Below are 72,089 nucleotides of genomic sequence, written 5' to 3'. Positions count from 1 at the left end.
TCCAATGAGTGCTAAGGCACGCAGTGGATATCGTTATGTTCTTACTTCACTGACGATTTGAGTAGATACAGGAGTATTAACTTGATGAATCACAAGTCTGAAATATTGAAAAGTTCAAAGCTATTTTAGAGTGAAGATCGTCATGACAAGAGGATAAACTGTCTACGATATGATCATAGAGATGAATATCTGAGTTGCGAGTTTTGGTACACAGTTAAGACAATGTGAAAATTGTTTCGCAATTCATGCCACCTGGAACACCATAGTGTGATGATGTGTCTGAACGTCATAGCCACACCCTATTTGATATGGTGCATACTATGATGTCTCTTATCGAATTACCACTATCGTTTATGGGTTATGCATTAGAGACAACCGCATTCACTTTAAATAGGGCACCGTGTATTTCCGTTGAGATGACACGGTATAGACTATGGTTTGGAGAATCCTAAGTTGTCGTTTCTTGAAAGTTTGGGGGTTGCGATGCTTATGTGAAAAAGTTTCAGTCTGATAAGCTCGAACCCAAAGCGGATAAATGCATCATCATAGGATATCCAAAATAGTTGGATACATCTCCCATCTCAGATCCGGAAGCAAAGTGTTTGTTTCTAGAAACGGATCCTTTCTCGAGGAAAGGTTTCTCTCGAAAGAATTGAGTGGGAGGGTGGTAGAACTTGATGAGGTTATTGAACCATCACTTCAACCACTGTGTAGCAGGGCGCAGGAAGTTGTTTGTGGGGCACCTACACTAATTGAAGTGGAAGCTGATGATGGTGATCATTAAGCATCGGATCAAGTTACTACAAACCTCGTAGGTCGACAAAGGTCACGTACTACTACAGAGTGGTACGGTAACCCTGTCTTGGATGTCATGTTGTTGAACAACAATGAACCTACGAGTTATGGAGAAGCAATGGTGGGCCCGGATTCCGACAAATGGCTGGAGGCCATGAAATCCGAGAGAGGATCCATGTATAAAACAAAGCGTGGACTTTGGAAGAGCTACTTGATGGTAGTGAGACTATTAAGTAAAGATGGATGTTTAAAAGGAAGACAGGGATGATGGTGATAAGTCACTATTAAAAAAGGCTCGACTTGTCGCAAAGATGTTTTCGAGAAGATCAAAGAGTTGACTATGATGAGACTTTATCACTCGTAGCGATGCTAAAAGTATGTTGGAATTATGTTAGTAGTTTCTGCATTATTTATGAAATATTGCACATAGGATGTCAAAACATTGTTTCCTCGACATTTTCCTTGAGGAAAGGTTGTATGTGATACAACCAGAAGGTTTTGTCGATCCTAAGGATACTAACAAGTATGCAAGCTCCAGCGATCCTTTTATGTACTGGTGCAAGCAACTCGGAGTTGGAATATACGCTTTGATGAGATGATCAAAGCTTTTGGGTTTGTGCAAGGTTTATGAGAAACTTGTATTTCCAAAGAAGTGAGTGGGAGCACTATAGTATTTCTGATAAAGTATATGTGGTTCACATATTGTTGATCGGAAGTAATGTAGAATTTCTGTGAAGCATAAAGGTTGTTTGAAAGGGGTTTTTCAAAGGAAAGACCTGGATAGAGCTACTTGAACATTGAGCATCAAGATCTATGGAGATATATCAAAATGCTAAGCAGAACTTTCAAATGAAATGCATGCCTTGACAAGTTTTTGAAGGAGTTCAAAATAGATCAGCAAAGAAGGAGTTCTTGGCTGTGTTGTAAGGTGTGAATATGAGTAAGACTCGAAAGCCAGACCATGGCAGAAGAAAGAGAAAGGAAGAAGGTCGTTCCCTATGCCTTAGCCATAGACTCTAAAGTATGCCAAGCTGTGTACCGCACCTGATGTGTGCCTTGCCACAAAGTCTGTTAAGGGGTACAGAGAGTGATCCAGGATTGAATCACTGAACAACGGTCAAAGTTATCCTTAGTAACTAGTGGACTAAGGAATTTTTCTCGATTATGGAGGTGGTTGAAGAGTTCGTCCTAAAGGGTTACATTGATGAAAGCTTTGACACTAATCCGAATAACTATGAGTAGTGAAACGGATTCGTATAGTAGAATAGATATTTGGAGTATTTCCGAATAGCACGTAGTAGCAACATTTATAAGATGACATAAAGATTTGTAAAGAACACACGGATCTGAAAGTTTCAGAACCGTTGACTAAAACCTCTCTCATGAGCAAGACGTGATCAGACCCCAGAACTATATGGGTGTTGGATTCGTTGAAATCACATGGTGATGTGAACTAGATTATTGACTCTAGTGCAAGTGGGAGACTGTTGGAAATATGCCCTAGGGGCAATAATAAATTAGTTATTATTATATTTCTTTGTTCATGATAATCGTTTATTATCCATGCTATAATTGTATTGATTGGAAACACAATACTTGTGTGGATACATAGACAAAACACTGTCCCTAGTAAGCCTCTAGTTGACTAGCTCGTTGATCAAAGATGGTCAAGGTTTCCTGACAATAGGCAAGTGTTGTCACTTGATAATGGGATCACATCATTAGGAGAATCATGTGATGGACTATACCCAAACTAATAGACGTAGCATGTTAATCATGTCATTTTGTTGCTACTGTTTTCTGCGTGTCAAGTATTTATTCCTATAACCATGAGATCATATAACTCACTGACACCGGAGGAATGCTTTGTGTGTATCAAACATCACAATGTAACTAGGTGACTATAAATATGATCTACATGTATCTCTGAAGGTGTCCGTTGAGTTAGTATGGATCAAGACTGGGATTTGTCACTCCGTGTGACGGAAAGGTATCTCGGGGCCCACTCGGTAATACAACATCACACACAAGCCTTGCAAGCAATGTGACTTAGTGTAAGTCACGGGATCTTGTGTTACGGAACGAGTAAAGAGACTTGCCGGTAAATGAGATTGAAATAGGTATGCGGATATTGACGATCGAATCTCGGGCAAGTAACATACCGAAGGACAAAGGGAATGACATACGAGATTATATCAATCCTTGGCACTGAGGTTCAAACGATGAGATCTTCGTAGAATATGTAGGATCCAATATGGGCATCCAGGTCCCGCTATTGGATATTGACCGAGGGGTCCCTCGGGTCATGTCTGCATAGTTCTCGAACCCGCATGGTCTGCACACTTAAGGTTCGACGTTGTTTTATGTGTATTTGAGTTATATGGTTGGTTACCGAATGTTGTTCGGAGTCCCGTATGAGATCACGGACTTCACGAGGGTTTCCGGAATGTTCCGTAGACGAAGATTGATATATAGGATGACCTCATTTGATTACCGGAAAGTTTTCGGCATTACCTTGAATGGTACCGGGAGTAATGAATGGGTTCCGGATGTTCACCGGGAGGGGCCAGCCCACCCGGGGGAAGCCCATAGGCCTTAGGGGTGTCACACGAGCCCTTAGTGGGCTGGTGGGACAGCCCAAGAAGCCCTATGCGCAGGAGAAAGAAAAATCAAAGAGAAAAAAAAGGGGAAGTGGGAAAGTGGAGAAGGACTCCACCTTCCAATCCTAGTTGGACTAGGATTGGAAGGGGAGGACTTCCCCCCTTGGTTCGGCCGACCCCCTTGGGGCTCCTTGAGCCCCAAGGCAAGGCCCCTCCCCTCCCACCTATATATACGGAGGTTTTAGGGCTGATTTGAGACAACTTTTCCACGGCAGCCCGACCACATACCTCCACGGTTTTTCCTCTAGATCGCGTTTGTGCGGACCTCAGGCGGAGCCCTGCTGAGATTAGTTCACCACCAACCTCCGGAGCACCGTCACGCTGCCGGAGAACTCATCTACCTCTCCGTCTCTCTTGCTGGATCAAGAAGGCCGAGATCATCGTCGAGTTGTACGTGTGCTGAACGCGGAGGTGCCGTCGGTTCGGCACTAGATCGGAGCGGATCGTGGGACGGATCGCGGGACGGTTCGTGGGACGGTTTGTGGGGCGGATCAAGGGATGTGTGGACGTTCCACTACATCAACCGCGTTTATTAACGTTTCTGCTGTGCGATCTACAAGGGTACGTAGATCTGAAATCCCCCTCATAGATGGACATCACCATGATAGGTCTTCGTGCGCGTATGAAATTTTTTGTTTCCCATGCGACGTTCCCCAACACGTAATGCATAGTATCATATGTTACTATTATAGGGTAGTTCATTTATTGTCATGCAAGACACATAGTAGCACAACATTTAATATGATACGGTATCATGATATGATACTCAATCCTATTTTTTCATTTAATTCTATGCCACCTCATCGAAATTGGCTAGTTGGCATGTATAATACTACCTGATACTCCCATTATGGGCAGCCTTATAATAACACAAGGACTGTCCTCGAGGCAAACTTTGATCCCATCCATATTAACCATTGGATTAGTTTAACACTACCCCTTAAAACGGGTAGTATGATGTAGTTATGTGGGCCGTATAGAAATTATGGTGAAATCATTATACCCTCTCGTGAGAGGGTCACGGGTATTTATTGATAGGAAGGAGCTTATCCCTTGAGCCCATACAATAACTTGGAGTACAAGGAGTAAGCTAGAGATTGATCTTAATAGAATTTAAAATACCTAACATAATTACTAGATGCGCTAGGAACAACCTATCGTCCTAACAATAATATCTTCAACACACCCCCTTAATCACGACTTGGCCAAGTTGAGATAATGCTTGAATTTCTCAAAGCTTCCTGTCGATAGCGCCTTGGTGAAGCCATCTGCAATCTGATCACCTAAATGCACAAAGCGAACATCAAATTGCTTGTTGGCAACTCGCTCACTAACAAAATGAAAGTCTATCTCAATATGTTTGGCTCTCGCATGAAAACTGGATTGGCAGAAACATAGGTGGCACCAAGGTTATCACACCACAAGTAAGGGCTTGCACTTGTGGTACTCTTAGTTCCTTTAACATGTACTGAAGCCATATAATTTCTGCAGTAGCATTGGCTAGTGCTTTGTACTCGGCCTCTGTACTAGACGTGAAAATTGTTGCTTGCTTCTTGGCACACCATGAGACAAGATTAGGACCAAAAAATATGGCAAACCCACCTGTAGACCTCCTATCATCAACACTGCCTGTCCAGTCAGCATCAGTGAATGCACTGATAAGGTTGGACTGTGACCTGGTGAATGTTAGCCCAAGACCAACTGTATGTTTCACATATCTCAGGATACGTTTAGTAGGAGTCCAATGCAGGGTGGTCGGAGCATGCAAAAACTGACACACTTTGTTCACAGCAAATGATATATCTGGTCTAGTAAGAGTCAAATATTGAAGAGCACCAATCATGCTTCTATACTGAGTACCATCCTCTTCACTAAGAGGCCCACCTTCATATAAAGACACCTTCTCTGAGCTAGACAAAGGAGTTGGTGAAGGCTTGCAACCCTGTATACCAACTCACTTCAACAAATCAGTTGCATATTTTTCTTGAGATAGAACTATACCATCCTTGTGTTTCTTGACTTCAAAGCCCAGAAAGAAACTCAAGTCTCCAAGATCCTTTATGGCAAACTCTGAGCCCAGATCCTCCACGAGTGCTATCACTGCTTCATGTGATGAACTTGTGACAATAATATCATCAACATATATGAGCATGTACATTGTTACATTCGACTTATGAAAAATAAACAATGAAGTATCAGACAGAAGGAACAAAACCAATGCTTTGTAAATTCATGCTCAAAGGAGAGTACCATGCTCTAGGGGTCTGTGTAAGGCCATAAAGAGACTTATCAAGTTTGCACACATGAAACGGTGCATTCTTGCTCTCAAACCCACGTGGTTGTCTTATATATACCTCCTCTTCCAGAACACCATGTAAAAACACATTCGGTAAGTCCAACTGTCTTAAGCTCCATTTCCTAGACGCAACAATAGACAAGACCAATCTGATGGTAGCAGTTTTAACAACTGGACTAAAGGTGTCCTCATAATCAATGCCATATCTTTGTTTGAAACCTTTAGCTACGAGTCTAGCTTTATACCTATCAATACTGCGATCTTATTTTCACTTAATTTTGTATACCCACTTACAGTCAATTAAATTTTTACCTTGACCTTGTGGAACCAAGTGCCATGTCTCATTTCTTTTTAATGCCATATATTCTTCTTTCTTGGCTCTCTTCCAATTTGGATCTGCCAAAGCTTTTTTAACACACCGAGGCTCTCCTGTGGTACAAGTTAGGCCAAACTTCAAAATATTTTTGTAATTTACTGGTTTAATTTTTCCTGTCTGCAGCCGTGTACCGGCACGCGTGGACATAGCACGCCTTGTCGTAGAAGATCTCGCGCCCGTCTGCTCAGGCCTGTGCGCCGGCAATCCGGAGGAAGCTATCGCGTCAGAAGTGGCGGGCGAGACAACCGACGCGTCGCTGGAGCCCGAGGGCGAATCAACACTGACGCCAAAGAGCGCGCCAGCATCTGGCGCAGCATCACCAACCGTTGTGGGCCTTGTGCCAAGGCCCACACCGGCGTCACCATGTGAGGATGGGCCCCCATCCGAGGCGCGGGTGGACGAGCGCTGCGGGTGCCGCGCGTGCGTGGCTGGCGAGGATTGGGCCTCCTCAGCCCCACTCAGTTCAGGAAGGGCGTCGCGTCCCGAGGCGGAGCCAGGTGGAGGCGGCGGCGAATCTGCATGGGATCGCACGCCTGCCGATCCCGAGGCTGCACACTAGGACGAATCAGCCTCGTGTCTCGTGTTGTTGTCATGTTTTGCAACATGAAGTAAGGGTTGATGCACCCTGTTTTGAGCATTTTTTGAGCCGATTTCTTCAGCAAAAAATTTCCTGCACAATCTGCATCATTAGGAGGCTGAGAAGCAGGGTCAAGAGAATTAGACATATGATCAGTAGTATTAATTTTTTCTATAGCCAAGTCGGTCAGATGACTAGGAAGAAGAAGAATTTCTTTGCGGAGGAGTGCTCCGGTGTTGGGATGTTGATTTTTGAAGGGAAAAATTCTCTTATCGAAAATAACATCTCTGGAGATGTAGACCCTCCCATGGAAACATCTAGGCATTTCACACCTCTGTGTTGAGGACTGTATCCAATGAACACACACTGTTTGAAACTAAAGGAGAGTTTTCTAGAATTGTAGGGTCGTAGGTTGGACCAGCAGGCACAACCAAAGACTGTGAGAGAGGCATAGTTTGGTTTGATATGCAAGAGTCTTTCAGTGGGTGTTTCAAAGTTAATAACTCGACTAGGCATAATATTGATGAGATAAGTAGCAGTAATAAAAGCTTCATCCTAGAATTTTAATGGCATGGATGCATTCGGAAGAAGTGAAAGGCCAACATCAACTATATGTTTGTGTTTGCGTTCGGCAGAGCCATTTTGTTGGTGGGCATGAGGGCATGAGATATGGTGAGAAATTCCCAATTTCTGAAAAAATGGGTTAAGTTTTTCATACTCACCACCCTAGTCTGATTGGGTTGAGATAATTTTTCTATTAAACTTTCGTTCAACAAGTGCTTGGAAGTTTTGGAAAACTTGAAAGACATCAGATTTATGTTTGATAAGGTAGATCGATGTATACTTGCTATAATCATCAATTAAGCTTACATAGTATGTGTGTCTACCAACACAGAGAGGTGTTTTCCCCATACGTCAGAAAAAATGAGTTCTAATGGTTTGTAAGAAACACTAGTTGACACAGGGTAAGGTAATTGATGACTTTTGTCTTTCTCACATGAATCACAAACGGTTTCATTACTAGGCTCACCAACAAACGGGAGCTTATTTTTCCTAAGCACACGTTGAACAATAGCGAAAGAAGGATGGCCTAAGCGATCGTGCCACCTTGCTGAAGATAATGTGGTGACACCAAGACCTTGTTTATTGGAACTCTTAAACCGAGAGATCAATGGATAGAGGCAACCAACGCATCTACCTATGTAGAGAATTCTCCTCATTGTCTGGTCCTTAATCAAGAAGAAAAAGGGGCGAAACTCAAGAAACACATGATTGTCCAAAGGAATGCGATGAACTAAGAGGAGATTTATTCTAGCATGAGGTGAATGAAGATTTTTTTTTGAGATAAGTAGGACGGCTAGAGGTATGCAATACTGACTGACCAATATGATCTATTCTCATACCTGACCCATTGGTGCCATGTATCTGATCTTGGCCGCGATATTTCTTGCGGACGGTCAGCTTCTCTAGCTCTCCGGTGAGGTGGTCGGTCGCCTCGCGATTGACGTACCAGTTCGTGTCCACCCCATACTGGGCAGCAGCAACCACTTTTTCTTCCAGAGCATCATCGTCAAACCTGTACTAGCAGTCCTTGGCACTATGGACAAGTTTACCACAGATCTGGCACTGAATGGGATCGCTGCTTCTGGAGTTGTTGCCGTTCGGCGGGCCACCGGGGCCTTCTAGACCGCCTGGACCGCCGCCTGGGCGGGCACCCTTGTTGTTGTAGTAGAAGGGATGCACGCCGTCATCGCTGCTGCCACCGCCACCGCCTTGTTTCTTCCTGTAGCCGCCACCAGATTGCTTCTGGTCTCGAGGCTTGCCACGAGATCGGGGCGACCCTCCACGGCGAGCAGCAGTGTTAGCACATGACTTGAATCCTCCACCGCCTGCACCTCCCATGAACAGCTCCACGCACTGATCGAAGTTGCAGACATGCACGTAGAGGAAGTCGACGGTGACCGGCTCCGTGCGGGCGTCTAGAGCCGAGAGTGCAGAATTGTAGTCAAGGTCCAGTCCCGCGTGATGAAGGAGAGGCGTTCGTCTTCATAAAGTGGTTTTCCCGTAGCAGCGAGTTCATCTTCTAGTGCCCTCATCCGTCTGAAGTATGTCGGGGCAGATTGGGTCCTTTTCTGAGCATTGGCTAGGGAGATGCAGATGTTATTGATACGTGAACGGGATTGTGAAGCGAACATATTACCGAGGGAGGTCCAGAGCGCGTGCGCTGTGCGGATGGAAACCACCGAGATGAGCACATCTCTTGACAGATTGTTCAAGATGTGCCCAAGGACCTGCTGGTCCTGTCTCACCCAAGCCTCGTAGGATGGTTTTAGAATTGACTGATCCTTCCCATCTTTGTCCTTGACAACGAGGAGTTTCTCCGGCGCACTGATGGAACCATCAAGGTAGCCATAGAGGACAGCGCCAAGGAAGTGGTGGAGGATCTGTGCCCTCCAGAGGTGATAGTTCTCCATGGTGAGCTTCTCCGCGACTTGGGGTCCAAGACCGCCTGAGATAGCTTGGGTTGATGATTAGGACGCCATCGGAGCTCTTGTGGAGATTGGTTTTTCTCTCTAGGACGTAGGGGAAGAGGTAGCTGTGATTACCATGTAGAAATTATGGTGGAAGCGTTCTACCCGCGAGTATTTATTGATAGGAAGGGGCTTATCCCTTGAGCGCATACAATAACTTGAAGTACAAGGAGTAAGGTAGAGATTGATCTCAACAGAACTTAAACTACCTAACAGAATTACTAGATGCGCTAGGAACAGCCTATCGGCCTAACAATAATGCCTTCAATAGGCCGGTCCAGGTGGGAATAGGGTGTGGGCCATTTGGATTTTTTTAACAAAAAAATTAAAACAGGTCGGCCCATCAGATGAATCCGAGTTGATACGATGTGAGGGTACGATTTAGACCGGAATTACATAGTTCAGAGTACAATCGATCGGGATTTCGATTTGAGGGTTTCTGCCCGACCAATACAAGTTCAAGATTTAAATTAGACTTTTTCCTAACATCATTTGCAAAAATCATAATTAACCATTATCCTTTAATTTTGGCTGTAAGTTCTATAGTATGGGCCACGCAAAGTGGATGTCATTTTACTTTTTGGTACGGGCTGAAATGGACTCCGACGTTGTTCTGCTTCATTACTATTTTACTCATCTATTTTTCTGAAGAAATTTATAGGGTAGAAGTTTTTTAATGAATTACTACAATCGTAAGAAAGGAAACCGTGAGTGTATGATCACTAGTATCTAGCTTCAATAACAACCAAATTACCTAGCCCGACTAAGCTTGTGGTATCTAATGGTCCCTTCATTTCATTTTTATTTTTGCATATAGGCTTTGTATTAAGCTAAGCCTTTTAATGTTTAACCACATTTAGAGGAAAAATATCACCATTCATGATACTGCAATATCATTGTAATACATTTTTTATATTCTATTTATTTGATATCATAGATGTTGATACTTTTTATCATAGATGTTGATGCTGTGCACATGACGACCTTAGAAAACACAACTCGAGAGGCAAACAAAATCGAAAGGTAGCCGTACGGAAGAGAAATGGAGTTGGCCCATGCAAAATACTCCCTCCGTTCCTAAATATAAGACCTTTTAGGGATTTTACTAGGAGACTACATACGAAGCAAAATTAGTGAATCTATACTTTAAAATATGTCTATGTACATCCGTATGTAGTTTATAATACAATCTCTAAAAGGTATTATATTTAGGAACGGAGAGAGTAGCAGATTGATGGCCGACATCACCTGCTCATTTAGCCAATCCGATTAAGCTTGTGTCTGCTTAAAAAAAAGAAGCTTCTGCTACGCAATGCTCCCTCCTTTTATTTTTAGTTCACATATTTTTTGCCTGGGTTATTTTTCACATATTAGTATTGTATTAAGTTAAGCTTTTAAAGTTTGAGGATATTTATAGGAAAACTTACCATTTGGAATAAATAACTATCATTAGATTCAACATGTAATATATATTTATCATAGATGTTGATATTTTTATGTAAATTTGCTCACTCATTAAAAAAATTGATGTAAGACAAAAAACTAATATGAGAAGTAAAAAAATCAAAGGAAGTACTAGTAGAGAAGTATTTCTTTTAGACAAAAAATACTAATAGAGAAGTATTTTGCCACCCCCTCCATCCAAAAAGAAATAAAGAAGATGGCCATGTAAAACAGCAGAATTGTTATAATACAGATTGATCGAACTCATTCTTTCATTGATGATCCAAGGATTATCTACATGGGGAACCGTCGCCACGAATGGACGCGTCCGATCGTGGGGGCGCGGGCATGTCGAACGGTTGCCATAAGCAACCGACGGTAATTTTCACAAGAGAGGATTATCCCTAATTACAGAATTAGTTTAAATCCTAACACTCCCCCTAATCCTCGCTTCTCTTTGAGACTGATCATCCTTGAAATATTCTTCTCCAAAATCCTGTGGGAAAAAATTAAAAACAAAATATATAATATGCCATGAAAAACTCCTTCTAAAACCCAGTGGGAAAATAAGGAGAAAACGACATATATCGTCCATGCTTGCATTGATATTGCCTCATTAAAAACCTTATGTGATAAACCATTTGGAAAAACTCACAAAGGAAAAGAGTGCAATATTAAAGATCTTATGATCTTAACAGGTTATATCCTAGTAGACTTCCCCCCCTGAATTTTGCAAGTCTCGAAGTCATCTCATACCAATTCCATTTACATACTTATGGAATAAAGAACTTGGTAAAGACTTAGTAAATAGATCAGCGAGATTAGCGCATGACTTCGTTTGCAAAATACGTATCTCCCCCTTCTCTTGCAGATCACGGGGATAAAATAATTTAGGAGAAATATGCTTTGTAATATTGCTCTTAATATAACCCGTTTGCATTTGTGCAATGCAAGCAGCATTATCTTCGTAGATAATAGTGGGTGATTTTACCGAACCAATCCCACTTGAACTTTGGACAAAGTTCATCATTCTGCGAAGCCATACACATTCACGTGATGCTTCGAACAAAGCAATTATCTCAGAATGATTGGTGGACGTTGCCACTAAGGTTTGCTTTGTTGACTTCCAAGAGAAGGTCGTACCTCCATGTAAGAAGACAAAACCAGTCTGCGATCTGGCATCATGGGGATCTGACAAGTATCCAGCATCGCAATACCCCACCATGGTTCTCTCTTGATTTTTCTGATAGAATAAACCAAGATCTTTGGTGCCTTGAAGATATCTGAAAATATTCTTCACACCAACCCAATGCCTTTTTGTTGGTGATGCACTCTATCTAGCCAGTAAATTAACTGCAAATGCTATATCAGGTCTAGTGCAGTTTGCTAGATACATTAGTGCACCAATGGCACTGACATATGGAAACTCTGGTCCCAATATCTCTTCATCATCACACTTAGGCCTAAATGGGTCCTTGTCTCTCTCAAGTGACCTGACGACCATAGCTGTTTTTGATGGGTATGCTTTATCCATATTGAAATTTTCCAGTATCTTTTGGATGTATGCAGACTGATGAACAAGTATTCCTGAAGAAAAATGTTCAAATTGCAAACCAAGACAAAATTTGGTTTTACCCAAATCTTTCATCTCAAATTCCGCCTTGAGATGATTACTTGCCTCATGTATTTCACGTGTAGTCCCAATGATGTTCAAGTCATTAACATACACGGAAATTATACAGAATCCATCAGTGGATTTCTTGATGAACACACATGGACAATCATTGTTGTTTGAGTAACCCTTTTCCAGAAGGAACTCAGTTAGTCGGTTATACCACATTCTACCCGACTGTTTCAAGCCGTATAACGACTTCAGTAGCTTTATGCAATACATGTTGCGGTTAGCTTTTGGATCCGGAATCTTCAGACCCTCGGGAACTTTCATATAGATATCCGTCTTAAGTGACCCATATAAATATGCAGTCACAACATCCATCAATTGGATATACAAATTCATTTGCACTGCCAGTGATATCAAGTAGCGGTACGTGATTCCACTCATCACAGGAGAATATGTTTCATCATAATCGATGTCGGGTCTCTGTGTAAACCCTTGTGCTACAAGCCTCGCTTTATATCTCACCACCTCATTGTTTTCGTTCCTTTTACGAACAAAAACCCATTTTGCCCACACGGGGAAAACATTAGGAGGAGTAGGTATTACTGCAGTAAATACCCCTCTCTTAGCAAGCGAGCTCAACTCGTCCTCTATTGCGACCTTCCAATTGGACCAGTCTGAGCGTTTCATACACTTTGCCATGGACTTAGGTTCACGATCCAATGCCAGGTCATCTGCAATCTTTGAGGCAAAAAATATGTCGACAATTGTAGTCTTTTTGTTGAATGATTCTCCTGATTCAACATAGTTGATGGAAATCTCATCAATACCTTCTGACTCATTGTGATTTCCCACAACAATCCAGTCAAGGTGTACCGATGTCCGAGCACCAATATTTGTGTGCACAATTGTGCTGGGTTCTGGATGCATAACATCCTTTAGGTGTCTTTCAACACTAGGTTGAATATCAACTCGTGGTTGACCTACATTTACAATTGAAGGGATCCTCACTTCCCGCGGATGCTTCTGAGAAGCCGTGTCCTTTTTATCCAGTTTTCTCCCCCTCTTGGGCGGTTCAGTGGTCTTATGAGATATCTCAACTCTCTCTGGAACATTCATAGCAGGAACATGGGATTTAGTGACACCTTTATAATCAGTAAATGCATCTGGCAGATTATTTGCAATATTTTGCAAATTAATAATCTTCTGAACTTCTTGTTCAGATTCATTCGTACGTGGATCTAAGGACTGAATGCCTTTAACATTACAATCTATTTTCCGGCATTCTTTGTGGTTCTTTTCTCCCCCTAATGCCGGAAAATTGTCCTCATCGAAGATACAATCAGCGTACCCGGCTGTAAATAGGTCCCCTGTTAGAGGCTCCAGGTACTTTATAATCGACAGAGAATTGTACCCCACATAGATCCCCATTTTTCTATGTGGACCCATCGATGTACGCTGAGGTGGTGATATCGGTACGTACACAGTGCAACCGAATCTTCGAAGATGTGAAATATTTGGTTGATTTCCACGTACTAACTGCAGTGGGGAGGTTGTATGATATGCAGTTGGTCGAATTTGTATCAACTCTGCGGCATGCAATACCGCATGTCCCCAACAAGAAGTTGGAAGATTACAATTCTGTAGGAGTGGTCTTGCTATAAACTTGATCCTCTTGATGAGTGATTCTGCAAGACCATTTTGTGTGTGTACATATGGTACAGAATGCTCCACAGTTATGCCCAAGGCTAGGCAGTAATCATTGAATGCTTGTGAACTAAATTCAGCAGCATTATCCATTCTGATGGATTTTATCCTGTGTTCAGGATGATTTCCCTCAGTTTAATGATTTGAGTAATCAGCTTTGCAAAAGCATGGTTCCTTGTTGATAATAGACACACATTAGACCATCTTGTCGATGCATCAATGAGCACCATAAAATATCTAAATGGTCCCGATAACGGTTGAATTGGACCACATATATCTCCTTGAATGCGTTCAAGAAAATTAAGTGGTTCATTCTTGATCTTCAGATATGAAGGTCTTGTGATTAATTTCCCAGTTGCACATGCAGTGCATACGAAATCTGAGGATTTGGGGAAATTAGCAACCGTTATGTTGTGTCCAATTGAACCGTCAATAATTTTTATCATCATCCCCACACCAAGATGACCCAGGCGATCATGACATATCTTGAACTTGTCAAGATTCTGAAAAATTATTTTGTATGCCAAATGTTGCTCTCGCTTGATGTATGTGTAATACAGTCCAGAAGATAGAGCAGCAGTCTCTCAAGGGTTTCCTTGTCGGATACCTTCTGCTGAGTTATGAGTAGGCTTTCAACCGCATTGTCTTCATGAGTTTCAATGTGTTAGCCATTCATACGGATATCCTTAAAACTCAACAGGGTATGAGTTGAATCCGGATACAATAAAGCCTCCTGGATTTCAAGTTTTGTACCATTCAGGAGGGTAAATGTGGCTTGACGAGAACCAACAATTACCGTGTCATGACCACCAATTGTCATAACACTTCCCTTACTCGTTTTGAGACTTTGGAAGTATTTAACCTCCCGTAGAATTGTGTTAGAGGCACCACTGTCCACTAAACAAATTTCCTCCTCCATTGGATTGTTTCTCGAAGTTTTCTATAGAGTAAAAGAATAAAATTCATTATTTATCCAATCTAATATAGAATTAACGCATACATTACATACTATGTATGTCTGCTTACAAATTATAATACATTATGTTTAAGGACATAATTATTACAATACCATATGTCTGAGAACATAATTATTTTACAACACACAATATAACTAAGGACATTATCACAACACTTATGACATTATTGGAAGATCAAAGCATATCTCCATATATGTCATTAGTAGAAGTGAAATCCACCAACATGTCATCAACATTAAGTGGCGGTCCTTCCTTTTGCTGAGCCTGATCTTGGTTCTCCATGTTGTCATGAACTGCGTTCAGATGAACGTCTTGAGAACTTTCAATAATTGGACCAGTGAAGTGAGCTTCGTACTGGTTCCCTTGAGCCTTCTTGCCCTTGCCAATCGATTGCTGATACAACGTCACCAGATGCTTAGAAGTTGTACACTTCCTTGCATGATGAGTAGTACATCCACATCTGTAGCAAGCTTGAGAGTTGCTACACTTATCATTTTTCTTAAAATGATTCTTACTCTTTTGTACTCCATTGCTATTCTGATTCTCATTGCGTCTCCACTTTCCTTTAAACTTCCTATGGTTCCTTTTGGGACCACGGGACTTCTGAGTATTCTGAGAATTAAAATGTGCTTCACGCAGCAGCAGTGTTCCCGTTGGACGGGGCATATTATTCTTATCGAGAATTTCACTGTGCTTTTCTGCCTAAAGGAGTGCATATATCAACTCATAATGCTTCTTGTATTTCTGCTGACGATGTTGTTCAGCAAGAATCCTCATATTAGGATGGAAAGTAGAGAGTGTCTTTTCAATGAGATCCGCATCCGAAACTGCACTATTGCAGAATCTCAACTTAGAGTTGATTTGATGCACAGCAGAATTGTACGCTGCAACGGACTTAAAATCCTGGAAATGGATAAGTGCCCATTCTCTTTGCGCTTCAGGCAACATCACCGACCTTTGTTGATCATAACGCTCCTTTAAGGAGTTCCACAATGATAGAGGATTTTCCTCCATGATGTACTCTTCTTTCACAGCAGGATCAAGGTGGTGTCGAATGAAGTGCAAAGAAGCATACTTTGTCGTATCTGCGATAGCAGGAGTACCTTGAGTAGGTGTGGTTATAGTGCTGATCAGATTCCTGGCCGCCAAGTTAATCTTGACATCCACGGCCCAGGTTAGATAATTTCTGCCATCAATGGCAAGCTCAGCAAATTCCTTCTTGGATATGTCAACCATATCCTGCATGAAAATATCATGCGCATTAATTTACACTCATGTAAATTAATTGTGTGTAAAATAAAATGCTTGATTAAATATAAAGGTCTAGAAAAATCCTAAAAGACCCAAAATATGACTGTCTACAAAACACTAGTGGGGACGGGACCTTTAGCCCCGGCCCGTAAGGGGCTTTAGTCCCGGTTCATTAACCGGGACTAAAGGGGCGGGACTAAAGGCATAACCTTTTCGTCCCGGCCCTCTTACACGCCAGGACTAAAGGTGCTCCACGTGGGCGCCTCGTAGCACCCCAGGGGCAGGCCCTTTAGTCCCGGTTCGTTACACGGTCCGGGACTAAAGATTTTCAGATTTTGCTGACTTTTGGGTTTTTTTTTTGAATGAAATTATTTTTGGATTTTAGGGTTTTAGGGTTTAGGTGTTCAGGAGATTAACGTGATGCCTCGTTTGGTGTTCGGGAATTAGTTTTTATATAATTTAGAATAGAAATAATTATGCATATATATATATAGGATTAACTTATCTTAGAAGCGATCATATATATACAATTATATGGAGATCTGAATTATCGGGACTAGAGCCCGTCTATTTGATTACATAGACGAACATCAGTAATGGCCCTTAGCTACACTAAATCGTCCTTTGTCTTCTATAGCTTCCGTCCTTAGAAATCCCGCAAGCTCCTCTGCAACAGCAATCGCGCGTTGCTCTGGTAGGACCTTCGTCCTCATGGTCGTGTGCTATATAAGAAGAGGAGATGAATATGAATATCAATCATGATAACAAAGAATGACGGGTAAAAATAGAGGTGTGAATGTTCATTGCTTACGTCGAATCCGTGATCCTTGAACTCAGAGGTAAACATGCGAATGGTCTCGCAAACATAGTATCCGCATAGATGCGTTCCCCGTGGCTGCTGGTCGCACTTTACGAGAATAGAATATATATAATCAAAATAATAATCTAGCATCATAAATGTATTGAAAACTAATAGAAGTATATCATACTACTACTTACCTGAGCCGCTCTAAAGGTCAGCTTCTCAGGAAAGTTACCGGGAGTCACGCACTTGAACCGATTCCAAACCCTGCCCGACAAGGATAATGATTTGCTAAGTTTTCCATTAATTGATATATCAGAAAATCATCGAAAGAGACCGATAGAGCGCAAGAATGATTAAAATTACCATTGGAGCATGTCTTGCATGCTTTGGAACTGTTCCAAGGGTCTCGATAATGGGTCGAAGGCATCAACTCTTCCCTTATCAATTTGAATGTCCAACAGAATCCAATGGAAGCTGGACATGTGTGTGTGTGTGTGTGTGTGTGTGTGTGTGTGTGAGTAACTTATCAATTACACTTATAAGTGAATGGACACAACAGAGTAAAGACCCTCACCTGAAGTTGTATGGAAACAGTATGTGGTCACAGAAATTTTGATCTCTTAGAAACCTTAGAAGGTTTTCCTCCGTCTCCTTGGGATAATTAGTTAGCGTCGCTATATGTATTTTATCTGGATCAATAAACCCAATATTTAGGATGCTCTTACTTTTACACTCCAGAATCTTCATTCTGCATAATAGAGTACAAGTTATATATAGACAATGAATTGAAATAACTAAACAAGTTATATGTAGACAACGAATTAAAAAACTTACACACAATAGCAACTCATAAGCGATTTGTCGAGGGCGTCGCCATTGTACATCTGGAAGAGTTCATCAAAGTCGATATGGATTTCTTCGGAGCGGCCGTAGTACTCCTGTGGGACACTCAGCACGATCATCATTCTCCCATTCTTTGATTCACTTAAGTACCATTTATGCAAGTAACGCATATTTGTTGGGAGATCATCTTTGCTAACCAAAGGCTCTCCCATGACAAACTGTGGCTTAGGGGCTACCACAGCCTTGGGTATCCTGTCGTCTTGGGAAGCGAGCAAATTTTCAACCAAGTACCACATTCATCCGCCAACTCCTTTGCTTTTTCAAAAGCTTGCCCCTGCACCGGAGGGGGAACATTCTCGGTTAACACCTTGAGGGGTGGGATCGACTGTTTGGCCTGTTGTCCAAGCTGAGGAACGTCTGATTTTTTCTTGCTTGTAGTTGAACTTGATTTGCTCCCACTTGCACTTGCATGTGACCTGCTCTTTTTCACTTCCTTCTGCAATGTGCGTGTATAGTCATCAGGCTTATAGTGTAAGTCATACTGTGATGGAGTGGTTATGAAGTCTTTTGCCCATGCTATGTTCTTCTTGGTGTATTTCGGGCGGGGCTCGGGTTCCTTCCTTTTCATCTGTGCATCATGTTGTTCCTTTGCTATCCTGGCGTTTTCCTTGGGGGTGCGATCATAAGGTCTGATAGGAAGATTAGCATGAGGTACCTTTGGGAGGGGCGATAGTTTGCGCTTTGGGGAGCTCCGTCCCTTAGAAATCATCGACGAAGCATTCTTGCTGGCACGCTTCCGCTTAGTATCATATGCGGGCGGCGGCGGAGACGGACGACCCAAGTCCGGCGGCGGTGATCGAGATGGACTCGTGTTCTGCTGGCCGACATCATGTGGAGGGCTTGGAGGTAATGGAGGTGTAGGTGACTTGCGACGACTCGGAGGCGGTGTTGTCCTTGGGGCCGAGCCTGGAAGCTTGATGTAGTTCTTGTCCCATAGGATGACTCCACCCAGTACTTCTCCGAGTGTCCTCTCATCTTCGGGTCGAGCTATGTCGAGCTCCATATCATTAAACCCCGTCATGATTTCATCCACCCCGACTTTAGCAAAGCCAGCTGGAATCTCACGGCCATGCCAGCGTGCATCAGGGCCAGAAGGTAAAGCTTGTCCGACGACCACCTTCATGGATATGTTCTTGAATTTCTGATGGAATTCGCATGATGTTGACTCCTTGATTCCATCCACGGGGTAGCCGGGATCGCCCTCTATCATTCTTCGTTCATCGTCGGGCGGGGCCTCACATTCAACCACGCTGCTTTTCCGCTTAGATGGGGCGCTGGTAATATCAACTGCAGGATCTTCCTGGCGCGGTACTCCTCTAAGCTCATCAATCTGCTTCTGTTGCTCGTTAATCCTGGCAAGCAACTGGTTGAACTTGTCATTCTCCTCATCCTGCTGCCGCTTCTTTGCTCTCTCTTGGCTTCTGTAAGTGTCTTGGTCTCTGGCAAACCCAAGCCACCACGGGTAAGAAGGACCGAAGCCTCGCATTCGTCCTCCATGTTCGTCATTGCCGAGGACCAGTGTGAGCAAATATTTATCTCTATCTGTAGTGAACTTTCTTTGTCCCTCCTTAATTTATTTCACTATCCTTTTCCAATTCTCCCTGGGTATCCTAAGATTGTCATTGCAGATGAGGTCCCCTGTTGTTTCGTCGTACGACCCACCATGCGCAAGGAACCAATTTCTTGCTCTCAATTCCCACTCATCACGGAGTGGTTCAGGTACGACGCCTTTATCTATCAGATCTTGCTCTTTCTTATCCCACTTTGGGATGGCAGTCTCATAGCCCCCTGGCCCCACCTTGTGGTGATATTTCTTCTTGTCGGCATTTATCTTGTTCTTTTCTGATAATGCCTGGGCATCTTCTGACTCCTTGTACTCTTGAAATGCCTTCCAGTGATTCGCCTGCTTGGCTAGATACCCCTCGAATACTGGCACTTTCTGTGTCTTCAGATAGTTTTTCCATAGCTTCTTCTTCCAGCTACGGAACAGTTTGGCCATCTTCTTCAGAGTCCACTGCTTGACTTTGGCCCTCAGTTTGTCTGCGGCGTCTTCATTCTCACATTCTGGCAGGTTGAAATGTGACATGAGATCATTCCAAAGATTATCTTTGTACCTTTCAGCGACATAGTCACTATCGGCTGCCCCTTTGCGCTTGTTCCACTCCCGAACGCTGATCGGGACGTGATCCCCAACGAGAACTCCGCATTGCTTCTTGAATGTGTCAGCAGCATTCTTAGGAAGCTTGGGTTCGCCCGTAGGAAATATCACCTCAAATGTGTAATGCGTCCGTGCATCCAACTTTCTAGTCGGGCCTCGTTTCGTAGTTTTGCTCGATGTGGAGGCCTAAGAGGGAGAAACATTCGTCAAATGAATGTATATGTATACAATATAGAGCTATCTCTAATATTTTTCACATATTACAAGTGATTGTCGAACTTCATATGTATACCTCGTCGGACTTCTCCTCTTCACCGGCTTCTCCATCAGTGGAGCTATCACCTTCTCCGTCATTGGACCTATCTCCTGCCCCATCGGCTTCATCTTCGTGTCGCTCGACCTCCATTCCAACGTCCTGGTTGAGATATGACGACGGAGATTCAGCTGGTTCAACGTCGGGGCCGTCTTTGATTATATCTTCCAGAAGTTCTTCCTCTTCGAGGTTCCTGATATGTGGATCCATAGTTCTGCAAAAAACGGATTCTTTAACCTTTGTACCAAAAACCAAAGTAGGAGTACTTTTCCAATTTGAGACTCCTAGATTTCTGCATAGTATTCAAAGTAGGAGTACTTTTCCAATTTGAGACTCCTAGATTTCTGCATAGTATTCAAAGTAGGAGTACTTTTCCAATTTGAGCATTCAATAAGCAAAACCAAATCGTAAAAGAAAGTAGTATTCAAATTAGCATGCATTCAATTATAAGCTAATACATCATCACTTTTGTCCGTACATCGTCGAATGTTATCATTAATACTCCTTGAATACTATCATACATATAGCATCACTAATACATCTAGAACCATAGCGCCCGACGGGTATCGGCGCGGGCGGTGGACACCCAAAGAGAAGGAACCATCACAGGATCATAGCTCCAGTGAGATCCCCGAAGAACCTGTGAGGTATGCTCGAACCTGCCCTCCAACGCAACCATGTAGCGACGGACGTGCTCATCCTCCTCGCTGACACGGTGACGTACCACCTCCGCGGTGTCCGGAAGCCTCGGCACCCTCACTGGCCCACGCGACCGCCACCAAACAAGGATCGGGTCAACGACGGGATGGCTCCTCACCAACCTACGCCCCCCGGAAGGTAGCACCTCCCAATACCAGCCGGGCGGAGCCCAGTCCCGGACAGGGCCCCTCTGATCAAGCAGGTGTCCTCCGCCGAGTCGACGACGAGGATGCGGGATAGGCATCGTAAAATGAACTAAAAAATAAACTACTTCTATTAATTTTCTTGCTAAAAATAAACTATTAACACTTAAGCATATACAATAGCAAAATTAAACTATTAACACTTATTTTCATTTTTCTTCTCCTTCTCTTCTCCTCCTCTTCTTTTCTTCTCTTCTCCTCCTCTTCTTTTCTTCTTTTCTTATACACTATACACTATATACACTATAGCAAAATTCCTCCTCTCCTTATACACTATACACTATATACACTATACACTTAAGCATATACACTATACAATATACACTTTTTCTTCTTTTCTTCTCCTCCTCTTCTTATTTTCATTTTTCCTAATCTTATTTTCTTATTTTTTTCATATTTCTTCTTCTTGTAACCCTAACCTAATTCTAAATATTACTAACCCTAATAATCCAGCACAAACCTAATAACAATAGGAATTAAATGACAAAAAAATCTTTTCTTTTTCTTCTTTTCTTCTCATTTTTCTTCTTTTCTTCTCCTTTTTCTTCCTTTCTTCTCCTTTTTCTTCTTCTCTTCTCCTTTTTCTTCTTTTTCTTCTATACTGGCCAGAGTGTTGGGGAGGAGGGGGCGGGGGGCTTACTGGCCGGAGTGTTGGCGAGGAGGACGGCGAGGAGCACGGCGCGACGGCTAGGAGGACGGCGCGACGGCGAGGAGGACGGCCCACGGCGAGGAGGACGGCAGGCGGCGGCGAGCAGGACGGCGGGCAGCCTGACGGCGTCGGTTAGTTCGTCGCTGTGCCGCGCCGGGCAGGAGAACGAGAGGAAGAAGAAGAGAAATGGACGATTTGGGTTGGAAATTTTCGAAGTCCCGCTTATATAGGTGGATCTATAGTCCCGGTGCGTGGCTCGAGCTGGGACTAAAGACCCCCTTTAGTCCCGGGTGGAGCCACGCCCCGGGACTAAAGGCCTCTTTTCGGGCAGACCAAGAGGCGGGAAGCAGGGGTCTTTAGTCCCGGTGCTTGGCTCCAGCCGGGACTAAAGGGTGTCTTTAGTCCCGGGTCGTGGCTCCACCCGGGACTAAAGCCCCTCCTCGGCTGCACGATAAGTTTAGTCCCACCTCGCCCAGCGAGGGGGACTAACACTTGTTTATAAGCCCCGTCGTAGCTTGTCCATCGAGCTCCTCTCTAAAGCAGGCTTACAGGCCTAAACTTAGTACAAATTGAAACTATATTCGAAATTGTGGATCAAATTCAATCTGAATTCAAAGTGAATTCAGGTCGAATTTTGTCCATGATTTCTCATACAGTTTCAATTTTTTTCTGTTTTCAAAATTAATTATTTTGACTATCCAAACTATTAACTTATTTTGTTATTTTCAATTAAAAACTATGTTTATTAAAAATTCTTTTTGCATATTTGAGAATTTGACAAAACTATGATAATGAAAAGTGTTTGACATTGAATAAATAATTCAAAACTATTTTCTATTTTCAAAATTAATTATTTTGACTATCCAAACTATTAACTTATTTTGTTATTTTCAATTAAAAACTATGTTTATTAAAAATTCTTTTTGCATATTTGAGAATTTGACAAAACTATGATAATGAAAAGTGTTTGAAATTGAATAAATAATTCAAAACTATTTTCTATTTTCAAAATTAATAATTTTGACTATCCAAACTATTAACTTATTTTGTTATTTTCAATTAAAAACTATGTTTATTAAAAAATATTTTTGCATATTTGAGAATTTGACAAAACTATGATAATGAAAAGTGTTTCAAATTGAATAAATAATGCAAAACTATTTTTTATTTTCATAATTAATAATTTTGACTATCCAAACTATTATCTATTTTTTTATTTTTATTTAAAAACTATGTTTATTAAAAAATATTTTTGCATATTTGAGAATTTGACAAAACTATGATAGTAAAAAGTGTTTCAAATTGAATAAATAATGCAAACTATTCTTTATTTTCATAATTAATAATTTTGACTATCCAAACTATTATCTACTTTGTTATTTTCAAAACTGGATGCAGTTCGTGTACAAAACTGACAATCTCTCTCGAAGTAGCAGGGTTTCGAACGAGAACTCATCTCTTACAAAGTGATTTCATTTTTTTTAACTTATTCGAGCTCCATACTTTTTTGTGTTCAAAATGCACCATTCAAAGGCACATCACAAAATTTCAAAAATTTCTGACTTCATTTGGTATATTTCGTGCATTTACTTATTTTTTTTGAGCTAGTTGACCCTGAAATTGAAAAGCACTACAAATGAACTCTGAAAATGTTGAAAGTTGGCATGCTATCATCATTTCACCCACATAGCATGTGTTAAAAAGTTGAGAGGGCTACGACAAAAACTGGATGCAGTTCGTGTACAAAACTGACATTCTCTCTCGAAGTAGCAGGGTTTCGAACGAGAACTCATCTCTTACAAAGGGATTTCATTTTTTTTAACTTATTTGAACTCCATACTTTTTGTGTGTTCAAAATGCACCATTAAAAGGCACATCACAAAGGGATCAACAATTTCTTACTTCATTTGATATATTTCGTGCATTTACTTATTTTTTTTGAGCTAGTTGACCCTGAAATTGAAAAGCACTACAAATGAACTCTGAAAATGTTGAAAGTTGGCATGATATCATCATTTCACCCACATAGCATGTGTTAAAAAGTTGAGAGGGCTACGACAAAAACTGGATGCAGTTCGTGTACAAAACTAACAATCTCTCTCGAAGTAGCAGGGTTTCGAACGAGAACTCATCTCTTACAAAAGGATTTCATTTTTTTAACTTATTTGAACTCCATACTTTTTGTGTGTTCAAAATGCACCATTCAAAGGCACATCACAAAGGGATCAACAATTTCTGACTTCATTTGATATATTTCGTGCATTTACTTATTTTTTTTGAGCTAGTTGACCCTGAAATTGAAAAGCACTACAAATGAACTCTGAAAATGTTGAAAGTTGGCATGATATCATAATTTCACCCACATAGCATGTGTTAAAAAGTTGAGAGGGCTACGACAAAAACTGGATGCAGTTCATGTACAAAACTGACAATCTCTCTCGAAGTAGCAGGGTTTCGAACGAGAACTCATCTCTTACAAAGGGATTTCATTTTTTTTAACTTATTTGAACTCCATACTTTTTGTGTGTTCAAAATGCACCATTCAAAGGCACATCACAAAGGGATCAACAATTTCTGACTTCATTTGATATATTTCGTGCATTTACTTATTTTTTTTGTGCTAGTTGACCCTGAAATTGGAAAGCACTACAAATGAACTCTGAAAATGTTGAAAGTTGGCATGCTATCATCATTTCACCCACATAGCATGTGTTAAAAAGTTGAGAGGGCTACGACAAAAACTGGATGCAGTTCGTGTACAAAACTGACAATCTCTCTCGAAGTAACAGAGTTTCGAACGAGAACTCATCTCTTACAAAGGGATTTCATTTTTTTAACTTATTCGAACTCCATACTTTTTGTGTGTTCAAAATGCACCATTCAAAGGCACATCACAAAATTTCAACAATTTCTGACTTCATTTGGTATATTTCGTGCATTTACTTATTTTTTTTGAGCTAGTTGACCCTGAAATTGAAAAGCACTACAAATGAACTCTGAAAATGTTGAAAGTTGGCATGCTATCATCATTTCACCCACATAGCACGTGTTAAAAGGTTGAGAGGGCTACGACAAAAACTGGATGCAGTTCGTGTACAAAACTGACAATCTCTCTCGAAGTAGCAGGGTTTCGAACGAGAACTCATCTCTTACAAAGGGATTTCATTTTTTTAACTTATTTGAACTCCATACTTTTTGTGTGTTCAAAATGTACCATTCAAAGGCACATCACAAAGGGATTTCTTCTTCTCTCATATATGGTGGACACTAGCTCACCTGATTTTTCAACCGTCGATGATGGTCGCTACTCCTACTTCCCCTAGTGCATAACCAATATCTAGCACAAGGAGAAGAAGGAGAAGCGACCCCCACAACAAAAGTGGTTCCGCGGCACGCCACGTGGTTCCGCTGTACGCCACGTGGTTCCGCTGCATGCCACGTGGGACTAATGGTCTTTCATTTTTAAATGATTGTTTTAATCAAAAACAGATCTGTTACAAAAGGGATTTCATTTTTTGAACTTATTTGAACTGAAGACTTTTTGTATATATATGTGGTCGAAGTGCATGATACCATGAAGTTAGAAAGGGCTAAACCATTCAAAAGTAGCAAACGAAGTTAGAAAGGGCTAAACCATTCAAATTTGGAAACTATAATGGCACAAACAGAAACTAGACATATATAAATTGGTCCAAGAAGTACATGATACTAGCCCAAACAGTACATAATAATAGCTACCATAGATATATATACAAGTGTTCGACGTTCAGAACACTACTCGTCTAAATCATCTAAATCAGAATGTCCACGTTCCTCGAGGTGACGCTGGCCATAGTTGACGACTCGGATCTTGCGATACAACTCGTATGAAACGTATGCATCTTTTGCTGCATACTCAATGTTGATATCATCAAGTGGGCCCTTCTCCCAAAGTTTGTGCTGATACTTTGGGAAACTGGTCTTCATATCACCATATGACTCGTCGATCAAGGCAACTGCCATATGAGCCATCGAAGTCCTGTCATGTCGAAGCCTGAATATCGTTTGGAGATCAACGAGGCAACCAGCTGGTATCTCAATACCGAAGTTGTGCCTCATCTTCAGCTTGTCGTTCCTTATGTCAACGGAAGCAAAAGTGACGCCGCTGCGAAGGAACTCCATGAGTCCTGGACAATGCTTGTCACTACTACAACAGAAACAAATTAAAATGGAACAAATGTTACATACTGCTGCAATAAGGAAACATGTTTCACTACAACTAAAGAGAAACTTATCTTTAGGATTCAAATAGAACATATGCAATGGAACCTAGAGAGATCACTACAACTATTTGAAGCGAACCAACTATGATTCCAATGGAACATATTAAACACTAGTTCATTCTAATACGATTTTTCAGATTATGGAACACTATTCCAAACAGATTGTGTTCCCCTTCAACTAATCAAAATTGTTTCACTACAACTATTTGAAGCGAACCAACTATGATTCCAATGGAACATATTAAACACTAGTTCATTCTAATACGATTTTTCAGATTATGGAACACTATTCCAATCAGATTGTGTTCCCCTTCAACTAATCAAAATTGTTTCACTACAACTATTTGAAGGGAACCAACTATGATTCCAATGGAACATATTAAACACTAGTTGATTCTAATACGATTTTTCAGATTATGGAAAACTATTCCAATTAGATTGTGCTCCCCTTCAAGTAATCAAAATTGTTTCACTACAACTATTTGAAGGGAACCAACTATGATTCCAATGGAACATATTAAACACTAGTTAATTCTAATACGATTTTTCAGATTATGAAACACTATTCCAATTAGATTGTGCTCCCCTTCAACTAATCAAAATTGTTTCACTACAACTATTTGAAGGGAACCAACTATGATTGAAACAAACAAATAAACTTATACAATGTCATTATCTTGGATCAAAGAAAGCCTCAAAACTTACCTCGCCCATTGGAAGATCAAGACATGGCTTGCGAAGCATATTTGGATGACGGCAACACCGCGTTGATCGGCCGTGTACTCCAGATCAAGCCCGAAGAACTTCTCATGATCCGCTGCGTGGTCCAACCATCGTTCCTTCAACTGTTGAAGGAAAAACGGCACCTCCCTGCTCAGGTTCGTGTACACGACACGGAGCTTCGTCGTGCCATGCGCGACCACCTCATGAAAGCTAGTTGGCATGGTGGAAGAAGAGAAGGGAAGAAGAGAGGAGAAGAACAGAGAGGGCGACGCGAGAGAGAAGAAGAACAGAGAAATGGCGACTGTATGCTTCGGTTCGTGCTTTTCATCGCCCGAAATGACGCGGGATGCAAACCGTTTGGGCCTTTAATCCCGGGTTGAGCCACCAACCGGGACTAAAGAGGTATACCAAACGGTTGCCACCACTACGGCAGGCCACGTGTTAGGCTTTTAGTCCCGGGTTCAACCACCAACCGGGACTAAAGAGGTATACCAACCGTCACCACAACCACGGCAGGCCACGTGTTAGGCCTTTAGTCCCGGGTTGAGCCACCAACCGGGACTAAAGGGGGATACGAACGGTTGCCACCACCACTGCCCGCCGCGTAGCCCTTTAGTCCCGGTTTGGGACACGAACCGGGACTAAAGGCTCCTTATGGGCCGGGACTAAAGCCTCGAGGGAGGCATTGAGAATTGGGGCGACGTGGCCGGGCCTTTAGTCCCGGCCCAGAGGCAGGCCGGGACTAAATGGTCCAGGCCAAAGGCCCGTTTTCTACTAGTGAAAGATAATCACCATGAGATGGCGTAGAACTTTGTTTTATAGAACACACAGAGGTAATCACCATGAAGTGGCGTAGACACTCGTATGGCGATTTTCATGCCATAATATGTGTGCTTTCATTTTCGCTTTGGGGTAAGCACTATCAAGTAGTGCACACCTTAATCTCATAGTATTTTGTACAACCTTGTGTTATTTAAAACACTTTGAAGGTAATCACCATGTGGTGTAGACCTCACAGTCGTGAATAAAGCATACATTGCATTAGATGCAATCCATAAGATATGTGCAAAAACTCAAAGTAGTCATATAATTTTCAAGCATAATCAACATGTAGCAATTAAAAATTGCATCTATACACATGTTGACATAAAATAAGCAGATATTACATAATACTATGTTAGAAAATACTAACAAACACATATGTACAAAAACTGAAAAAGCTAAAAGCTAATCAGAAAAAAAACCGAAACAAATGGCAATAGGTCAAAATAGAACAGCCTACTACCGTGGCCAAGCCACTTTTTTTTAATTATTGCATGCCCAACTAGCCAAGGCCTAGTGGGATGGCTCATGTCTGGCAAGCCTGTACGCTAGGACGATGGCTCTTGCACGTGGTGGACATGCATGTGTGTACCGGTGGGTGGTGGATGGATAATAATTAATGGGCATTGTTCCCATCTTCCTCCTCACATCCACCAACCATCGTTCCCATCGTTGTTCTCCATTAGCACCTTACACACTGCAGGCAGCCATTAGCACCACCACCACCAACCTTCATCACCAGTCGCATCTTCACCGACGCGAGGTCGAAGGCCCCGGCGCAGCAGGCCCCGACGCAGCATCCTCCTCCTCTGAAGAAGTTCCTCCAGGAAGGTGCGCCCCTGGCGCAACGCCGTTGGAGTGGCCATTGGCAAGTCCAAGATTCACCGGGCTCCATCGTCCCGGCCGACAGCCGGCGTGCTGCAGCACGGCCCGCGACACTATGTGCCAGCGGCGGGGCGCTGATGGGCCGGAGGAGTTGCCGGCTCCGTTGTCGAAGATGTCCCCATGTGCAGCAGTCGGTGCAGGGAGGCGCATCCTGAAGCTCGCGCTCGACGAAGAGGCGCCAGTGTCCGCGTTCATGGCGCGTGCACCAACCGTCGAGGGCAGGTGCATCCGCAGCCTGAAGCTTGTTGCAGAAGCCCCAACGGCCACTGTCTCGTGCGCCCGAGTCGGTGATGGAAGGCGCGGCGAGTCCGACTGTGCGGGCTCCGCGGGCAGCGCCGGTGGCGCGGGCTCGACCTCCTCCTGGACCTCGTAGTCCAATGGAGGAGACGACGACGGAGTCGGGCATGGCCCCCATCCGTGCACTAGGCATGGATGTGGTGGTGGAGGCGCTGCAAGTTCCGGCTCAACGGCGACGTCCATTGCGTCGTCCGTGGGCTCCATTACCTCGTCCGCGTACAGGTTTGGAGCGGCCGGTCCGGCAAGAATCCAGGTCGGGAGCGGTGCCGCCGCCGGCATGGCCGGTTCAGGCGAAGCACGAGAAGGCCCGGCACCAAAGTGAGCACCAAGGCCTTGGGCGCCATGTCCAAGCCTTGGTCCATGACGACGCCGTCCATAGAGACGGAAACCAGCCCGGCGGCCTCGGAACAGACGAAGATCACGGGTCTAGCGGTTGTGGCGGTGTAGCCCGCCCACACCATGGCGGCGACGGCGGCTCTGACGACCTCGACCGTCGTCACGAACAAGGCGCAGGAACAAGGACAGAAGACCACGAGGCATCTCTCACCTTTCCCTTTCTTCCTGTCTCAATCCTTTCCCGGCAATTGTCGCCGGCGTAATCTGCCTATGCGTGCTCTGGGCAGAGACTCGTGCTGATAACGTGTTATGATACATATTGATCGAACTGATTCTTTCATTGATGATCCAAGGATTATATACATGGGAACCGTCGCCACGAATGGATGCGTCCGATCGTGGGGGCGCGGGCGTGTCGAACGGTTGCCATAAGCAACCGACGACAATTTTCACTAGAGATGATTATCCTTAATTACAGAATTAGTTTAAATCCTAACAAGAATGACGGTCCAAACCACCCGCCCAGCAGAATGGCCGGTTCGTACCCGGCGAAGAATGTAAAAACAAATGTGCACCAGCCAAGAAACAAACCCGGGTTTCTACTGACCGTTAAGGGAATCTGCTTGCTAGATTGTGGAGTAGTCCCTTAGACTAGAGCATCTACAGCCACGCCTTGAAAATTTGACCCCTCGAACGCCCGGACGCGTGACATTGACCAGTTACGTCTTTAATTTTTTTTTTCTTCGCATCCAGCTTTTTCATATTTTATTCCTCATATCCATACAAAAGCATGTACTCCCTCCGTCTCAATATTCTTGTCTTAGATTTGTTTAGAAATGAATGTATCTAAATACTAAAACGTGAGTAGATACATTCATATCTAGACAAATCTAAAACAAAAAAAAATTAGGACGGAGGGGGTAGAATATATCCTACGTATTACTACTGATCTTCTTCCTCGTTGAAGATGGCCTGCGCCGGAGCCTGAGCCGCCTCCTTCACCTCTTGTCCTGTTGGTTCCATCAGAATTTTCCAAGAGACTGTCAAGGTCGGAGCACAGAGATTTAGTGAGATCAAAACAGGACATGGTATATGTTGGAATGGCTTGTGCTACGCCCTTCACCAACCCCTCCTTGCTTTCCTTTGCAAGGAGCTTCTCCTTCCATCCATACACTCTACCACAAATGCTACCCTTGATGTAGGAAAATGGTTTCCTCCTGGATCTACCCACATGGACAGGTAGGCCGAGATATCTTTCATTCCAATCCTCACTGTGGATCGTGAGAGCATCATTGACAGCAGTTCTGTCCTCCTCCAGCATAATGGGGCTCAACATGATTGCCGATTTCTCCAAGTTTATACATTGACCGGAGCAGTTTTCATATAAGGCGAATACCTCGTGTAGAGCTGAAGCTTCCTCCTGTCGGGCCTTAAGCAGTAGCATCGAGTCATCTGCAAAGAGCAAGTGTGACACCCGAGGTGCGCCTGAGCAGATTTGAACACCATGGATGGTTCCATTTTCCTCCGCCTCCTGCAAGAGAGTTGATAGCCCTTTCGCACATATAACAAATAGGTACGGCGAGAGAGGATCGCCTTGCTGAAGGTCCCTCGTTGGACTGAGTTGCTCTGTTAGTGTTTCGTTAATTTTGATTTGGTAGCGCACCGTGAAGACACACTTCATGATCAGATCCACCCATGGTCTGTGGAAACCAAGCTTCAGCATCATGGCTTCAAGAAAGCCCCACTCCATTCTATCATACCCCTTGCTCATATCCGCTTTAACCACAGCATATCTATCCTTCCCCTTCCTCTTGTTCATTATGTGATGTGAGACCTCATACGCGATGAGAGCATTGTCCGTGATTAATCTACCTGGGATAAATGCATTCTGGTTGTGTGAGATGATCTCCGGGAGCACTAGTTTCAACCGATTGGCAAGAACTTTGGAAATAAGCTTGTAGAGGACATTGCACAAACTTATTGGCCTGAGATCTTTGATTCGTTGTGGGTTGTTCACCTTAGGAATGAGAACCACGGCTGTAACATTCCATCCTACCCGGATTTCTCCTCCATTTAGGACCCCAAGCACCTCCTGTACGAGATGCAAAAGGTTAGGGAGGAAAAAAGAAAACTTTGCACCAGCCACGAATCGATCCCGGGTCGGTATTTTTTTTTTCTTTAAATAAGGAAACAGAAGTAAAGAACCACGCAAACCGGCTGAATACCGGCCCAAAGAACCTGACCAGCAACCCCCAAAAAAAACAGCTGAGCAGACCAGCAGAATGGTCATTTCGGATGAAACGCGAATGCGGCAAAAAATAAAAAAAAATGCACCAGCCGGGAATCGAACCCGGGTCTGTACCGTGGCAGGGTACTATTCTACCACTAGACCACTGGTGCAGACATGGTAACAAAATTAGCCGAACCAACTTAACCAGTTTGTTACCGAGTGTAAGCTAGAGGCAGCGAGAGTACCGACTGCAGGTCGGCAGTTGCAAGCACCAAATAGACAGCGCTGCAGCTCTTGCATCTTCGCCGTTCGCTCAGCGATCTCCCTCACACGTACAGTCACCAAGGAAACACAAACACACATGCGTATGTCGTTCACGCTTCACAGTACTGAGGTTGAGATATCCATCCATTCCACCCCACTCGCGGCGACGGAACGGACGTGCGCACGTACGTACGGCCGCTGTCTGTCCCCATCTTCCTGCAGGAACGCATGTACAGCAGCAGCGACGGACGCACGGCACGCAACTTCGTTCCTTGCCTAGCCAGCCAGCCAGCAACAGAGCTGGGCAGCAGCCGGAAGTGGCGGATCACACTACTGTAGAGCGGAGAGACGGCATAACAGGTAGCTTTCGACGTCTGAACACTAACACTGCCGGTGGATGGAACACGTCGCTGCAGCGTCTTTCGTGACCTGTAGCGGCCGCTGAGGCCGATCTCGCAACCCCGGACAGCTACGTCTCGACGAGTCGAGCATGCCGATCCATGGAGCTGACGGGCATGGTGGCTCATGTCGTGGAGTTTTCGGTACTTGATGGTCGATGGTGCCAAAAGCAAGGGCCATCATCTACTCCTCCTACATAATAGCTGCGGGACAGACGTGGTGCCTTGATTGGTGCGTGGCGCCTTCTCGATCTGCTCCTTGCCGCAATGTAGTGCATATAAATTTTATGAAAATTCAAATTTTATAGGCTTTGTTCAAATTTCTAGAGTAAAACATACAACTTTCGCTTCGATACATCTCCCTTTTCATACCGCTTCATAATAAATGGTATAATGATCTTCTTCTTTTTAAAAAAAACCATAGCCCTGATATGCGGCCTGTGTACATACCAGTCGTACATGGCGCCCTCAACCTTTTTCTCTTTTTGACACGTTCGATCATTTATCGACATTGTTTCCATCAAGAAAACTCTAGAAAGTGCAAAAGTTGTCGAAAATCAAAACAACTTGGCATGATGCTTTTAATTGGTCAGATAAGTTCATGAAAAAAATTTGAGGTCATTTGACGGATGCCAAAAATACCTGTTTTAAAACGAAGGCTTCTAAACATGGTGTTTTTGGGATATTCATGAAATGACTTCAACTTCTTCCGGTAAGTGGTCATGTCCATGATAGACATCCATGCTAAGTTTTAAGAAAATATAATTAAATAATAATTTAAATAAGTACTTAAAACTGTTAATTTCATTTATTCCTGTTTCCGCGCGCGACAATGGACTGGCCCAGTCAGGCACACTCCTGTGAAAATAGTCTTTAATTTGTATATGTGATGAACTATTTTCAACTTGATGAATTTTTTGTCAAATTCACGAACTTTTTTTTTCAAAAAGATGAACTTTTTTCAGTTTCGCACCATAAAGTTCACAATTAGAAAACAAATCGTGAAATTGAAAAAAATCATCGATTTGAAGAAGTTCACGAGTTTGACCAAAAATATCACGAATTTGGTAAATGTTTATGAAATTGAAAAACATTTATTCATTTGAAAAAAATCACAGATTCAAAACGTTTTCACAAATTTTAGAAAACATTCACAAATCTAAGCAAATGAAAAAGAAAAGAGAAAAAGAAGAGGAAATAAAGAAAAGTAAAAAAGAATAAAACCTAGAAAATACCAAAGAAAAGCAAACAATTCTAGACTGAGAGGATACCCAAAAAGAAGGACAAAAGAAGTAACTAGGCACAACAAGTAAGATGTCCCAGTTGGTTATACTTGGTGGAACTAAACCAAGAGGTTGGAAGTTTGAATCCTACCCCGACGGACATATTCTTTGAAAGTTAAAAGAAGGGGTCATGCCCCGCTATGTATGTTTACGTATAGTTCACACGTGCCACATATGGGGGTGGGTACGTGTGGCGGGTCTGAGATTATGCCCGCCACTTTGTCTATAGCTCTGACGGTCGTTGTATGGTATCCGTCAATGCTACTTTTTCTAATTAAAAGTGATGGATGCATGGTCGCCACGTCCGTCACTTATTTGAGTTCATCTATAATGGTTTTCTCCAATAATGTTAATGTACACGTTCTAAGTACAATATTGTACTAAGATTGTGACAAGTAATATGGACCCGAAGGAGTTGCACAATATAGAACTTACTCCCTCTCTTTACAGTGTGAGCACTTTATTAATGAATAGCTGAATGGGAAGAACTAGTCATCGATTTGAAGAAGTTCATGAATTTGACCAAAAATATCACGAATTTGGTAAATGTTTATGAAATTGAATAACATTTATTCATTTGGAAAAATTACACACATTCAAAACTTTTTCACAAATTTTAGAAAACGTTCACGAATCTAAGCAAATGAAAAAGAAAAGAGAAAAAGAAGAGGAAATGAAGAAAAGTAAAAAAGAATAAAACCTAGAAAAAATCAAAGAAAAGCAAACAATTCTAGACTGAGAGGATACCCAAAAAGAAGGACAAAAAAAATAACTAGGCACAACAAGTAAGATGTCCCAGTTGGTTATACTTGGTGGAACTAAACCAATAGGTTGGAAGTTTGAATCCTACCTCACGGACATATTCTTTGAAAGTTAAAAGAAGGGGTCATGCCCCGCTATATATGTTTACGTATAGTTCACACGTGTCACAGATGGGGGTGGGTACGTGTGGCGGGTCTGAGATTATGCCCGCCACTTTGTCTATAGCTCTGACGGTCGTTGTGTGGTATCTGTCACTGTTACTTTTTCTAATTAAAAGTGGTGGGTGCCTGGTCGCCACGTCTGTCACTTATTTGAGTTCATCTATCAGTACTAGGAAAAGGCTTGCTAATGGTGCACCTATTTTCGCTACTAATGGCGCACTATAGGTGCGCCACTAGCATCACGTCATTAGATTTTTTTACTAATGGCGCACCACAGTGCGCCATTAGTATAGCTCATGGTGCGTCATTAGTATGCCTCACAGGTGCGCCATTAGTATGCCTCTCAGGTGCGCCATTAGTATGCCTGCCAGGTGCGTCATTAGTATGCCTCTCAGGTGCGCCATTAGTATGCCTCCCAGATGCGCCATTAGTATGCCTCCCAGGTGCGCCATTAATATGCTTCCCAGGTGCGCCATTAGTATGCCTCCCAGGTGTGTCATTAGTGTAGCCCATGGTGCTCCATTAGTATCTGGTATTCTAGCATATATATGTTTTGTTTCAAAACCACAAATTCAACAGCACATAACATATATATCAAATATATAATACATAATATGTGCCCAATAGTTTTACTGATCCACAACACATAACATATATGCAAAGTTGCATAACAAATTTCATGATCCATATATCAAAACTCCATAGCATCCATACATCCAAAATTCCATAGCATCCATATATACATATAGTTCCATAGCATCCATACATACATAGCTCCATAACAAATATAGTTCCATAGCATCCATTCATTGTTCACATACAATTTTTTGAGCTAGAATATTATTTTGTTTGTATTAATATGTTACCATTATTATTTTAGATGACAAAAAAGACAACTATGGCTCCAAAGGTTTGATTTATGTCTTCACGCCACATAAGTAAACGAAGTAGAAGGGGCGCACGTTTAGGAGCTCCAGCGCGCGGTCCTTTTGAACTTCCCCTGGCAAAAGAAGCATGAATCAAAAGCGTTAGGGAAAGAAAACAGATGATTCAGAATTACAAATTTTGATACATATTGGCTTCTAACAAAACAACACCAACAATGTTTGTTACAAAATTTACGAGGTATCAAGATAAGGACTTCGCTCTGAACACCAAACAATGATTATAAAACACGCATGCGAGCAAGGAGATCGACATACCCAGGGTAGTATGGTGACGGAACAAGAAATGCATTTCCTAGATCAGCAATACAAAAGCTCAGTATTTCCATTGCAGCCGTCGCACCAGATGTTATCACCATTTGAGATGGATCAAAGGATATCGACCCTTGCATGATTTGCCTCAAGACTTGAAGATTTCTTTGTACCAACTTAATGACCATCTAGCTAATACAGGACAAGCAACAACATATTAATGCGGAAAACAGGGTGGCATCTCAGCATAATTTCTGCATGACTTGTGCCCAAAGGGGCTCATCATTAAATTTATTTTCTGATATATCAGCATGACAACACGTCTTAAAGTACGCTATATTTATCATATGATTGAAGCCTAGTGAAAGTGTGAAACAACAAAACAAAGTGCAGACAACTGGTCTCTATCTAGCCCAGGAACAAATTCTAGAGTCAAACCAACAAACAGATTACCAAGTCCTTACTCACCACAAAGGTCATTGATCCTCTTGGCCAACTCCTTGATCTCCTTCTCGTCCGTCTTGATGCTCGTGGAGCATGGCCCAAGCCCCTGTCAAGTGTCAACGGCAGCCAGAATCAGCAAACTTGAGCAGAAACCCTAGAAAGAGCACTCCACATCTCGCCTAAGCACGCCGATTTCCACCACAGAAAAGAGGCAAGCAGCACAAAATAAACAGCACCCTGTCGCCCGCATCAAAGCGCTAGCAGAATCACCGGCCCTCCCACATAGAAGCTCCTGTAGTTGGAACCAGGGATAGCAATGGGAAACGGGTGACAACAAGTGGAAATACTTTTCAACTAGTACTAATATTAGTCACTGACACGAAACCAGATTCAGTTTTGCCATTTGACTAAGAAAGAAGTACTGATCTAAATGCCTTCAATATTCAAATCTTATCATTTAGAAAACAATTGGGATATGTAAATCAACACAAGGGGTTCATACTGGGGTAAAACTTACCCCAAAACCTGTAACGTCACAGTATCTCTTTGGTGGATAAATGGATGGGGGCGACTGAATATTTAAATCTGCATAAAAACATTGTGTGAACATTATATACGCCACAACAACTTGCTTTAAATACTACAGGTGTAGACCACCTGAACAACACAAATAACTTGTTTCGCTAATGTCAAGTTTTTATTTCTATTATCCAGCTTTATACTCTAACTGAGAAACACAAGTTCATATAAGAGCTATCTAATCACCTTAGCAGTGGAAGCTACTGATTCAGAAGCTATGAATATTAGACATAAAGCCAAGAACCTATTGATTGATTCTATTAGCATGGGATTCTGGGAAGCACGAGCTCGGAACCAACTTCCCGAAAATTACTCACTTTAAATTGAAGGAAAAAAAATGAGCTGAAAGTTTGTATTTTGTAACATAAGAAGAAGCAATTCGCAATCCAAATGCTGCTACTATTAGCACACACCAGAAACAGAAAAAAAAAATAGTATAATACAGTCCCAATTAGAATGAATTCCTGGCCACCACAAGTTTCTAGGCCTAGATCGAGCGGATAATCAATTTGGTCTTGATGAAACACATCAATGAACTACAATCGCAGGAGTCCACCAACCGAGAAACACATCAATGAACCCGGTGAAATTCACGCTAGAGCTTACCTCCAGCTCCAGCATGAGTATGACCTGCGCGTATACCTTGTCGATGTCCGCCTCCGCCTGCCAAAATCCCCCCATAAAAAAATAGCTGACCGACTTGAATTTCGGAGCACACAAAAGGCCGAGGAAATTGTACGAAAGCGGGAGGGAAATTGAGCAAGGGGAGTGGGTGGGGGGTAAGCGGGCACCTTGAGCTCGATGTTGATGACCCGACAGAGCAGCTTGGGCGGCAGATCGTAGAGGCGCATCTGGTTGCCGGCGACCTGGTTCATGGAGGCCTCCACCTAGAAAACCAAAGAAACAACGCGAGAGCAAGGAAATTCAGCGCGCGAACCGAAGCAAAAGGACCTCCCCGCGCCAAATCGCGAGGCGGGGGTGGAATTAAGCGAGGAGGAAGGGAGGCGGGCTTGACCGACCTGCTCGATGTGCCCCTGCGGGAAGTAGAAGACGAGGTCCCCGACGCGCGAGGCAGTGACGAGCGGGCCGGCGCAGGCGTGCGAGAGCTCGTCGTAGAGCGGATCCCCTGCTCGGAAAACCAGTACCGCTAAGCGTCAGGACCAACGAGGAGGAGTGGGAGGAGGATTACGGGCGCGCTGGTCAGATCCAGAAGCTCACGTACCTACGGAGGGTGCCTGCGGCATCGCCATGGCGGGTGGCGGCATCTCGTGCTTCTGCTGGCCGGCGGCGCGGCGCGAGGAACCCTAGCTGCGGCTGCGCGAGGAGGTTGCGGGGAGGGAGCGAGGGGTGGGAGATGGAGGAAAGGGGAAGCGAGAGGAGGGGCAGAGAGATTTTTTTTTTTTCAAAACTACTAATGGCGCACCACCTACATATGTGCCATTAGTAACCCTGGTTACTAATGGCGCACCTCCTCTGGTGCGCCATTAGTAGTTCCGCAAAAAAAATAGTAGTGGCGCATCACCAAGAGATGCGCCATTAGTAACACTGGTTACTAATGGCGCACTAGCTGTGGTGCGCCATTAGTAGTTTGTAAAAAAACAAAAAAAAATTTATAGTAGTGGCGCATTACTAACAGATGCTCGTGCGCCATTAGTAGTGTTGCAAAAAAATAAAAATAAAAATAATATAGTAGTGGCGCACCGAGTGTGTGGTGCGCCATTAGTGTCCATCACACTAATGGCACACCTCACATGGTGCGCCACTACTATATAGTAGTGGCGCACTGCTTGTGTGATGCGCCATTAGTATCTATATCATCTATAGCCCTTTTCCTAATAGTGTATAATGCTTTTTCTAATAATGTTAATGTACACGTTCTAAGTACAATATTGTACTAAGGTTGTGACAAGTAATATGGATCGGAAGGAATTGCACAATATAGAACTTACTCCCTTTCTTTACAGTGTGAGCACTTTATTAATGAATAGCCGAATTAGAAGAACTAGAAGATGCCTCGAGCATTGCTGCAGAAACATTGCTAAAAAATAAAAAAATAGTTATTGTAAAAAAAACTAATGAAAAACGAATGTAAGCTTAAAAGCAATAAAATACAAAACGTATAAAAAGGAGAGAAAATTATAGTTACAATGTAATTTCTAACAAAATATGAAGGATGAACTCTAATGCGAAAAATTACTCCCTCCAGTCTTTTTTACTCTGCATATTTGAATTGTATCAAGTCAAACTTTATAAAGTTTGATCAAATATATATTAAAAAATATCAACATCTACAGTACCAAATACACATTTCATGAAACTACATTTTCTAATGAATCTAACAATATTAATTTGACATTGTGAATGTTGATATATGTTTCTATAAATTTGATCAAAGTAGAGATACTTTGACTTCGGACAAAGCTAATATGCAGACTAAAAAGGACCGGAGGGAGTACTTAAGATTAATATGCATGAATTGATGATGTGGCACCATTGCATGCGTAGAGTAATGTAAAAGATGTTATTTATGTCTTACATGCATACTTGCTTATGTGTCATGGTTGCATGGTTAGGAAAATTAGGTAGCGGGTTGTAGCTATTTAGGATGTGATTCTTTTTATTCACGATCTAAATTATGGGGTCCTCAATAAATGATGAAAATTTGAGGAATTCATGTCAAACCTTTGATTATGTTTTTATTTCATCTATTTTGGCATTGAATGTGCAGTGAAACTATGAGTTTTCGAGTTCTATTGTCGCGTAGAAGCAATTCTATCTAGAAACAAAGGCAACGCATGCTTGACCATCATTTTTTCTGTCAAACAAACATATTATTATAGGATGCCAAGAAAAGCATGGGATTGTTAATTACCTCGTCGACAGCCTGGGCGTTCTCCGTACCACGATGAAAAATGCATTTCAAGATATCCAAGGAATCCCTGACAGCAATCAAGCCATAGTCCTCCTTCTAAAAAAAAAAGGCCTTTACTCCTGTGAAGTCTACCGATGCATTAACGATCCGTGCATCATGGGATGAGAATAATGGCGTTAGAGCAACTCTAACAGACCCCGTATCCGTCCCTGACCCGTAAAACAATCGTCAAAATGCGAGTACGGGCCGGAAAGTCTGCCTGACCAGATACCACATCCCGTCCCGGCCCGTAAAAATTTTTGGGGGGCGCGGCAAATTCCCGACCCCAACCCGGTAAAACGCAGGTTTTCCCCTCGCGGTTGTGGTGCCCTGCATCACAGAGAAGTAGTTGGCGGTAGGGACATTTCAGCCCACGCTCTTTTCCCCCTCCTTCCGCCGCCGCCCGCCGCCGGCGATTCCGGCCATATCTGTAGGCGAGCCGCTGCACGGCCTCTCCGGATCCGGCGAGAAGAGTCGCCCCCCGCCGCCGCCGCCGCCGGGGATCGACCACCGTCGAGCGCACCCCCTCGTCGCCGCCCGGGATCACCCGTCACCGGTTAGTCCCTTTTTTGTGATTTTTGCGAGCTGTGCGAGAAGATGGAGTTGACCCCGTGCGAGAAGTTCTTACTTTCTGATTCGTCCGATTCAGACGACTCGGATGTTGAGACCATGCTTGCCAAATTTCCGCAACAAACATTAGTCATGGCGCTTGCCGTGAAGGAGCATGAAGACGAGCACCGGAAGAGGAGGCGAGGATCGACTGTCGGGCATTTGTGCATTCTTCGGAATCGCCATCTTGGGAACAAGATGTTGATCCAAGACTTTCGCGGAGAATCCTACATATCCTTCGCACCTCTTCCGGAGAAGGTACTGAATGCGCCGATCCCTCTTTGTGAAACTTGTTCAAGCTTGTGAGGCAAATTGCCGATATTTTACTCAAAGAAGGAATGTCGCGGGCTTAAAGGGATTTAGTGCATATAAAAAAATCTCCGCAGCTATGCGGGTGATTGCATATGGCGTTCCGGCTGACTATGCCGATGAGTATCTTCGCATTGGTGAAGATAGCACAATTGAGTTTGTGCGTAGATTTGCGAAAGTGATCATCCGTGTCTTCGGTCCTGAGTATCTTCGGGCATCCAATGAAGATGACACAAAGAAATTGATGGCATCTAATGAGAGGAGAGGTTGGCCTGTCATGCTAGGTAGCATTGATTGTATGCATTGGAATTTAAAAAATTTCCCCAAGGTTTGGCAAGGAATGTATTGTGGCAAGTCTCGTGATGCAACAATTGTGCTAGAGGCCGTAGCATCCGAGGATTTATGGATTTGGCATTGCTTTTTTGTATGCCGGGCACTCTCAATGATATCAATGTGTTGCAACAGTCTCATTTGTTTGCTAGGCTTGCTAGCGGTGATGCTCGTGATTGCAACTACACTATTATTGGGCATGAATATACAAAGGGGTACTATCTTGCAGATGGTATATACCCTCCTTGGTGTACATTTGATAAGAGCATCAAAGAACCCAAAAAAACAATGTGAATTTCCAAGGATGCAAGAGGCAACCCGTAAAGACATTGAAAGAGCATTCGGTATTTTGCAATCTAGGTTTACCATTGTCCGTGGTCCTGCTCGTTTTTGGATAAGAAAACCTTGAAGAACATCATGACATGCTGTGTTATCCTGCACAATATGATTCTTGAAGATGAGAGAGGATTGAACTTAGAATTCTTTAACGACAATGTGGGTAGCCGTTTCAAACCAGCTAGATACCCTAACTGCATTAGAGCTTTTCTTCAGACACACAAGGAGATTGAAAATGCAGACACCCACTTTCAACTTCAGAAAGATCTCATTGAGCACCATTGGCAAAGGGCTGAACAGTGACTTATTTTTGTATTCATTTGTATTTGTATTCATGACAAGTTTTGTATTGCACTATTTAAGTTTGCTACTGTTATTTGAATAATTATTTGTAATGCGGATGATTATTGTATTATGTTTGATTCGAATAATTCAGTTTATTTTTTATTGTTGAATTAAGTTGTATTTGATATTTGCGGGCTGATGATATGCGGGATGCAGCGACGCAAAAAGCAGACCCTGCAAAGCCGACCCAAAAAAAGTATATTCCGCGAAAATACTTTTTTACGAATCCGTTTGGAGGATCTGCATCTGTGCTAGCCCAGACCAGACCGCAAAAACTATTTTGCGCGAACTGCAAACGCGTTTTGCGGACCGGCGGAATGCGGGGTGTGCTAAAGTTGCTCTTAGATGTCCCTGGTATCCTCGCATGAAGTATATCACGTCGGTCCTAGTTGATCTGGACAAGAAATTAGACAAGTTGAAGTCGGATAAAAAAACGCGGATGCGATGGTGATTGAGATTTTGGTTTCACAGCTAACACTCTGATGTGTTGAGCATGTGATGTTGCCAGAGCCCAGAGCCACAGAAGTTTATCTGTGACCGTGAGATCCGAGGAAGATACTGGTGAGTTGGACTTGGAGCGATGGCCGTCGTCATCGCTCGGGTACTTGCACCACCGGAAGTTAAAAATGTCGATGGCCCGCAACCGTCGGCATAAGCCCGAATACTGCCGGCATATGGCATCAGCAGTTATTCCATCCGCATTGACCTGTCAGACTGTCAGCATAGACACATATGACATCGGCTTAAGGCTGGCCATAGTAAAAAATAACTTAAATAGTACTCCTTCCATTTTTAAATATAAGTTCTTTTTAAGAGATTTCACTAAGAGACATATGAAGCAAAATGAATGAACCTACAATGTAAAATATGTATATACATATTCGTATGTTGTCCCCTAGTGAAATCTTTAAAAACAATTATATTTAGGAACGGAGGAAGTATCATGTACTTGAAACTAACAAACATGCTGATGTGATAGATAATTAAAGAAAAAGAAAGAAGATTAAAGTAACATACGATAAACACCGTAACATGTTAAATACTATGCTACTACTACCCCCGTCACGGTTTAGAAGACACAGTTAAGTTTACGTGCATTTTCATAATAGACAAGGTTTAAGACGCACTGCATTTACTCCTAGCTTCTAATTAGTACTTTGTTGTACTACTTTTATATGCATGCGTAGTGTGAATGTTATTTTTTTAACTCATTTCACAGCCAATCAATAATCACCTAGGGTTCTAGAGAATTTTCATGCACACCTTCTAAACCATGACAGATGAAGTAATATGTGTCATGTATGTCAATAAATAAGATCATTTATAATACTAGTTTATGATAATATGCATTGTGAATTATAATATCATACAACAATATCACATATTATTATACGATACTCTTCACTATGATCAGGGTAAGGGAGGCCGTCGGAACAGATACCTCGTTGGCAAAGAAAAGATGACACAACCACATGGACACGTGCTCACGACCAGGGGTAGTCACCTGGCACGCTATGCCTATAATAAGATCAAAACTATGCCGATGAAAGTTGGCATAGCACATCCACGTGGCTGCTCCTCGTCGTGGACACATATCACCAATTAAGAGCTATCACGTAGCCGTCGGCATAGATTTTAAACTATAATATGGTTTCCAAAATATTAACACATTAGTAACGAAACATTAATAATCTCCTTTAGCTAAGAGCCACACAAATCTAAGGAAAATCTCTATGTATTCTTTAAGGAGACTGGTATAAATCAGTCGGTTGAAAATCATACCCCTAGTCAGCCGTCAGATCAGTGTGTCAGTGGCCGTTAGATGCAGCCACGCAAATGCAGTAGCACGTCGAGTGACAGCTTCAATCCAGCACGGTTGGCATCCCACATAGCTCCATTGCAATAGTGTGGGGCACCCATAGCTCCAACGCAGCATCGACAGCGTCCAGCGAAGTTTCATTGTAGCCTCGGCGAAGCTCCAACGCGCAACAGCGGCCAACAAAACTCCATTGCAGTTTCGATGAAGCTTAATTGCAGCCCCGACTATCCTTTCCTGCGGCCCCGCATTGCTCCACTTTAACTCCGGCGAAGCGCCAGCGCAGCACCAACGGCGGGCCGGCGTAACTCCATCACATCACCAAAACGGCCACAATGATGCTCAGGGGCGGAGCTGCATTTTTATTTACCCTGTTGCACCTTTGCTAATTTAACCTGATGCATCCATGCACATGTTTGATCCAAGTGCTAAAGTACCAGTGCAAAACAACTTGACCCTGTTGCCAGTGCAACATGGTAGCTGCATGCAGATCCGCCCCTGGATGCTCCATTTTTCAGCTTGAGTGCAGCACCGTGCGACCTGGCGGTGCTCCCTGAGGACGCGCTCCACCCCCATGATGTCCTCATCCACCTCGACGGGCAGGGAGCCGACTAGGACCTCGAGGGGGAGGCCCTGGAGATGGCAGATGATACGGAAGAGGACGATTGAAGCTTGCGAGGCAACAATACTTAGAGCTTATGAGGCAGCAGGGGCAGCGGTGCTTAGAGCTATCCATGACCATGGCGAAGAGAGTTGTAGGAGAGAGAGGCGCACAACAGAACGAAAGGGGGTGGTGGGAAAATCAGTGGATCTCATGAGATGATGGGATAAGGCTGGGTAGTGGGTCGATCTAGCGGGACGCGTGGCGTTCTTTGGAGACGGTTTACGCGAGACACAAAATTAATCGGTTGATTTAAAACGTTTTTCATTCTTCAACATATTAATATTCACACTATCTTCAATTCCACATTTATTTGGATTGGAGCCATGGACGTTGTCGCCACTCGAGTTCTTGATGGCCTTGCGCGACGCTCCTTATGAGACAGTCGGGGAGGGTGGATGTGGCTCTCATCCTCGTCTTAATGCAGGACGGTGATGATCAAACGTTGCGTCGCCTCGTCCAGCAACTCCCACCACACGTCAATGAACAGGCCGTCGAACTTCGGTGGCCGTGACAGGCCGAGGCCAGGGCCAGGGACGCTCCTTACGAGACAGTCGGGGAGGGTGGATGTGGTTCTCATCCTCGTCTTAATGCATGACCGTGATGATCAAATGTTGCATCGCCTCGTCCAGCAACTCCCAACCCACATCGGTTAACAACAAGCCGTCGAACTTGGGCGGCCGTGACAGGCCGAGGCCGGGGCCAGGGCCAGGGACGCTCCTTACGAGACAAGCGGGGAGGGTGGATGTGGTTCTCATCCTCGTCTTAATGCAGGACTGCGGTGATCAAACATTGTGTCGCCTCGTGCAGCGACTCCCACTCCACATCGGTAAACAAGCCCTCGAACTTCGGTGGCCGTGGCAAGCCAGGGCCGGGGTTGCCTTCACCGGACGCTTCTTCCGTCGACCACAGAGATTGATGGTGGAATCGTTTGTTCGAGATTATTGGGATTGGAGATTCGGTGAGGGGTATATATGGACATAAGATCGATCTGTGTGTGTATGTCCGAGTCGAGCCGATCGCCCTATTCCGTTCAGTTGTCGGAACGGACTACATACCGTTATATACCATATACTGTACCAAAAAGTCGTAACTCTAGCTGCAATCTTGCAGTACCTTATACCAAAAGGTCGTATACTCATATAGTGTATCAAAGGGCCGTAGCAAGTTATTGCACATCTAAATGACTAAATAAATCATAAAAAAAACACCTACACAAATCTTCACGTAAGATCAATGATATGTATAGTATTTAGATATGCAATATTTATGTTACATTTAGCTGTGTTTTAGCAAAACCAATAGTTATAATTTCTGTCTGCAGTACGTGTTTTACACAGAGTTTAAAGACTAAGCCATTGGCTCAGAGTGAATTTTCTTGGCGGCGTCGCGCTGCGCCTGCACGTCCATGTCGACGTCGATGGTGTCCGTGGACTCGGCCCTGTACTTGTACCGGCGGGCGAGCACGGCGAAGACGAGGCAGTTGGCGGCGGCGAGCAGCGTGAGGAAGGCGTAGTAGTAGTCGAGGTGCGAGGCGTTGAGGTCGTTGGTCACCCAGGGGCTCCCCCGCTCGCGCGTCACCCGCGTCACCAGCGACAGGATGAAGCTGCTGAGGACGTTGCCCACGCCGTACGCCGTCAGGGACAGCGCCGTGCCCAGGCTCTTCATGCTCTCCGGCGCCTGGTCGTAGAAGAACTCGATCTTGCCCACCACCAGGAACGCGTCCGCCAGGCCCATCAGCACGAACTGCGGCAGGAGGACGAAGATGCTCAGCCGGAGCTCGCCGCCGGTCCCGTCCGTCCCGTGGCTCCGTGCGTAGCTCAGCCGCCGGCTCTCGATCAGCGACGCCGTCCCCATGGTCAGCACCTGGACCAGCATCCCGATGCCCATCCGCGTCAGGAGGCTGATCCCCCTCGGGTTCTTGGTGTGCCTCCGCACGGCCTTGACGAAGAGCCGGTCGTACACCACGATGACGACGAGCATGGTGAGCGTGACGAACGCCCCGAGGCTGGCCGGCGGGATCTCGAAGCTTCCCGGGCCCATGTGCCGGTTCATGGTGGTGCCCTGCTTCACGAAAAGGGTGTTGGTCTGTGCGATGAGCGTGCACGGCACGAACATGGTCACCAGTAGAGGGATCAGCTTCACTATCTGCTTCGTCTCCTCCACCTCCGTCACCGTGCACAGGCTCCACTTCGCCGCGGAGGACGAGCCATCGGCTTCCTTCACGGCGGCCTTGTTGAGGAACTTCATGGAGTTGGTGGAGTCCATCCGGAATTTATGTTTCTTGGTGTACGCCTCGAGCTCCAGCTCGTGCAGCTCCTTGGCGTCGGCCGGCACGGGAAGGCGCCACTTGCGGACCGCGGCGCCGACGACCTTGCCCATGCGCGTGAAGGCGCTGCCCTGCGGCAGCTTGTGGCGGTACACGGGCGTGCCGGCGAGGAAGATGACGATGGAGGCGACGAGGCCGAGCGTGGGGATGCCGTAGCCGATGGACCAGCTGACGTTGTCCTGGAGGTAGACGAGGACGGTGGAGGAGAAGAGGATGCCCACGAAGATGGTGAACATCCACCAGTTGAAGAAGGAGAGCTTGTGGGACTTCTCGCGAGGGTCGAAGTCGTCGAACTGGTCGGCGCCGATGGTGGAGATGTTGGGCTTGGTGCCGCCGTTGCCCAGGGCGATGATGTACAGCCCGCCGAAGTAGATGCCCACCTGCAGCGCCGACGCCGGCGGGCAGACTTTGCCGACGCACTCCGGCGGCTTCAGCGCTCCCACCGACACGGACAATGTCAACAGCAGCATTCCCTGCATCAGTGACAACCACGTCAGTTCATTAAAGCATCTCCAACAACCGCGCTAAACTAGAGCCGCGCCGCAAATTTGACCGTTTTAGCACGCGCGCAACGCGACGGGTGGCTCCAGCGGGCGCGCAAAAACGGCGCACGCGGCATATGCAGTTCAGCGCGCTGGCCGAAACGCAATCGCGCGCCGCTTATTTGCTGCGCCCACTCCCGCGCGCTCGCTCTCCCACTTCCACCCTCCATCCGGCCACACCACCGCCGCCGCCCGCGCGCCCCAGCGACCGTTCAGGCACTTTCCCGACCTATCCCGCGCCGCCGCGCTTCCGCCCCACCCCCTCCTAGTCCCGCCGGCCCTCGCGCGCCTCCGTCGTCCGAGGAACAGCGCCCGAGGGCTCGCTGCCGCGCCGCGCCGCGCCCGTAAGGTGTTCGACAAAACGCCTACAAGGTATGTATTGCTCAAACTTCATGAATTTGGTGCATTATTTGTTGTACTGAACGATAAACTATTTGTTTGAGTTGTAATGACTATTTATTGTTGATTTATTTTATTTGTTTGATCATTTTTGCTTTTCTTTTTTGAAATGTATATATGGTTTGTGCGTGCTGCGCGCGCTGCATTATAGCGCGGCCGTTGAAGCCAGTGCCGGCGGTCGCGCTAAACCAGCCAAAGCGCGCGCGACAAACAGGTTTTTTGCGCGCGGCACGAAGCATTGAAGAAGCTCTTACCTCGTTTCTAAAGTAGTAGTAGTAAACTACACTTCAGATTTTTATATGTAGACAAGTATAAATAACCACAATAAATCATTGTACAAGTATTTGAAATGTAAATAACCACACAGTTTTGCTAAAACACATCTATAACATAAGTATTACACATCTAAGTCACTGTCTATATCATTGATCTTACGTAAAGATTCATCGATGTATTTTCTTTTTTTTTTTCCTTTTTATGATTGATTCAGCCATTTAAGTGTATAATAACTGTCACATTTAGATGTGTCCTAGACAAACCCTATAACCACAAAAACATGTGAAGATCATGGATTAGTTTTTCATGACATAGTTTCTATGCAACTTAATAAATTAGTTTTTTTATTGTAGCATATGGTCAATAATAAGATGATTGATTAGGACAAAGTATACATAATTTGTATCTCAGATGGTTAGGTTTCTTGTGATGAAACAAAACATCAAGATTTAAGTCTTAAACTTGACATTTTACTGAATTTATTTTACTCATACGGATGATGCACCGATTATATATATACTTCCTTCGTTTGATTTACTCTACGTATAAAATTTATTTGGGTCAAAATAGGTAAAGTTTGACCAAATCTATCTTAAAAAATATCAACAGCTACTATACAAAAGTATGAAAAATAATTTCATGGTGCATCTAATGTAATAATTGATTTCTTATTGTGAATGTTGTTAGTTTTTCTTATATAGTTGGTCAAATTTTGTGAAGTTTGACTTTAGAAAAAATTTATATGCAGATAAAAAAGGGACGGAGGGAGTTCCAACACTTTTGTTTTTGGTGTTGATAGGTGGGCTGCTGATACATCTGTTTGAGCGATTGGGACATAGGGGTTAGCATCTGATGAACATTATTAAGGTCTGGTATACCATTGGACGTGTTACCTATTGTTGAGTACAAAGCAAGTTTCTTGTCCTCTGATGGATAGCCATTTCCGCACATATGCCGCCATTTAAGATGGAGTAGCTTACAGTACATATACGGCACTTCTTTTTCTCAGAGTTTCATAGGTTGGCTGCTAACAATCGCCAATGATGTTGGTCTAATTTAAAGTCGTAATTAACCGCTAGTTAGCACCTAATGAACATTCAGGTAAAAATTACTCCCTCCGTTTTTAAATATAAATGTGTTCAAAGATTATACTATGAACCACATATGAATCTATATAGACATACTTTATAATATATTTTCATTTATTTTAATCCGTATGTAGTCCATAATGAAATCTCTTAAAAGACTTATGTTTAGGAACGGAGTAAGTATATACCATTGGACTTGTTACCCATATATTTTTTAGTTGGGTGTTACATATATTTTTTAGTTGGGTGTTACGAGTAGTACAAAGCAAGTTTCTTGTCCTCTGTGATGGAAATCCATTTTGGCACATGCCGCCATCTATAGGTGCGCAAGTTGTCAATGATTGTACTAGTAATGACTGATATGCTACTAAAAGGACATGCAAGACGTGACAATTTAGTCGCGCAACAAGTCTTGTGCACTGACTTTTCACCAGCGCATGGAAATTGGCTTAGGCTGGTCATACAAAGACATGCACTGGTATTCACTTGGTTAGTATCTACTCACATGGAATAAAAGGAAAATTCGCCCACAATTATTGCACCACTACTCCACTGATTACTCCGTGTAATAGTAGTAGCAGATATCGCTCTCCATGGCAATTCAACGTTTGAAATGTTTTTAAGCCGCAAACAAACCAGTTGTTAGATGGTTATATGTAGGAGGACAGTGATATGGAGCGAACGGTCCGCGTCAGGCACCACTCACCGGGACACTTTAATGGTCTCCTATTCCAATAAATGTGGCCGAACGTACGTACATAAATTTCGCATGAAGTGGTACATCATGCCACGTGCACGTATGGGTCAAACTATGAACGCATTTAATTGTTTTTTTTTTTTGCGGGGAGCATGTCACTGAATTCGTGAGGATAAAGGTCTTGTGGCCAGTCAAAACCTACCGAGCACGTGCAGTGACTTCAATAAGCAGATAGATATGCATGCGTGCACTCCTGGTGCTGGCTAGACGATAGGGTCGCACTAGATACGTAGTAGGTCCACTCGTCGAGTCAAGATTACGGACCTCAAACCTCCCATCAACCCGTTGGGTTACTGATCAGTCATAAAAAAAATCAATTCAGTATATCTGCCTCAAACATCTAAACTGATCTACATGTATCATATTTATCTTAAATATTACGGATGCCCCGTGCATATCCGGTCAGTCCGTCATGTAGGACGCGACCTCATTCTGGATCATCTTTTTTCTTTTTTTATTCATTTTTTTCTCTTTCTTTTTCTTCATTAATTACGTGCAAACGAGACATATGAGAAGAAAGATGTGGTTGCATAAATAAAAAAATAAGAATTCAAAACAGACACGTCTGGTAATTGAACGGTTCTGTTCGCCATCGTTTAATGGGCCGGAATTGTAAGTTTCGACCGTAGTAGGTGCTCTAAAACGGCTACCTCTGGTCGATCGTGTAGTCCACATACATAGTACTCCCTTCGTTTTAAATATAAGTCTTTTAAAAGATTTCATTAGAAGTCTACATACAAAACAAAATAAGTGATTTTACACTTTAAAGTATGTCTATATACATCCGTATGTAGTCTATTAGTGGAATCTCTATAAAGACTTATATTTAGAAACGGAGGGAATACTCTATAGAGTGTGGAGTCAAGAAATACGACCACATGCACGTCAACATCGATGGATCGATCTCTCGGGCTGGTGCGCCGGTCACGATCTGGACCAGTACGTCAAGGAAGGGCCAAGCCAAGAAAAGATAATAGGTAGACATCTCAGACGGATATCCATCTCGTCCGTATCCGACCATCGCCGGCCATCCCGGCAACGGGAAGGGATCAGCCATAGTGGTGGAGTACGTACGACTCGTTCATCTGCCCATACGTACGTACTACCACTGAATCCAAGCTCAAGCTAGCATCCATCCACGCCAATCCGAGCTTGGCAGCAAGCTCCTAGCTGTGTGTGGTCGTGTCATGCTTGGAGTCCTCACCTCTTTGGAGTACCATATGTAATTTTGTGTGTGTGTGTCTCGTGGCTAGGGAGTAAGGAGCTAGCTACTCGCTACTCGCCAGCCTCTAATTTTCTGTGGCACGGCACGGACGGACCAAACGTATATACGACACAAATCCCGATCGTACTCTCTCAAAGACTCCGCCGTAATCGCTGCCAGATCATCCATGACATGGCTGCATGCAGCGACGTCTTCCGACGGCGCATATGCTACATATATGTAATTTAAGTGATCAGCTGCCTGATTAATTTATAGAAGGAGAGTTAATTACCGAAAATGCTAGACCTACTAAATCTTACAGTACTTATGTTTACTAAACCTTTCAACTAATTTAAATATGCCCCCCTGATTTTTAGGGGTGGGTGGGCCTCATTCTCCTCTTAATCCAACCAATGATTGTCAAGTCAGACTATCCCGTAAACTTACGTAAACATTTACGTAGATGTAGCATTGCTCGTTAATTACCATGAGGTAGATGGCGGAGCCGACGACGAAGGTCCAGTACCGGCCGAGGTAGGCGTCGGCGACGTAGGCGCCGAGCAGGGGCGTGAGGAAGACGGTGCCAGACCAGTTGGTGACGTTGTTGGACGCCTCCACCGTGCCCTGGTGCATCTTCTCCGTCAGGTAGATGAAGAGGTTCGCCGCGATGCCGTAGTAGGCCATGCGCTCGAACAGCTCGTACACTGCAAGCAATTCGCATCAGCCCTAGCTAGCTATGAGATGGACCGGCTGAGACCTGAGAATGAACACTACAGTACAGCAGCAATCATGCATGTGTGCATTGATTGGCTTGGCATATATACATGATACATGTACGTACCTACGATGAAGGTGCAGGCGGTCCAGCCGCCCCTCTTGGAGCGGAGCACGGGGTTGCCCCGGAGGTCCACCGACCCGTCCTGCGTGTACTCCTGCCCGCCGGCGCCGGCGCCGGTGCCGTCCTCCAAAGCCAAGCTCTGCTTCGCCACCGCCATGGCTACCTGAACGCTAGCTCACTCTCTAGCTAGCTAGCTAGTCTCTATTTGCACTCTTCGTGGCCGGCTGCAGGTGCAGGCAGGTATATGTCGATCTCCCCCGACCTTCAAGTAGAGCTGCCTGCGCTAGGCTGCTAACCCATCGCTGGTGACGGGACCTCCATTTATAGACTTGGTAGTACCAGCGCTGCTACTCTCTAGCGTCGTCCCCCACCACCGATGAGTCGGGCTTGATGTGGCCTCGATCGGTCGACAACTTGTACGGGGCACCGGCACCACGGCGTTGTCATCACTTTGTCAGCTAGTACTACTAGTCTCTTTTGTTAGCTGCAGCTTGCTCTCCTCCCTCATAGTCCTGGCTATACCTAGGCATGGACAGCCCGGCCTGGCCGGCCCGAAAATCCCGGGCCGGACTGGGCCTATTTGTCACATCGAGCTGGGCTTTGGCCAGAAAGTTGAGCCTGATGGCCACGTCAGGCAGGGCCCTATCAAAAAATAAAGGTAAGCCGGAGTTGGGCCGGGCCGGTCGGGCCAAGTCGGGCTTTTTTTGTTTCAGGCCGGCCTTGGGCCCAAAATTCAGGCCCGATGGTCTGGCCAGGCCTGGATTTTTAGCATCGGGTTTCTTGTCGTTTCGCCCAAAACCCGGTCCGACCGAAAAAATGCCCAGGTAGAGTCCTGGCTAGTCGGATCGTTGAACGCTCAGCCACAACCTCGGCTGGCCACAGGGATGCAGAGCACGTGAACTAGGTGTTGAAAATATGCCCTAGAGGCAATAATAAATTAGTTATTATTATATTTCTTTGTTCATGATAAACGTTTATTATCCATGCTATAATTGTATTGATTGGAAACACAATGCATGTGTGGATACATAGACAAAACACTGTCCCTAGTAAGCCTCTAGTTGACTAGCTCGTTGATCAAAGATGGTCAAGGTTTCCTGACCATGGGCAAGTGTTGTCACTTGATAACGGGATCACATCATTAGAAGAATCATGTGATGGACTAAGACCCAAACTAATATACGTAGCATGTTGATCGTGTCATTTTGTTGCTACTGTTTTCTGCATGTCAAGTATTTATTCCTATGACCATGAGATCATATAACTCACTGACACCGGGGGAATACTTTGTGTGTATCAAACGTCACAACGTAACTGGGTGGCTATAAAGATGCTCTACAGGTATCTCCGAAGGTGTCCGTTGAGTTAGTACGGATCAAGACTGGGATTTGTCACTCCGTGTGACGGAGAGGTATCTCGGGGCCCACTCGGTAATACAACATCACACACAAGCCTTGCAAGCAATGTGACTTAGTGTAAGTTGCGGGATCTTGTATTACGGAACGAGTAAAGAGACTTGCCGGTAAACGAGATTGAAATAGGTATGCGGATACTGACGATCGAATCTCGGGCAAGTAACATACTGAAGGACAAAGGGAATGACATACGGGATTATATGAATCCTTGGCACCGAGGTTCAAACGATAAGATCTTCGTAGAATATGTGGGATCCAATATGGGCATCCAGGTCCCGCTATTGGATATTGACCGAGGAGTCACTCGGGTCATGTCTACATAGTTCTCGAACCCGCAGGGTCTGCACACTTAAGGTTCGACGTTGTTATATGCGTATTTGAGTTATATGGTTGGTTACCGAATGTTGTTCGGAGTCCCAGATGAGATCACGGACGTCACGAGGGTTTCCGGAATGGTCCGGAGACGAAGATTGATATATAGGATGACCTCATTTGGTTACCGGAAAGTTTTCGAGCATTACCGAAAAAGTTTCAGGCTCATCGGTAGTGTACCGGGAGTGCCGGGAGGGGTGACGGGGACCATCGAGAGGGGTGTCACGCCCCAAGGGGTCTCATGGGCTATGGGAAGAGATAAACCAGCCCCTAGTGGGCTGGAATAAGTTTCCAGTAAGGCCCATAAGGTTTGAGAAGGGAAAAACACAAGGTGGAAAGAGTTTACAAGTGGGAAGCTGGAATCCTACTCCAAGTAGGATTGGAGTAGGACTCCTCCACCTCAAATTTCGGCCAAACCTTTAGATTTTGAGGCTGCCTCCTCCCCTCCCTCCCTCCTATATATAGTGGAGTTTTAGGGCTGATTTGAGACAACTTTTGCCACGGCAGCCCGACCACATACCTCCACGGTTTTACCTCTAGATCGCGTTTCTGCGGAGCTCGGGCGGAGCCCTGCTGAGATTAGATCACCACCAACCTCCGGAGCGCCGTCACGCTGCCGGAGAACTCATCTACCTATCCGTTTCTCTTGCTGGATCAAGAAGGCCGAGATCATCGTCGAGCTATACGTGTGCTGAACGCGGATGTGCCGTCCGTTCGGCACTAGATCGCGAGACTGATCGCGGGACGGTTCGCGGGGCGGATCGCGGGACGTGAGGACGTTCCACTACATCAACCGCGTTCACTAACGCTTCTGCTGTACGGTCTATAAGGGTACGTAGATCACACATCCCCTCTCGTAGATGGACATCACCATGATAGGTCTTCGTGCGCGTAGGAAAATTTTTGTTTCGCATGCGACGTTCCCCAACAGTGGTATCAGAGCCAGGTTCATGCGTAGATGTGCGTTTTGCTGCCCTCCTTAGTCTTTTCTTGATTCCGCGGTATTGTTGGATCGAAGCGGCTCGGACCGACATTACTCGTACGCTTACGAGAGACTGGTTTCATCGCTACGAGTAACTCCGTTGCTCAAAGATGACTGGCGGGTGTCAGTTTTTCCAACTTTAGTTGAATCGGAATTGACCGAGGAGGTCCTTGGATGAGGTTAAATAGCAATTCATATATCTCCGTTGGGGTGTTTACGTAAGTAAGATGCGATCCTACTAGATACCCATGGTCACCACGTAAAACATGCAACAACAAAATTAGAGGACGTCTAACTTGTTTTTGCAGGGTATGCTTGTGATGTGATATGGCCAACGACGTGATGTGATATATTGGATGTATGAGATGATCATGTTGTAATAGTTAAGATCGACTTGCACGTCGATGGTACGGCAACCGGCAGGAGCCATAGGGTTGTCTTTAAACTAACGTTTGTGCTTGCAGATGCGTTTACTATATTGCTAGGACGTAGCTTTAGTAGTAATAGCATGAGTAGCACGACAACCCCGATGGCGACACGTTGATGGAGATCATGATGATGGAGATCATGGTGTGACGCCGGTGACAAGAAGATCGTGCCGGTGCTTTGGTGATGGAGATCAAGAAGCGCATGATGATGGCCATATCATGTCACTTATGAATTGCATGTGATGTTAATCCTTTTTGCACCTTATCTTGCTTAGAACGACGGTAGCATTATGAGGTGATCTCTCACTAAAATTTCAAGAAGAAATTGTGTTCTCCCCGACTGTGCACCGTTGCAATAGTTCTTCATTTCGAGACACCACGTGATGATCGGGTGTGATAGACTCAACGTTCACATACAACGGATGCAAAACAATTGCACACGCAGAACACTCGGGTTAAGCTTGACGAGCCTAGCATGTGCAGACATGGCCTCGGAACACATGAGACCGAAAGGTCGAGCATGAATCGTATAGTTGATATGATTAGCATAGAGATGCTTACCACTGAAACTATTCTCGACTCACGTGATGATCGGACTTGAGATAGTGGATTTGGATCATGTACCACTCAACTGACTAGAGAGATGTACTTTTTGAGTGGGAGTTCTTAAGTAATATGATTAATTGAACTAAATTGTCATGAACATAGTCTAATGGTCTTTGCGAATTACGACGTAGCTTGCGCTATAGCTCTACTGTTTTATATGTTCCTAGAGAAAATTTAGTTGAAAGTTGATAGTAGCAAACTTTGTAGACTGAGTCTCTAAAACCGAGGATTGTCCTCGTTGCTGCGCAGAAGGCTTATGTCCTTAATGCATCACTCGGTGTGCTGCACCTCGAGCGTCGTCTGTGGATGCTGTGAACATCCGACATACACGTTTCTGATGACTACACGATAGTTCAGTGCAAAATACTTAATGGCTTAGAAGCAAGGCGCCAAAGACGTTTTGAAACGTCGCGGAACATAAGTGATGTTCTAAAGAGATGAAATTGTAATTTCATGCTTGTGCCCTTGTTAAGAGGTGCAAGACCTCCGACAAGATTCTTTGTCCACAAAGTAAAGGAGAAAAGCTCAATCGTTGAGCGTGTGCTCAGATTGTCTGAGTACGACAATCACTTGAATCAAGTGGGAGTTAATCTTCCAGATGAGATAGTGATGGTTCTCCAAAGTCACTGCCACCAAGCTGTGAGAGCTTCGTGATGAACTATAACATATCAAGGATAGATACAATGATCCTTGAGCGATTCGCGATGTTTGACACTGCGAAAGTAGAAATCAAGAAGGAGCATCAATAGTTGATGGTTTGTAAAACCACTAAGTTTCAAGAAAGGCAAGGGCTAGAAGGGATACTTCGTGAAATGGCAAAACAGTTGCTGCACTAATGAAGAGACCCAAGATTAAACCCAAACCCGAGACTAAGTGCTTCTGTAATGAGGGGAACAGTCACTGAGGCGGAGCAACTCTAGATACTTGGTAGATAAGAAGGCTGGCAAAAGTCGAAAGAAGTATATTTGATATACATGATGTTGATGTGTACTTTACTAGTACTCCTAGTAGCATGAGGGTATTGGATACCGGTTCGGTTGCTAAGTGATTAGTAACACGAAATGAAAGCTACGGCTTAAACGGAGACTGGCTAAAGGCGAGGTGACGATACGTGTTGGAAGTGTTTCCAAGGTTGATATGATCAAACGTCGCACGCTCCCTCTACCATCGGGATTGGTGTTAAACCTAAATAATTGTTATTTGGTGCTTGCGTTAAGCATGAACATGATTGGATCGTGTTTATTGCAATACGATTATTCATTTAAAGAGAATAATGGTTACTCTATTTTCTTGAATAATCACCTTCAATGGTTTATTGAATCTCGATCGTAGTGTTACACATGTTCATGATATTGGTGCCAAAAGATATGAGGTAATGATGATAGTACCACTTACTTGTGGCACTGCCGCTTGAGTCATGTTGGTATAAATTGCATGAAGAGGCTCCATGCTGATGGATCTTTATTCTCACTTGATTTTGAATCACTAGTGACATGCAAATCATACCACATGAGCAAGGCCTTGTTTTCATTGAGATGAAATAAGATAGTAACTTGTTGGAAGTGATACATTTGGATGTATGCAGTTCAATGGGTGCTGAGGCACGCAGTGGATATCATTGTGTTCTTACTTCAATGTCGATTTGAGTAGATACTAGAGTATTTGCTTAATGAATCACAAGTCTGGAATATTGAAAAGTTCAATTCTGTTTCGGAGTGAAGTTCATCATAACAAGAGGATAAACTGTCTACGATATGATCATAGAAATGAATATCTGAGTTACGAGTTTTGGTACGCAGTTAAGACAATGTGGAAATTGTTTCGCGGTTCATGCCACCTAGAACATCATAGTGTGATGATGTGTCTGAACGTCATAGCCACACACTATTTGGTATGGTGCATGCTATGATGTCTCTTATGGAATTACCACTATCGTTTATGGGTTAAGCATTAGAGACACCCGCATTCACTTTAAATAGGGCACCACGTATTTCCGTTGAGATGACACAGTACAGACTGAGGTTTAGAGAAATCTAAACCGTCGTTTCTTGAAAGTTTGGGGTTTCGACGCTTATGTGAAAAAGTTTCAGTCTGATAAGCTCGAACCCAAAGCGGATAAATGCATCTTCATAGGATATCCAAAACAATTGGGTACATCTCCTATCTCAGATCCAAAAGCAAAGTGTTTGTTTCTAGAAACGGATCCTTTCTCGAGGAAAGGTTTCTCTCGAAAGAATTGAGTGGGAGGGTGGTAGAACTTGATGAGGTTATTGAACCATCACTTCGACCAGTATGTAGCAGGGCGCAGGAAGTTGTTCCTGTGGCGCCTACACCAATTGAAGTGAAAGCTGATGATGGTGATCATCGAGCATCGGATCAAGTTACTACAAGGCTCGTAGGTTGACAAGGTCGCGTACTACTACAGAGTGGTACGGTAACCCTGTCTTGGAGGTCATGTTGTTGAGCAACAGTGAACCTACGAGTTATGGAGAAAGCAATGGTGGGTCCAGATTCCGACAAATGGCTAGAAGCCATGAAATCCGAGAGAGGATCCATGTATAAAAACAAAGTGTAGACTTTGGAAGAACTACTTGATGGTCATAGGATTATTGAGTAAAGATGGATCTTTAAAAGGAAGACAGACGATGATATTGATAAGTCACTATTAAGAAAAGCTCGACTTGTCGCAAAGATGTTTCCGACAAGATCAAACAGTTGACTATGATGAGACTTTCTCACTCGTAGCGATGCTAAAAGTCTGTTAGAATTATGTTAGTAGTTGCTGCATTATTTATGAAATATTGCATGTAGGATGTCAAAACATTGTTTCCTCGACGGTTTCCTTGAGCAAACATTGTGTGAGATATAACCATGAGGTTTTGTCGATCCTAAAGATACTAGCAAGTATGCAAGCTCCAGCGATCCTTAAATGGACTGGTGCAAGCATCTCGGAGTTGGAATATACACTTTGATGAGATGATCAAGGATTTTGGGTTTGTACAAGGTTTATGAGAAACTTGTATTTCCAAAGAAGTGAGTGGGAGCACTATAGAATTTCTGATAAGTATATGTGGTTGACATATTGTGGATCAGAAGTAATGTAGAATTTCTATAAAGCATACAAGGTTGTTTGAAAGGAGTTTTCAAAGGAATGCCTGGATTGAGCTACTTGAACGTTGAGCATCAAAGATCTATGGAGGTAGATCGAAAGCGCTTAATGGAAGTTTCAACAAGATGCATGCCTTGACAAGTTTTGAAGGAGTTCAAAATAGATCAGCAAAGAAGGAGTTCTTGGTTGCGTTGTAAGGTGTGAATTTGAGTAAGACTCAAAACCCGACCACGGCGGAATAAAGAGAATAGACGAAGGTCGTCTTCTATGCCTTAGTCGTAGACTCTAAAGTATGCCATGCTGAGTACCGCACCTGATGTGTGCCTTGTAGCAAGTCTGTTGAGAGGTACAGAGAGTGATCCATGATTGAATCACTAGCAGCGGTCAAAATTTATCCTTAGTAACTGATGGACTAAGGAATTTTTCTCGATTATGGAGGTGGTTAAAGAGTTCGTCGTAAAGGGTTACGTCGATGTAAGCTTTGACACTAATCCGAATAACTATGAGTAGTGAAACGAATTCGTATAGTAGAGTAGATATTTGGAGTATTTCCGAATAGCACATAGTAGCAGCATCTATAAGATGACATAAAGATTTGTAAAGAACACACGGATCTGAAAATTTCAGAACCGTTGACTAAAACCTCTCTCATGAGCAAGACGTGATCAGACCCCATAACTATATGGGTGTTGGATTCGTTGGAATCACATGGTGATGTGAACTAGATTATTGACTCTAGTGCAAGTGGGAGACTGTTGGAAATATGCCCTAGAGGCAATAATAAATTAGTTATTATTATATTTCTTTGTTCATGATAAATGTTTATTATCCATGCTATAATTGTATTGATTGGAAACACAGTGCATGTGTGGATACATAGACAAAACACTGTCCCTAGTAAGCCTCTAGTTGACTAGCTCGTTGATCAAAGATGGTCAAGGTTTCCTGACCATGGGCAAGTGTTGTCACTTGATAACGGGATCACATCATTAGGAGAATCATGTGATGGACTAAGACCCAAACTAATATACGTAGCATGTTGATCGTGTCATTTTGTTGCTACTGTTTTCTGCATGTCAAGTATTTATTCCTATGACCATGAGATCATATAACTCACTGATACCGGGGGAATACTTTGTGTGTATCAAACGTCACAACGTAACTGGGTGGCTATAAAGATGCTCTACAGGTATCTCCGAAGGTGTCCGTTGAGTTAGTAAGGATCAAGACTGGGATTTGTCACTCCGTGTGACGGAGAGGTATCTCGGGGCCCACTCGGTAATACAACATCACACACAAGCCTTGCAAGCAATGTGACTTAGTGTAAGTTGCGGGATCTTGTATTACGGAACGAGTAAAGAGACTTGCCGGTAAACGAGATTGAAATAGGTATGCGGATACTGACGATCGAATCTCGGGCAAGTAACATACCGAAGGACAAAGGGAATGACATACGGGATTATATGAATCCTTGGCACCGAGGTTCAAACGATAAGATCTTCGTAGAATATGTGGGATCCAATATGGGCATCCAGGTCCCGCTATTGGATATTGACCGAGGAGTCACTCGGGTCATGTCTACATAGTTCTCGAACCCGCAGGGTCTGCACACTTAAGGTTCGACGTTGTTATATGCGTATTTGAGTTATATGGTTGGTTACCGAATGTTGTTCGGAGTCCCAGATGAGATCACGGACGTCACGAGGGTTTCCGGAATGGTCCGGAGACGAAGATTGATATATAGGATGACCTCATTTGGTTACCGGAAAGTTTTCGAGCATTACCGGAAAAGTTTCGGGCTCATCGGTAGTGTACCGGGAGTGCCGGGAGGGGTGACGGGGACCATCGAGAGGGGTGTCACGCCCCAAGGGGTCTCATGGGCTATGGGAAGAGATAAACCAGCCCCTAGTGGGCTGGAATAAGTTCCCAGTAAGGCCCATAAGGTTTGAGAAGGGAAAAACACAAGGTGGAAAGAGTTTACAAGTGGGAAGCTGGAATCCTACTCCAAGTAGGATTGGAGTAGGACTCCTCCACCTCAAATTTCGGCCAAACCTTTAGATTTTGAGGCTGCCTCCTCCCCTCCCTCCCTCCTATATATAGTGGTGTTTTACGGCTGATTTGAGACAACTTTTGCCACGGCAGCCCGACCACATACCTCCACGGTTTTACCTCTAGATCGCGTTTCTGCGGAGCTCGGGCGGAGCCCTGCTGAGATTAGATCACCACCAACCTCCGGAGCGCCGTCACGCTGCCGGAGAACTCATCTACCTCTCCGTCTCTCTTTATGGATCAAGAAGGCCGAGATCATCGTCGAGCTATACGTGTGCTGAACGCGGAGGTGCCGTCCGTTCGGCACTAGAACGTGGGACTGATCGCGGGACGGTTCGCGGGGCGGATCGTGGGACGTGAGGACGTTCCACTATATCAACCGCGTTCACTAACGCTTCTGCTGTATGGTCTATAAGGGTACGTAGATCACACATCCCCTCTCGTAGATGGACATCACCATGATAGGTCTTCGTGCGCGTAGGAAAATTTTTGTTTCCCATGCGACGTTCCCCAACACACGAGCCCTTTTGCTAGTATTGTTGGAATTATGCCCTAGAGGCATTAATAAATGTATAGTTATTATTATAATTCCTGTATCAAGATAATAGTTTATTATCCATGCTATAATTGTATTGAATGAAGACTCATTTACATGTGTGGATACATAGACAAAACACCGTCCCTGGCATGCCTCTAGTTGGCTAGCCAGTTGATCAATGATAGTCAGTGTCTTCTGATTATGAACAAGGTGTTGTTGCTTGATAACTGGATCACGTCATTGGGAGAATCACGTGATGGACTAGACCCAAACTAATAGACGTAGCATGTTGATCGTGTCATTTTGTTGCTACTGTTTTCTGCGTGTCAAGTATTTATTCCTATGACCATGAGATCATATAACTCACTGACACCGGAGGAATGCTTTGTGTGTATCAAACGTCGCAACATAACTGGGTGACTATAAAGACGCTCTACAGGTATCTCCGAAGGTGTTAGTTGAGTTAGTATGGATCAAGACTGGGATTTGTCACTCCGTGTGACGGAGAGGTATCTCGGGGCCCACTCGGTAATACAACATCACACACAAGCCTTGCAAGCAATGTAACTTAGTGTAAGTTGCGGGATCTTGTATTACGGAACGAGTAAAGAGACTTGCCGGTAAAACGAGATTGAAATAGGTATGCGGATACTGACGATCAAATCTCGGGCAAGTAACATACCGAAGGACAAAGGGAATGACATACGGGATTATACGAATCCTTGGCACTGAGGTTCAAACGATAAGATCTTCGTTGAATATGTAGGATCCAATATGGGCATCCAGGTCCCGCTATTGGATATTGACCGAGGAGTCTCTCGGGTCATGTCTACATAGTTCTCGAACCAGCAGGGTCTGCACACTTAAGGTTCGACGTTGTTTTATGCGTATTTGAGTTATATGGTTGGTTACCGAATGTTGTTCGGAGTCCCGGATGAGATCACGGACGTCACGAGGGTTTCCGGAATGGTCCGGAAACGAAGATTGATATATAGGATGACCTCATTTGATTACCGGAAGGTTTTCGGAGTTACCGGGAATGTACCGGGAATGACGAATGGGTTCCGGGAGTTCACCGGGGGGGCAACCCACCCTGGGGAAGCCCATAGGCATTTGGGGAGCCACACCAGCCCTTAGTGGGCTGGTGGGACAGACCACAAGTGCCCAATGCGCCAAGAGAAGAAAAATCAAGAGGAAAGAGAAGAAAAAAAGGAAGGAGGTGGGAAGGGAGGGGGACTCCTCCCACCAAACCAAGTCCAACTCGGTTTGGGGGGGGGGAGTCCTCCCCCCCTTGGCTCGGCCGACTCCTTGGGGGTCCTTGGACCCCAAGGCAAGGCCCCCCTCCCTCCTCCTATATATATGGAGCAATTAGGGCTGATTTGAGACGACTTTCTCACGGCTGCCCGACCACATACCTCCACGGTTTTTCCTCTAGATCGCGTTTCTGCGGAGCTCGGGCGGAGCCCTGCTGAGACAAGGTCATCACCAACCTCCGGAGCGCCGTCGCGCTGCCGGAGAAATCTTCTACCTCTCCGTCTCTCTTGCTGGACCAAGAAGGCCGAGATCATCGTCGAGCTGTACGTGTGCTGAACGCGGAGGTGCCGTCCGTTCGGTACTAGATCGTGGGACTGATCGCGGGATTGTTCGCGGGGCGGATCGAGGGACGTGAGGACGTTCCACTACATCAACCGCGTTCTTTAACGCTTCTGTTGTACAATCTACAAGGGTACGTAGATCACTCATCCCCTCTCGTAGATGGACATCACCATGATAGGTCTTCGTGCGCGTAGGAAATTTTTTGTTTCCCATGCGACGTTCCCCAACAAGTATACCTATATATGCACACACATGTGCATGTTTCCAGCCAAGTATGCCCGCATACACATATCAGTAGGCAGTGTACGGGCACATGCATATCCAAAGATTGTAATATTCCTGAAGATTAAAGTCCAAGACAAAATCATGACGAAGAAGAAAATCAAAAAAGAAGACAATGCCACCTCCATTGGCAGCCAAGACACGGTGTGCAAACCTCTCCAACATGCACTCAATACCCTAGAAAGAAGGGCTATAATGTCTACAAAGCCTATAAAGCCTAGAAGGCCTAAAAACTAGGTGCATGATGGACAAGGAGAAAGAAGGAGGAAATAATAGAGGAGCCTTCTCCCGGAAGCCATCCAAGAGGTGCTCTCTTGCCTATAAAAGGAGGAGCCTTGCTGCGAAGAGAGACACCAGACGGAGAAGAACCAGCCACAGATAGAGCACAGAGTTGCAACCCAGCTAGCAAGCTCTTTGCTCAAGTAGTAGTAGTAGTAGTACTTCCTTATCGTGTAATAAAGAGCTACAATATTTAGAGCATTTGTAAGCTCGCGAAGGTAGTTAGAAGGTAATTTCTTTATCCTTGTGTAAACCCTTCGGGGGTTCCCGAAAGGGAAAACCATATGTAAATTATGTTGTGGAAATGATGTAGTTTCGTGTTTTCACTTGGTATTTTATTTTTGAATTTATGGAACGAGTTCTTATGCTAGGGATCCTATAGGAGAAAACTCTGCCGGTAGTTCTCTGTGTAGCCTTTTATGGCATTTGAATGAGAACCTTATGGCCGTAGAGAAGTGTTCCCTTCGGGTGGAACTGCCTGGGAAGACGATAGGAATTTACTCCATAAATTTGCAATTAAAACATCAAGTGAACAAACTTAGCTACATCTGAAACAACATAATGATAAATATGGTGAGTACTGAGTAGGATATTACACCACTGCGTACACCTCAGTCGTCTTGTTGGCCTCGACAGCCCCTCAAAGATCCTGCAATATAAGCGAAATAATTTAAAAATTTATTTTTATATATATCAAAGAATATATTGCAGGATCTTCTGGATATAATCTTTAGCCTTGGGGTCAATATAATAGTTTTCCCCTATCATTTTTCTTGCCCAAAACAAGGCCTCATCAATACCTTCATATTTTTTGAATGTTAAGTCTTGTCCCATTCGTTTTGCATCTAGTTTCTCTATCATGATGTCTTCCCATGTCAAATATATTCCGGGTTTATTTCCGTCAAATAAAACATATAATATTTCTCCTTTTTGTATTTCAGCCCTTTCTAGTTTTGCCGCCTTCATATTCATTTGGTTAAAATATTCTGCCAAGCTATTTAGAATTGATAGCATATATCCTTTTTCATCTCTCTTATTGGTATATTGGAACCAGAAATTGTCCAGTATGCACCTCTGAACTTCATCAAGCTTGATATGGGCCTTTGGCTTGAAATTGAAGGTATTTGGCTGAAATATCTTCAGCCTGTTCTCCTCTCCAAAGAAGAAGCATTCGTCCCTGGTGGGGAATAATCCTTTCTTCATTTCTGCAAATTTGATGCACGAGAAAATATGTCAGGTAAAGTATTATCTTTTCCCTTAATATGCTCAAAAATAACTTTATAACCATTCCCAACTATGGTGTCTTCAAATAAGACCCATCTTCTGGTTGAACTTTTCTTACTATTAATTTTATTATAATATCGACATATGGCTTCACAATCAGTTCGCACTGTAAATTCTTTGAATCCTAGATATAACCTAAAAGCATTTATTGCATTTACAACTGCAAGGATTTCTTTATCAATATTATTTACCGTTTTTAACTTATAACTTCCTGAAGCATATCTACATATTTTTTCATCTGCTTTCGGGGAATATTTATTAGGTTTTTGTTTTAATATAGCACCCCATCCTACTTTAGATGCATCTGTTTCAATAATAAAATAATTATCTTCTAGAGGCAATTCTAGGGGCTTTAAATTCTTGACTTTTTCTTTGATGGCCTTTACTAATTTTATATCTTCAGAATTAAAATATCTCTGACCATTCTTTCTTAATTTAGCATATAAAGGTCCGGCTAGCTTTGCTAGGTTATCTATGTAATTTCTTGCATAGTTTACAATTCCTAAGAATTGTTGTAGAACTTTTTTATCACTCATATTATCAGGAAACTCTAAAATTTTCTTTGCAATATGTTCTTGCAAATATATTTGTCCTTCTCCTATTTCATTACCAAGGAAATTTATTCTTTCTTTACAAATTTCCATCTTCTTTTTTGATAATATGAGCCCATTTTGTTCTACCTTGCGAAAGAACACTTCGAGATGGGCTATATGCTCTTTATATGTTTTTGAGAATACTAACAAATCATCTACGTATACTAATATAAAGGCTTGGTTCTCATTAAATATATTTTGCATTTTCCTTTGAAATAGTGCAGGTGCATTCTTTAGACCCAATGGCATTACTAGCCATTCATAATGGCCTTGCGGACAAGTAAAGACAGTCCATGGAATGGATTCTTCGGCCATTTTCACTTGCCAAAACCCTGCTTTTAAGTCAAATTTAGAGAAAAATTTGCTTCCTTGTATTCTATTGATCCATTCCTGTTTATTAGGTATGTTGTATGCATCATCTACCGTATTATCATTAAGCCTTTTAAAGTTAATTACCATTCTGGATTTACCTCTCACCTCTTCAGCATGATTTCTCACTATAAAAGCAGCAGACCTATGAGGACTTCTACTTTCTCTAATTGCTTTTAATTTTAATAATTCTTCAATATGCATTTTGAACTCTTCAATATCTTTAGGAGTAGCTTCTATTGGCCCTGACTTAATGATATAGTCTTGATTTATAATATTTATTTTGCAAACTATAGAGTTCCTTTCCCAATGTTTCATCGGTATTTCCCCTATAATTTGTATGTTTTCTAATCTTTGCACTATCTTATCTATATCTTTTTTGGATTTTATGTCTCTATACCAATTTGGTGAAAATGATTGTAATGCTATGCATTCTGTACTTGTATTTTCTATATGATATTCTTCTATGGCCTCACTAAGTTCTTCATCTTTACAGAATTCAAGGGCTACCTCTGGACTTGTACTATATTCTCCATCCAAATTAGATATCTCTACATTTTGCAAAGCTTTTCTTTGCTTTCTTACTTCAGATATGTATGGGAGATTATCCTGATAAGGGATAAATGTAACCCCTTCTTCATGTATAATTGTAGTTTGTAAAGACTGTTGTAAAAACCTTAACCCTATTATCATGTCATCATTTATTACTGATAAATCTCTTATTGTAATTTCATCTATTATATATTTCGTGCCATTTATGTATGCTTCAATATTATATGCTAACTGGTTGTGGATTTTCTTTATTCCTGACATATCGGTAGATACTTCAGCTTTATTATTATCTATAGTTTCAACTATTTCTGGACATCTCATGAAATATTTATCATGTATGATGTTCTTTGTGCAACCCGTATCTAGTAGCGCTAACACTTTATAAGAAATGTTTGGCTTTAGAACTATTCTAACTGGGATTCTTATCCCTAACACTTCTTTGAATGGTAATCGAACAATATATTTGTTTCCAAAACTAGTTATTGCATCTTTTAATTGTATTAATTTATCTCCTTTTTTATCCCTTATTGTTATCATTTGTTCTTTCATCTCTGTGATTTTTGCAACCTTATTATCTTGCTCTTTATTATCTTCTAATTCATCCTTTAGCTTTTCTAATTCTGCTTCTAGCTTATTTATTCTATTTTCTAAGTTTCTAACTCTGCTGGATAATATTCTTTCTTCTCGCTCCCATTCTATTTCCTGTCTCCATTTTTGATTACTGACTTTTAGACAGGAGGTACATGCTTGCTTTAAGCATAAACTACATGTGAATCTATTATCTTGGCTAGGATAATATATACAGAAAGCACATTTTATGTTATAATCCCCTTTTCCTTTAATCCAGTCATGTTCACAATCTACTTGATTCATCATTTCGATCTTTAAACCGGCTAATTCATCAATTAGGTCTATTTCATCATCGCTTGATTCATATTCTGGAGTCTCATTTTCTACTTCATCTGTCTCTATGATTGAATATATTGACTCGTCGTCTTTTATTTCATCATCACATACCAAAATATTCTCATTAACACTATCTACTATTAATACTCTCTCTTGCTCCTCATATTTGCTAGAGTACCTTTTCTGGTCTTTATTAGGGCAAGTTCTACTTAAGTGATCGGGAGAGTTACATATGAAACACCTACATGTTTTATCATATGATTTCTTAGGATTATATCTTCTTACATTTCTTTTATGCAAGAATGGGGCTCTATTATCGGACCTTCTCAAGAAATATCTTTTCTTTGTTCTAAAATTTCTATTATCTCTCCTTTGTGGTTTATAATATTTGTTTTTCCGATGCCTTTCTTCTCCATATGTAAGCGGTATTTGGACAATGTTATTGCAGAAATTGTAATCTGACTTCTTCATAGACCTTTGGGCTTGTATGCCTGTACATACCTTTCTTAATTGTTTAAAAACAAATGTTATGGCTTGAGATATATTTACCACGTTTCCACCTGTTTCTTTTTTATATTCTTCAAATATTATGGATCCTAGAGGGTCTGGCAACTTATTAAAATATCTTTCTACAACACCTACATTAAACCCTTGCTTCGCAGTGGTAGCATTATATAAATAATGTTGAGAGAATTCTTTTATTCCTTTCCAGCTAGTTAATGTTAGTTTTTCTATTTCTCTCAACCTTTCGTTTTGTAGTGAGGTATATCCTAATTCCGGGTCTTCTGCGATGATCATATTTGAAATAACATTTGCAAAGTTATTAGGGTTACTTCCGGCCCTTTTTAATTCTTCATACTGATTAGGATATGTCTCTACCCATTGTTCCCATAGAACTTTTACAGATTCTCCTAAAAATGTTTCAAGATATGTTAACATATCCTCTACCTTAGTTCCTATATTATACTGGTTTTGTATATATTTTTGAACTATTAAACCTTTCCATATGCTGATTATATTCGGCCAATCTATAGGGTCATGAGCTGCTAGGTTTAAAATAGCACCATCATTCTTATAATTTTGAAATTGCACTGGCTTTTCAAAATCTCTTCTTTTAGCACCCATATATCTATATTGTCCAGGGATATATGTAGGTTGATAATCATCCTTTTCTGGAGGCCATTGTCCAGCTGATCTGGTAGGTCTCTCTCTCTCTCCTTCTCTTTTTACCGAAGACTCGCCATATCCCTTTCTTCTTTTATTACTACTTTCTACTTCCATAGCTTCCATTGCATTGTCTAAATTTTGTAGTCCCACATCATCTAGTGAGTTATAAAAATCACTATTCTGCTCCGAATCATTATAATTTTCATCTTCTAACCACATATGTTTTACTAATTCCTCTTCCTCTTCATAACTTTCTAGTAATAACTTATTATTTATATCCCATTGCTCTTCTTCACTAACAACTTCTTCTTCCTGAGCAATATTCTTATCTCTATTAGTGATAGCATCATTATTACTACCAGCATGTTCTCCCCTTTCAATTGATGATGTATTTGGCATAATTGAACCACTAGTTACCAACTTTTTCTCATTTTTTAGTTTTTTTAACCTTGCAATTTCTCTAATTATAAACAATTCTCTTTCTCTTTTCTTAGGCCAATCTTTTGTCATAGAATTTTTATATTCCCAATCTATATGCTTTAGCTTATTTTCCCAGTGAATTATTTCATTATCTAAATTAGCTTTTTCCATGCATTCGGTCACACCTTTATTCTTATCGTCAATAGATTCTGTTTCTGACATAAAGGATTCTGCGTCTTCTATTGATGCCGATTTATAGTTCATAAATCTAATGCTACTACTTCCTTCACAATTTTGATAACTTATATAGTTTTCAGGTTGCTTTAATTCTTTTTTCTCTATTAATTCACCAATCTTCCACTCTTCTCCCGCTCTTTCTTCAGAACCAATTTTAAGTGGATTCATAAATTTAATACCCTTTGATTGCATACTATCAATTACATCACTCACATTAACTCTATATCTAGAGTTACTTCTGTTAGTAAGCCTTCCTATAAATTCTATGCTTACTAACAAATTTGTTCCTTTAAAATCTTCATATCCCTTAGTTTGGAAACCAAAACTCATTTTTTCAATAAATTCTTTTACAGGTATCATTAGGTCTGGAGCTATATAGGTTATTAACCTATTTTCATTCATGTCTCCTTCTAAAAATCCTAATGCTGCTTTATCTACTGATTCCCACCTTCGGTCTAATAGAGTTATAAGCACCTTTGCTCCTAATTTCTTCCTTGTCATACCTTTAACTCCTATAATATACATACCTTGATGAATATATTTGTAACCACAATATTTTAGTTCATTTTCAATATTTTTGCTTACTATTCTTAAATCAACTGGGTGTGTTAACACACTTAGTTCTACTTCTCTAGATATTCGGTATAACCCGCTCTTACTCTCAAACATACCCATGTGATATACCTGTTGCGGTTTTATTTTTCTTAGGGTATCCTTTTGATATCTTTCGAGGTCTCTCTGAATATCTATAACTTCTTCAATACTATCAATATCATCGGCTTTACATGATAATCTATGCTTCATTGCGAGTGGTCTTGAGTCTTGCCTTACTAATTGGAGGGTTTTATCTCTTCTAAGGAAGCCTTTAGATATGTCCATTTTTCTGAATTAATATTTCTTGATGATGTTACGATTCCAGATGACGATAGCACAATTTCTTTGTTGTTATGGACACTTTTTAGCTTGTCTAAAACTTGGATTAATAGCTGAAGAATTGTATTATTTTGTCTTATTATAATTTTAGAGTCTTCTTTTGGTGAGTCGTGATCAGAAAATCCTACAGGAGGTGACAAGTATTTGGCTACTTCGTTTAATGCTTGGCTATATTCAGTCATATAATTATGAGACAATCAAAGTTTTAACTTCTTGTAGCAACTTCTTTATATCGAGTATATCTTGTCTTGCTTCTGTGCGAGGGAGTGAGTCTTTGCCTTTACTTAGGTAACGGCCAATTGACAACACTTCTTCTTTAATATAATCGTTATTCTTGCAAAGTACGTTCTGCCTGGCCTTTGCTTCTTCTAGCTTATGTAAGGCGAGATCAATTTTATTGTTCAGACCAGAATATTTATCCGCAAGCTTTTGGTATTCTTTGGATAAACTCTCAAATTTTTGGTCTAAATTATCTTGTCTTTTCCCCCAAGATATGTAAAAGTTATATATCAAATCGACAATTGTATTTAGCTGGCTATGAGATGTATGCCAGGTATGCTCTTCAGAAGAATTTATTCTGCACCTTATATTAATATTCTCTTTAGTATTTATTACCTTACCTGCGCTAACTTCTAAATTTAAATACTTTAACCTATCAATGTTTAAAACGCTGGACCTGATACCAAATATACGGAATATTTAAAATATTCGGAATAATTAAAATATTTAAAATTAATCTAAACTATATTAAGTTACAAATTCAGGTTTTAATGTTGATATACGTGATTACGTATACGAGTCATTAAAGTAAATACAAAGTTATTTATTTATTTTATATTATTTTAGTACGAAGTGTTTTTAAATTATTTCGCTTATATTGCAGGATCTTTGAGGGGCTGTCGAGGCCAACAAGACGACTGAGGTGTACGCAGTGGTGTAATATCCTACTCAGTACTCACCATATTTATCATTATGTTGTTTCAGATGTAGCTAAGTTTGTTCACTTGATGTTTTAATTGCAAATTTATGGAGTAAATTCCTATCGTCTTCCCAGGCAGTTCCACCCGAAGGGAACACTTCTCTACGGCCATAAGGTTCTCATTCAAATGCCATAAAAGGCTACACAGAGAACTACCGGCAGAGTTTTCTCCTATAGGATCCCTAGCATAAGAACTCGTTCCATAAATTCAAAAATAAAATACCAAGTGAAAACACGAAACTACATCATTTCCACAACATAATTTACATATGGTTTTCCCTTTCGGGAACCCCCGAAGGGTTTACACAAGGATAAAGAAATTACCTTCTAACTACCTTCGCGAGCTTACAAATGCTCTAAATATTATAGCTCTTTATTACACGATAAGGAAGTACTACTACTACTACTACTTGAGCAAAGAGCTTGCTAGCTGGGTTGCAACTCTGTGCTCTATCTGTGGCTGGTTCTTCTCCGTCTGGTGTCTCTCTTCGCAGCAAGGCTCCTCCTTTTATAGGCAAGAGAGCACCTCTTGGATGGCTTCCGGGAGAAGGTCCTCTATTATTTCCTCCTTCTTTCTCCTTGTCCATCATGCACCTAGTTTTTAGGCCTTCTAGGCTTTATAGGCTTTGTAGACATTATAGCCCTTCTTTCTAGGGTATTGAGTGCATGTTGGAGAGGTTTGCACACCGTGTCTTGGCTGCCAATGGAGGTGGCATTGTCTTCTTTTTTGATTTTCTTCTTCGTCATGATTTTGTCTTGGACTTTAATCTTCAGGAATATTACAATCTTTGGATATGCATGTGCCCGTACACTGCCTACTGATATGTGTATGCGGGCATACTTGGCTGGAAACATGCACATGTGTGTGCATTGGCTATTGATATGCGTACGCATACATGCTGCAATTTTTTTTTTTGAGGGGGGTCTTCCCTGCCCATATAATTGATATTTCATATCAATATACACTAAGATTCTAAATTCCTATCAGCATTCAGTCGGAGTATATGTCCTCCGCGCCCGAATTCTAACGCATTCAATCAATATTGAGAGTTGTATAATCCGAACCTAGCACCACGTTGGACTAGGGCGGTCGAGGAGCCAGCCATTTTCATCCCGGCGGTTCCCCAGCGGACGGCGACCTACTCCCGGGCGCAGAGGGCTTGCTTTTCACTCGGCGTCAGCACCGTTACGTGGCAGGCCATATACAGTAGTACAACTCCCAATAGTTCTACGGGCTAGCGGCTAGTGGCGGTGGTGAGAGCACTTACTTTTCACTCAGTCACTGCACTGCTTGCCATGCATAGTTCTACGGGCGAACGGCTGAACATACGTGCGTTACTTACTCGTCGCGGCGGTCGTCTATATTATACTGTTGGTATGATCCACGGGATTCTTCTTCCATGAACTCACCTCACACCAGACTAATCATTTCCCGCTTAGGCCTCATTTGGCACGTGGGAATTCAGGAGGTTTCGACAAGAAAATAACCAAAAGGCTCAGAAAATTACACAAAACCTAGGACGCCCATTCGGTAAGAGGGGTTTGCTTAGCCGAATCCTCTTCGTTCCCCTTCAATCCCTTCCTATCCATGTGTTTCACGACCCTCTTCGAAGGACTGGTAGAAGCAAAGCCCCGAGGAT

General features: G+C 42.9%; 3 protein-coding genes, 1 long non-coding RNA gene and 1 other non-coding gene across 5 annotated transcripts; 1 reads left to right on the top strand and 4 right to left on the bottom strand.

Moving 5' to 3' along the window:
* The first annotated feature begins 28,561 nt into the window (after positions 1-28,561).
* Positions 28,562-29,051, top strand: LOC123447371. The gene has a single exon (XM_045123969.1). The coding sequence runs from the start codon at positions 28,709-28,711 to the stop codon at positions 29,024-29,026; it is 318 nt and encodes a 105-aa protein (XP_044979904.1). The 5' UTR covers positions 28,562-28,708; the 3' UTR covers positions 29,027-29,051.
* A 2,564-nt stretch (positions 29,052-31,615) lies between these two features.
* TRNAG-GCC lies at positions 31,616-31,686 on the bottom strand. The gene has a single exon. It is a non-coding gene; the product is annotated as a tRNA-Gly (tRNA).
* A 3,452-nt stretch (positions 31,687-35,138) lies between these two features.
* LOC123447370 lies at positions 35,139-35,673 on the bottom strand. The gene is made up of 2 exons (XR_006631496.1): positions 35,587-35,673; positions 35,139-35,384 (listed from the first exon to the last, which is right to left on the bottom strand). It is a non-coding gene; the product is annotated as an uncharacterized LOC123447370 (long non-coding RNA).
* Positions 35,674-35,728: 55 nt separating this feature from the next.
* On the bottom strand, positions 35,729-37,868 carry LOC123447369 (auxin response factor 4-like). The gene is made up of 7 exons (XM_045123968.1): positions 37,826-37,868; positions 37,623-37,729; positions 37,395-37,490; positions 37,174-37,266; positions 36,542-36,655; positions 36,049-36,130; positions 35,729-35,772 (listed from the first exon to the last, which is right to left on the bottom strand). Exons 1-7 carry the CDS (start codon positions 37,866-37,868, stop codon positions 35,729-35,731), a joined length of 579 nt encoding a protein of 192 aa, XP_044979903.1.
* A 7,337-nt stretch (positions 37,869-45,205) lies between these two features.
* Positions 45,206-51,718, bottom strand: LOC123449837 (protein NRT1/ PTR FAMILY 5.2-like). Its single transcript, XM_045127180.1, has 3 exons — positions 51,357-51,718; positions 51,002-51,219; positions 45,206-46,722 (listed from the first exon to the last, which is right to left on the bottom strand). The coding sequence occupies exons 1-3, from the start codon at positions 51,508-51,510 to the stop codon at positions 45,271-45,273; spliced, it is 1,824 nt and encodes a 607-aa protein (XP_044983115.1). The 5' UTR covers positions 51,511-51,718; the 3' UTR covers positions 45,206-45,270.
* Between the last annotated feature and the right edge of the window lie 20,371 nt (positions 51,719-72,089).

Source organism: Hordeum vulgare, chromosome 4H, assembly GCF_904849725.1.
Source record: "Hordeum vulgare subsp. vulgare chromosome 4H, MorexV3_pseudomolecules_assembly, whole genome shotgun sequence".
In the NCBI taxonomy this organism is placed as follows: domain Eukaryota; kingdom Viridiplantae; phylum Streptophyta; class Magnoliopsida; order Poales; family Poaceae; genus Hordeum; species Hordeum vulgare.
Note: the sequence above shows the minus strand (reverse complement) of the source record. Positions and strands in the feature narration are given on the sequence as shown.

Coding starts and splice junctions, on each gene's coding strand:
- LOC123447371 (XM_045123969.1), top strand. CDS start 28,709: ATGTGCCAGCGGCGGGGCGCTGATGGGCCGGAGGAGTTGCCGGCTCCG.
- LOC123447369 (XM_045123968.1), bottom strand. CDS start 37,868: ATGCCGCCACCCGCCATGGCGATGCCGCAGGCACCCTCCGTAG. Junction 37,491..37,622: donor CGCAGGGGCACATCGAGCAG/GTCGGTCAAGCC, acceptor TTGGTTTTCTAG/GTGGAGGCCTCCATGAACCA. Junction 37,267..37,394: donor TCATCAACATCGAGCTCAAG/GTGCCCGCTTAC, acceptor GGATTTTGGCAG/GCGGAGGCGGACATCGACAA.
- LOC123449837 (XM_045127180.1), bottom strand. CDS start 51,510: ATGGCGGTGGCGAAGCAGAGCTTGGCTTTGGAGGACGGCACCGGCGCC. Junction 51,220..51,356: donor CGCCTGCACCTTCATCGTAG/GTACGTACATGT, acceptor AATTGCTTGCAG/TGTACGAGCTGTTCGAGCGC. Junction 46,723..51,001: donor GCTCCGCCATCTACCTCATG/GTAATTAACGAG, acceptor TCACTGATGCAG/GGAATGCTGCTGTTGACATT.